The sequence below is a fragment of the Nicotiana tabacum genome, chromosome 15 (genome assembly GCF_000715075.1).
Source record: "Nicotiana tabacum cultivar K326 chromosome 15, ASM71507v2, whole genome shotgun sequence".
In the NCBI taxonomy this organism is placed as follows: domain Eukaryota; kingdom Viridiplantae; phylum Streptophyta; class Magnoliopsida; order Solanales; family Solanaceae; genus Nicotiana; species Nicotiana tabacum.
Genome location: NC_134094.1, coordinates 42,607,607 through 42,679,695, shown reverse-complemented (window position 1 = coordinate 42,679,695; position 72,089 = coordinate 42,607,607). Strand labels below are relative to the sequence as shown.

The 72,089-nt window shown below is 39.5% G+C and overlaps 2 protein-coding genes and 1 pseudogene across 10 annotated transcripts; 1 reads left to right on the top strand and 2 right to left on the bottom strand.

The window, feature by feature from the left end:
- Positions 1–17,675: 17,675 nt before the first annotated feature.
- On the bottom strand, positions 17,676–21,889 carry LOC107820978 (uncharacterized). 9 transcript variants are annotated; one of them, XM_075230793.1, is made up of 6 exons: positions 21,489–21,889; positions 20,148–20,327; positions 19,857–20,060; positions 19,635–19,753; positions 19,089–19,530; positions 17,676–17,877 (listed from the first exon to the last, which is right to left on the bottom strand). In XM_075230793.1, exons 5-6 carry the CDS (start codon positions 19,522–19,524, stop codon positions 17,759–17,761), a joined length of 555 nt encoding a protein of 184 aa, XP_075086894.1. In that variant the 5' UTR covers positions 19,525–19,530; positions 19,635–19,753; positions 19,857–20,060; positions 20,148–20,327; positions 21,489–21,889; the 3' UTR covers positions 17,676–17,758. The 9 variants fall into 9 exon arrangements, with proteins under 9 accessions (XP_075086894.1, XP_016502837.1, XP_016502833.1 ...); XM_016647351.2 differs by having other exon boundaries at positions 19,719–19,753; XM_016647347.2 differs by lacking the exon at positions 19,635–19,753 and having other exon boundaries at positions 21,489–21,545; positions 21,642–21,889.
- An 11,230-nt stretch (positions 21,890–33,119) lies between these two features.
- Positions 33,120–52,417, top strand: LOC107820979 (vicianin hydrolase-like). Its single transcript, XM_016647353.2, has 13 exons — positions 33,120–33,322; positions 33,997–34,066; positions 47,227–47,285; positions 47,369–47,444; positions 47,583–47,660; positions 47,750–47,837; positions 48,949–49,201; positions 49,759–49,874; positions 51,056–51,273; positions 51,420–51,451; positions 51,553–51,655; positions 51,824–51,932; positions 52,022–52,417. Exons 1-13 carry the CDS (start codon positions 33,152–33,154, stop codon positions 52,197–52,199), a joined length of 1,551 nt encoding a protein of 516 aa, XP_016502839.1. The 5' UTR covers positions 33,120–33,151; the 3' UTR covers positions 52,200–52,417.
- Positions 34,509–34,585, bottom strand: LOC142170105 (U6 spliceosomal RNA; annotated as a pseudogene).
- Positions 52,418–72,089: the final 19,672 nt, after the last annotated feature.

Sequence of the window (72,089 nt, the reverse complement as noted above, 5' to 3'; positions counted from 1 at the left end):
GGTAGTTGCATGTCAAGGCCCTATAGTGAAATCTAGCTCCTGCTAAATAATTTTACTGCTAATGATAATAATTGGCAAGGAGAAGGGGAATCACGAAGAGCACTTAAACAGAAGGCAACAAGTGTAATTGAGCTTGATGATTTCTCAGCCATGAAAGTAGATATAGCAAAATTAGCAAATCAAATGAATAGAGTGACAATGCACCAAATGCAACAGAAGCAACATGTGCAACAGATGTCTACTTGTTGCGAGTTATGTGGTGAAGGTCACACGAGTGACATATGTCCCACAAATCCTGAATCCATCTATTATTTGGGGTAAAATAGTAGAGGCCTGATGAATCAGCATGCACAATATGGGAACGCTTACAACCCAAATTGGAAGAATCAACCTAACTTATACTGGGGTGGATATCAGGCGATTTTGAATCTGTATAGGCCCCGAGGAAAGTAAAGTCAACCTTAGAAGCCACCCCAGCAAGTCGAGGAGAGTACGAATAACCTATTGAAGAAGTTGTTACTTGACAATCAATAACTCAGGACCGATTTCAGAAAATCTTGAGAGAAAGTTGGGCAGTTAGCGTCAAGTCAAAATACTAGTCCTGCAGGCGCTCTTCCCAGTGATATAGAGAAGAACCCTCAAGTTAATGCAATCACACTTAAAAACGGGAGGGAATTAGAAGAAGTACCAGAGAAGAGAAGAGATAAGCCTATACCTAAGGGGGAGTTGATTTCTAAGGCAACACCCAAGTCAAAGAAAGATGATGCAAGTTTAGAGCCACTAAGTGCTGCAAGGCCACCACCAACTTTCCCCCAAAGGTTACATAAGAAGAATGATGATAGCATGTTTAATAAATTTCTCTCTATGTTGAGCCAGGTTCAATTAAATATTTCATTGGTGGATGTACTTCGTGAAATTCCAAAATATTCTAAGTACATCAAAAATATAGTGCCTCACGAGAGGATATTGACTAAAATTCGAGACAGCCACACTTACTGAGGAGTGCACTTCGAGGGTCCAAAACAAGCTTCTTCAAAAGCTCAAGGACCCTGCCAGCTTCACCATCCATGTGCGTGGTAATATTGATGTGGGTCATGCTCTTTGTGATTTGGGGGCGAGCATAAATCGAATGCCCTTGTCCATGTTCAAGCAATTAGGTCTGGGAGATCCAAGACCAACCAATGTGATGTTATAACTAGATGATAGATCCATAGCTTACCCTGAGGGAGTGATTAAAGATGCGTTGCTGCAAATTGGGAAATCCATCTTCCCAACGGACTTCATTATCCTAGATTATGAGGCTGATGAACAAGTTCCAATCATATTGGGATGACCTCTCTTGGCTACAGGTGATGCAATTATTAAAGTAAGAGAGGGAAAAATTATTATGAGGGTGGACAACGAGGAGACGGTGTTCAATGTCTACAAGGCGATTAAACTTCCCTGCCATTATGAGGAGCTCTCTATGATACCTATTGTGGAGGTGGATGAGAAACTGATAGATCAGAATGTATATCTAGACGATTCTCTAGAGAAAGCACTCATGTTGTTCGATAGCTTGGAAATTAATGACGAGGTTAAGGAGATGATGCATATTGATGCATCTTGTGTCTACATTCAAGGATTAAACCCCTTTGAGCCCTTAAATAGGCTGAGTGGGCCTCCACCAAAGCCGTCAAATGAAGAGGCTCCAAAATTGGAACTTAAACCTTTGCCCTCTCACCTTCAATATGCTTATTTGGGTGGCTCTGACACTCTACTTGTTATTGTTTCCTCTGACTTATCTAAATTGCATGAAGAAAAGTTTTTAAAAGTGCCGCATGAGCATAAGCGAGCCATTGGGTGGATGATGTATGTAATTAGAGGTATTATTCCAGCCTTCAGCATGCATAAAATCCTCATGGAGGAAGGACACAAGCCAATTATAGAGCACCAACGCTGCCTAAATCCAATCATGAAAGAAGTGGTAAGAAAAGAAGTGATTAAGTGGCTTAATGCAGGTATTGTATTTCCAATCACTGATAGCAAATGGGTAAGCCATATCCAATGTGTGCCTAAGAAGGGGGGGGTGATTGTAGTGGTTAATGAAAATAATGACTTGATTCCGACAAGAACTGTCATTGGGTGGAGAATTTACATAGATTATAGAAAATTAAATAATTCTACCCGCAAACACCACTTCCCCCTACCATTTATTGACTGAATGCTTGATAGACTAGCTGGACATGAATACTATTATTTCCTGGATGACTATTTGGGGTATAATGAGATTGTTATAGCCCTAGAGAACCAAGAGAAGACCACATTTACGTGTCCTTATGGCACGTATGCATTCAAGAGAATGCCATTTGGTTTCTATAATGCACCTGCGACTTTTAAAAGGTGTATGATGGATATTTTTACTGACATGGTTGAAAGATTTGTAGAAGTGTTCATGGATGATCTTTCTGTGTTTGGGTGTTCTTTTGATAATTGTTTAATGAAGTTCCATTTCATGGTACGAGAAGATATAGTCTTGGGGAACAAGGTGTCCAAAAATGGTCTGCAGGTGGACAAGGCAAAGGTGAAGGCGATTGAGAAATTTCCCCCACCAACATCCGTTAAGGGCATTCATAGTTTCTTGGGCCATGCAAGTTTTTATCATCGCTTCATTAAAGATTTTTCAAAATTTTCTTCACCTATATGCAGTCTTCTTGAGAAAGATATCCCTTTCAAATATGATGGTGCTTGTCTGAAAGCATTTGAGAAGCTGAAGAAATGATTGGTGACTGCACCAATTATCATTGCCTTGGACTGGGCGCAGACATTTGAGTTGATGTGCGATGCGAGTGATGACAAAATAGGAGTTATTTTGGGGCAAAGGAAGAATAAAAAATTTCACTCCATTTACTACGCTAGCAAAACTCTAAATCTAGCTCAGATGAACTACACCGTTACTAAAAAAGAGTTGCTTGCAGTGGTGTGGGTGTTTGACAAATTTAGCTCTTATCTAGTGGGAACCAAAGTCATCGTCTACACCGATCACTCAGCTATAAGGTATCTGTTTGAAAAGAGAGATGCCAAACCGAGGATGATTTGTTGGGTCCTCTTTTTGCAAGAATTTGACTTAGAGATCCGAGATCGAAAAGGAATAGAGAATCAAGTGGCTGATCACTTGTCCAGATTAAAAAATCGGATCCATGTAGATAAGGGAGGTTCGATTAAGAAAACATTTTCGGATGAGCAATTATCGGCAATCACCTCGAGTGAAGCCCTGTGGTATGCAGACTACGTGAATTTTATTGCAAGTGGGGTGATGCCAACAGAATTGACACCCGATAATAGAAGAAGATTTCTACATGATATGAGGCTCTACTTGTGGGATGAGCCATTACTGTATAAGCAGTGCACAGATCAGTTAGTACAAAAGTGTGTTCCTGAGAAGGAGATGAATGCAATCTTGCACGACTGTAACGCTTCTCCATATGGAGGTCATCACGGTGGGGATAGAACCGCCCAAAAAGTGCTGCAATCGAGTTTCTATTGGCCAAAATTATTTAAGGATGCACACGCCTTTGTTAAACAGTGTGACAGGTGCCAAAGAACCGGAACAATCACGAAGAAGCATGAGATGCCTTTGCAAAATATTTTGGCAGTAGAGATTTTTGATGTTTGGGGGATTGATTTCATTGGAGTGTTCCCATACTCTAATGGTCACAGATACATATTGTTAGCGGTCGACTATGTGTCTAAGTGGGTGGAGGCCATTTCTCTTCCTACTAATGATGCAAAGGTAGTTGTAAACTTTGTAAAAAGCACATCTTCACACGCTTTGGGACTCCAAGGGTGCTGATAAGTGACGGAGGAACTCACTTTTGTAACAAGTTGTTGAACAACGTTCTAGAAAAGTATGGAGCTAAGCACAAGGTTGTCACTGCCTATCATCCCCAAACGAGTGGTCAAGTGGAAGTGTCAAACATAGAGGTGAAGCAAATTCTGGATAAAACGGTAAGTGGAAATACGAAGGACTGGGCCGGAAAGCATGACGATGCATTATGGGCGTATTGAACTGCATACAAGACCCCTATTGGAACATCTCCGTATAAGTTGGTTTATGGGAAGGCGTGTCACTTGCTCGTCGAGCTTGAACACAAAGCCTATTGGGCGATTAAAAAGCTAAATATGGATATAAACTTAGCCGGCGAGAAGAGGTTGTAACAGCTCAACAAGCTTGATGAGTTTTGATTGCACGCATACGAAAATGCCAAATTGTATAAAGAAAGGACCAAGAGGTGGCATGATAAGCACATCTAATATCGCGAGTTTGAGCCAAGTCAAGAAGTTCTCTTGTTTAATTCGAGGTTGAAGCTCTTCCCCGGAAAGCTTAAGTCTCGATAGGCAGGACCTTTTGAAGTGGTTAGTGTGAAGCCTCATGGAGCGGTGGAATTGCGTGATACGAGTTCAAGTGGTACATTCTTGGTAAATAGGTAGAGAGTAAAACATTATTGGGGTGGTGAAATTGCACATCACAAGACCTCAATGGACTTGGCCGATGCTTGAAGAACATGTTGCATCGTACCGCGACGTTAAATCGGGCGCTTCTTGGGAGGCAACCCAAGCATTTTGTTTTGTTTTCATAGTTTACTAACTTTTCCCGTTCGTTGTGTATTTTTGATTTTTTTTTGATTTTGTAGGAGTTAATTCTCTTATGTAATTTATTTTAATTAAAAAAAAACTCCAGGTAGTGGAAAAAAGGGTGGATGCGTGCATCCCCCTCCGCATAAAATATTGACGGGCCAACTGCTCAAGGAAGTGAAGTGAGTCCATCGCGCAAAGGTCCGCATCTGTGAAACAATTAACGAAATCAGCTGGGATGCATCACGTCCAAGCTCGCACACAACAAGTTTATATTTTTATTACACTTCACATCTAATAACCCCAAATCCTTCTCCCACCCGTTTCCACTCAACTCAAACACTCTTCCTCGCACATCTCCTCTCACTACTACTGCTCGAATTGATCATACGGTTAGGTAATTCCTTCGCCTTATTCTCTCTCTCAATTCTCATATCTTCTCTCTCTCACTGGTAGCAGCAGAATCCCCACCCCAAATTCCCCTAGGTTAGGTCTTACCAATTTGAATATTACACATGAGACTAAGAGGGGAACTGAAAAAGTTTGAGGCGTGTGGTTATCGTTCTTGTTGGTTGTGATGTTTGAGAGATGATAAACTAGAATTCCCTTCATCTCATTAAATTTGGGAGGGTGGTGAAGTTGTCCAGTTGTTGGAAGAAAATGGGCAAAATTCATGCATTTTACTTGTTCGACAAAATGCCTGAGAGGTAAATTTAGGCATCGAGTCTGAGTAACCGAGCGACACGAGTATATGCTAGGGAATAAGTGTTGGGTCATTTGATTGATTGTGTACAGGCTTGTCAGAGTGGTGGAGCTACGGGTGCTCGTCACTCCTTTAAATCTTGTTTTGAGGTATATAATGACAGTTAAGCTTCTGAGTGACCATGTCCGGGGCTGAATTAAATGAACTTAAGCTGCTACAATATCTATAAAATTGGAGTGTTTCGAGCCTGTGGTAGAATGTCCTAATAAGCTGAACATACAGCACATTGCTTGACTGCTTGTATTGTAAAGTGTTACTTCAATTTGAATTTTGTGCGCTCAATGCGTATTGGTATGTCTTGAGGTTAAGTGTGGGGTTGCGAGAAGTTTATGATGATATAGCTGAGTAAATTCAAGGTGAGTTGTTGTATGTAAAAGAACATGCTTTGAGAAACACTTGAATCTATCTCTTGTTGTGCATAATGATGTCTATAAGTGCATTGCTCACTCGTGTACTACCAGTTAGTTGATTCCTGCTAAAATCCATGGGCTATGTTTGAATGAAGTATTGAATGGCATAATCGTGCGGATGATTGGAAGTGCACACTTGTGCACATGTGCTTCACATCTAAAACTTCAATGTTCTTCCAACTAATTATTGAATTCTTTGTTTTGTAGGTACATAGGTTCACAATGGCAGCAACGAGTAAAACGTCCAAGCAACAAGAAAGAGATAATGACAAGCAACCACCTAAAAACCCTACTGGAAAGGCAGCAGGTGCTCCAAACCCACAGAATAAAAGAAAGCGGACTGAGAAAGCAAAGGCAACGCCGACTAGGCAATTAATTGATGAGTAGGAGCAAGAAGAAGAGGAACCATTAGTGAGGAGGACTGTGAAAAAGGGTGCCACAAAAACATCAGTAAGAGCACCAAGCAATGGGATAGAGTTCAGAGAACTTGTGGTGCACCAGACCAAATACACCAAGCAGGTTGATCCAAACAATAAAGGGAAGCATAAGGCTACCTCAGAATCTGAGTTTGATTCTGATTCGGACTATGAGCTCACAAATGTCAACATGAGCAATTAAGATGAGGGTGAACCAATTGACCGAGGTGCTTGGGACAAGAATTTTTTTAGTGAAAAAGCATTCTGGGCTTATGAGGAAATCCTAGATTCAAAGAAATATATTCTGGAAAAGCCAATAAATATTAGAGCACTAAAGAAAAATTACCCAGATCTTCTTAAATCAATTCGAGAGGTGCAACAATGGGGACCTATCTTGAAGGGCCACAGCAAGGCCAACCTTACTATTGTTAGAGAACTTTATGCCAATTGGCGTCATTTACGGGGTAGCATTGTGAGAGTACGAGGGGTGGATATCAATGTCTCGGCTGAAGCTCTGAACAGGTTCTTAGGGGTGCCATACATCAACGGACAGGTATGACTGTATATGCAAAGAGCGTGATTACTCACATATTCAGTCCGCCCTATGCCCTACCAGGAAAGTTGCAAATTAGAAGTGTGGAAGTGTAGAGTACCATTCTCTGGCCAAAGAATTCATGAGCGCATTAGCGCGTGTGGTACTGAATTTCATATGCAATCACCTGATGTCGTGCCAACACAAAACGCATGTCCCTCGATACCGAGCACTAGTGTTGTATGCTTTATTGGAGGGGATCCCGCTCAACTTGGGAACTATCATACATGACTAGATGCAGTGCACAGGATGAACTACAAGTGGAGGTTGTTCTATGCAAATACCTTATCGTCTTACTTGACAGAGATGGGAGTGCTATGGGACAAGGAGAATGATGACATCGAGGCTAAAGCTCCAGGACCATATGATGTTACTCATGTACTAGAGCCAAACAAGGGGAGATCTTCTAAGTTTACCATTCAACAGTTGTTTGAACATATGAGAGCTGATATGCAAGAGAACATGGCTGAGTTGATCATGGCTCGTGCAGAGTTGAGTGCCACTAGAGGTGAGTTGATTCAGACTCATGCAAAACTGAGCCGAGTCCAGGCTGAGCGGGCTACGATGATAAGGGAGGTATCACTAGTCCTCCGTGCTTTGGTCCAACGTACATATATAGATATTTCATAGTTGCTTGCACCATCCGCTACTGGACCATCCACTTTTGTTCCTCCTATAGTCCTGGAGTCTCCATCCACCATGCCCACTGATACCACTGTGCCACATGCTACAGACTCAGCTCCACCTGGTGACGATAGGACTGTGACCGAGCCCCCTATTCATGAAGATGCTATTGTTATGCCAGAGGGGCCATGATAGATGTCGTGGATGCTTCGAATCCTCACTCAGTTGTTGCTGCTACTATCGTCCCGGCTTTCCAGACCACTGCTTCTAATGCTCCTCCACAGACCATGGAGGATCCCTCCACATCGACTTGAGGGAGTTTATTATCACCCTACTCTACTTTATTTGTATGCATTGGGGACAATGCACGGTTCTAAGTGTGGGGTGGGGGTTATTCATTTTCGGTGTGGATGACTGTACTTAACTATTACAATCTTTGTTGCTTTTGATATTTTTGGGGCTGTAGTATTCACTGAATTAATGGCCTGTAATAGTTAGTAAATTCGTCTATAAGTAGTAACTCTCAGTCTCTTGTTGTTCTGGTTGTAGTAAGTATCCTTATAATAGTTGGTAGATACACTATTAAAAAAAATCAGAAAATAGTGGACTTTTCGCGACAACGGACTACCTGGACAGTTTTCCCAAGGGATTAAGATCCTTGGAAAAATACAAAAAGATTTTCATTTGATTCTTGGAATTAGTGTTAGTATTAGGAAATTGACCGAAAAATAAAGAAAAGCACAAAAATATTCTATTTGCTTTGAGTAGTTAGTAAGTTTAATCTATTAGGCAATAATCACCCATGGTTTTTCTTTGGCCATCGGTTCTTTTTCAAGGGATGGATTTTTTAACCGGATATTATTTTTTATTTTTAGAGTAGTGTAGGATATAAAGACTCGGACTGAATTCAACACATTCAGTGACTTGTTTGATACCAACAGAATTAGACTTGAGCATGTGGATTATAACTTTCTCCCTGAGTTTTTGAGAACTATTTTTGTCTTGAAAAGTAGAATAGTATTTTTTGTGACGCTTAAGCTCATTTTCTTGACTCTTGTGCTAACTGTTATGCCTTGTGCATTAAAATTGTGGCTTAACTCTGTACTTGCTTTGATTGAGAGTTGGAATGTAGCCATCCTAATTGAATCATGTTCCAATGTGTGGTGAGATTTTTGTATAGTTCCATATAGTACATTTGTGTCTAGAACTTGCCCTACATGTGAGTGGAAGCAAAATCCTAGATTTTGCTCGGTTTGAAATATGGTTTTAGGCCTTCTTAGATCCTTTTTGAATTGTAATGCTATCACAATTAAAATCATCTCTAGTTAGCCATTTTGAGCCTGTAGACCTTTTATTTGGCACCCACAGTACGAGCCTACACCCTTTTGTTCTTAATTAAAATATTTGATCCTTGTACCTCTTAAAATACTTAATTAAAAAATGAGTGCTAAAAGAAGTAAGGAGGGGATTTGGGTGGCTTTCGAGTGGAACCAATGAAAGGGAGAAATGTGCACTTATTTTGTAAAATAATACACCAGTAGCAAAAATTGAAAATAGAAAAAAAGAATAGTTGAAAAAAAAGAAGAGGAAAATCTGGAAAAATGTCATTAGTCAATAGCTCTAGATTCTTAGTTAATTTTAGTTATTAATCATATAAATCTCTAGTGGTGAGCACCCTCCACTTCCAACTAAGAGGTTGTGAGTTCGAGTCACCCCAAGAGCAAGGTGGGGAGTTCTTGAAAGGAGGGAGCCGAGGGTCTATCGGAAACAGCCTCTCTACCCAGGGTAGGGGTAAGGTTTGCGTACAAACTACCTTCCCCAGATCCCACTAGTGGGATTATACTGGGTTGTTGTTGTTGTTGTTGAATAAATTGTTGTCTTGTTCTTGCTAGTGGGATGTAAGTTAAGGTAGAGCATAAAGAAAGACGGAATATTTTTGGGGTGATGTTTGGAGTTGGGTTGAAGAAAGTTGCGCTTAAAGTGATTACTTGACGTGTTAAAGTGCTTAGGAGGGTTAACCACTATTTTCTATATATAGCCTACCCGTTCCTTAGCCCACGTTGCAACCACGATAAAGTCCTAATTGATTTTAGACTGAGCAGGCCTACATTAGTAGAGATTTACATAATGGCAAGCCTATGGTACCTTTTGTGCGTATGTGAACTTCTTTGAGAGAGTGAGTGATTTCTTCTATTGTTTGAAGTCCTTAAATTACGTTTGACTTTTATTTGAGTGTGTGGTTTATTTCTCATTTTTTTGTGGTGAGGACAAATGTTTCATGATGGATAGGTGACTTTATTAAGCTCTTCAGTCAGAGTGAGTAAGTTGGCATGAAAGTAGTTATGCTACGGAGTTAGTTTCTGAGGTTGATATGTCCTGAAGTTACTATTTGATTATTTTAAAATGTTCACTATTGTTCTTGTCATGTTTTTAACAAGGAGAAGAAAGTCTGAGAATGCATATCCAAAGGGCTAATTGTTGGTATCGACCAAAGTCATGGGTACTTGAGATTAATTGAAATGTGTGGCTTGATAGCGATAAGCTTAATTTTGTTCGATCTATTGTAGGTTGATTCTACTTTGCTCAAGGACGAACAAAGGTTTAAGTGTGGGGTGGTGATGTTGGGCATATTTTTATGTGCTATAATGTTACTTTACTCATATTTTAACCGCTTTTAGGTGCTATTTGATCTTTAAAATGCCCAACATGTGCTAATTATTGGTTTTATTACTAATTGAGTTGTGTGTGATCATTTAGGATATTTGGAGTGCAAATATATGAAGAAAGGGTGCTCCAGCTATAGGAGAAGAGGGTGGATGCGTCACATCCAACCTAGGAAAAAAGTGTATCTGGTGCATCCTTGGCAGTGAAGTCGGGAGAAGGCATCTGTCTTAGCATGCGCACCTGGGCACAGTAGGGATGAAGGAACAGAGGGTGGATGCGAAGCATCTACCCGAGCATGCGATGCTGAGAAGTTGAAGCTGAGGCAGACGTGAAGCATCCACTACAGCATCAATCCCTGAAGCTGAGTCGGAATAGGTAAAGGAAAGATTTGGCCCACGACTTTTGTACGCGATATAAGCCAAAAACGCTTCTTTTAGGTCATCTAACACATGAGAAAGCGGAGAAAAGCCATCACGGAGTTTGGAAACCTCGGAATTCATCTTGAGTTCTTATTTTTTCCTTCTTTTATTGATTTTTATGTATTCTTGGGAATTACTCAAGATTGCTACCATGAGCATGCGTGGCTAAACTCGTTAGTTCTGGGGTCGTGGGTACTACGTGAAAGTTGATGTTTGAAGTTTGAATTGACGAGTTTGATTTTATAATAATGAGTTATTTTTTTAATCTTGTTCTTAATTATTTTGGTGCGTAGCTAACAGTGAAATACTATTTATGAATCTGGAGTTGAACCCGAAAGTGAAAATTCTAGATTGCATATAGGATTAAATAGAGCAAGTTCTTGAACCCGGGCATCGGGGAATGGATTCACAATTAGGATAGAAATATACCTAATTGTCTTGCTTGGTTGAAATATAGGAAGTGTAAATACGTTCTTGTTAGTCTTAATTCCATAGACATATAGGCATTAAGTTAACTTGAATAGGCGAGTAAGAACTCGACAGATTCTTATAAGTAACATTAACCTTGTCAATCAACAAACCAGATAAATCAATTAGTCAGTTTAAGCCGAGAACGCAAAAAGATTTTTATCCAGCCCATGATCCTGGAATACCCTCTCCTATTGATTTTTATCCGAAATTGCCTACATGTTTTAGTTGATCTCTAGTTTATTTAATTGCTTGGTAGTTTCTTCGGTTGTTAATTAATTACTTACACATTTTGAGAAAAAATCTCTTGAATAGATAATTTGTTTGAGTTTGAATTAGTCGAAAGTTAATCATAAGTTTCCGTGGGAACGATACTCTACTCACTACTTTATTACTTGACGACCATGTATACTTGCGTGTGTGTTTGGTCGCAAGACTTTATTTTCACTTTTTCCCCTCGGAAAGGCTGAGTTCGGAACTAGGCTTGTTATCTTCTTTAATTTAAATCGTTAATTCTTAACTGTAGTTCTATTTCTTTATCAATCTTCGATCAAATCGATTCGCTTGTCTACAACCACATTACAAATTTAACTGTAATGTTTTACGGGTAAACAATATGAACATAGAGAGCACAATTCAAAAGCTTTAAGGTTATATTATGTTTAAATAAATATAATAAAACTAAACATTGGAGCATTACATTGTAACGATAAGCCATTCATGGCATTGAGCTTACCTAGCTTGGCCAACTGTCTACCAGCATTTAGAGAAACAAACTTAATAAAAGGAACACCATCTTTGTCCGCCAGCATCTTGATCGTGACAAAAGGTGGTGGAACAACTAGATGACTAAGGTTATTTATACTGGACGCATTAGATGCCTCCTTAGCCAAAAGGTGAGCTGCTTCATTCCCTTGACGGAAGCTATGCCGGACCACTAACTTCTCCATTCTGCAATTTTTTATTAGAGAATCTTTAAGTAGGGCATCCATGGTTAATGAAATTGATCACCTGTGCTCCATCAGTTTCCACTTCAAGTGGAGATAGATTTAGTTCTCATGCAAGTTGGAGGCAATGCTTGAGGGCTTGTAACTCATAGTGAATGCGTGATTTTGAGTGGGTTTTCATTTGAAAACCCATCACCCAATCACCACTGGAGTTTTTTATATGCCACCAATTCCGCCATGCGAGTCTCCAACTTTGAAAGCTCCATGTATATTGAGCTTGTACTAACCCCTTGGTGGTTTTCTCCATTGTAAGCAAAGTGAGATGTGTCTAGACAATTTGATGTCCCTTTCCGTTAGTAGCTTGTATTCTGTGGCTTGATTTATTACAAAAGATAAAGACAAAGCATTGCACGTGTTGTTTTCATTATTTTCTATTTCTTGTGAGCCAAAGGTTCCAAATAATGAAGGGAAGAATTATATCCCAGGAAATGAGCATAGCAGGGAGCGTGGAGTTTAGACCTCTAAGTGTATCGAGCCACCTACCATCATCTGTGCATATCAGTGAGTTATTTAAACCCATATTTTGCCACAGACGCTTTGCAGTGGTAAAACTTAGGAATATGTGAATAATATTTTCAGGTTCCTTCCTACAGATTGTACACAAGTCGTTAACATTCATACCAATGTGATGAAGATATTGCCTACATGGTAATCTATTATGGTAGCATAGCCATAAAAGGAATTATATTTGTTTGGACAGTAGAGTCTCCAAATCCACCTAAAAAAAATTTTGGAAGCATAGATTTCGTCAATCAGCTTGTAGCATGAATTAGTTGTGGAAAAAACACTATTATTGATATCCCAATAAACACTATTACTTATACTTATCAACCTTCTCCCTTATACTTCATAATTTTTCAAGCTTCCCTTATCTATCTTGCATTTTGCTCTTCATCTTTTCTCTAATTCTCTTCAAACAATAAACCTTCTCCTTCTTCCATACAATGGCTTCTTCCTCAAAGCGTACCGATTTTTCAAAGAGCAAGAACAAGGCCGAGGACACTGCTCCTCCAACAGTGGGATCCATCATTCCTAGAAGTCTTAATACCACAAAACACTTAGAAGAGAAATTCCCTACTGCTAACTCTCGTACATGGGTCGTCAGTTGGTATCCTTCTTCCATTCGTCCTTCTAGCATTCCTGCTGTGAAGGAAGACTGCCGCTTCCATGACTTGGATATTATTGATCATGATCTATCGGAGCGAGTCACTCTACCCAAGGAGGGTTTTACATATTTTTACACGTATCCCTTTACGTTGGGTGCGTTCTCTTTGAGCGGAGAGCTTGAATCCATGATTGCGGAGTTTTGCCTCCACTACCAAGTATGTTTGGCACAAGTAAGTCCTTCTGTGTGGAGGACGGTTGCTTGCCTTCGACGTTTGTGCTAGGAGACCGGAGATGAGCTAATCTTAGATTATATTATGAATCTCTATTCTCCCAAAACTCCACCATGCTCTGTTGTCTAGCATGGATGATGACAACGACTATGAGTGGATGGAACGGTTCATTACAGCTGCCACCAACAATATCATTCCGGCAACGGCTTCATCCTTTCCGGCCACTTGGAACCGTATTCGTAAGATCTTTGTTTAATATTTCCGTTTACTAAATATTCTTCTATAGCCATAATGATCCTCCATCCTTCGCCTGTTTTAGCAACTCGATGGATCCCACCGGTAGTTGAAGGTTTGGATCGGTGGTCATAAAAGATCTTGGACGTTACGATACCCGAGACTCGCTTGTGGAAAGAACTGGCCCCTAAATACGGGTGGAAGGCCAAGAATCATGGTAATTCAAACTCACCTTGTTTCAATTTTTCATGTGAAGAACTTGATTGATCCCTTCTAACTTGTCTAGGAAATTAGGTCTACCCGTGGGCTCTGTTGTTGTTCCCGAGGAGGATATCTTGGCTTATACTGATGATGTAGCGAGGCTGCTTCAGGAGGTGATTACTTGAACGGGTGTCTCCGGGCCTGCTTTGGGAGCAAATGTTTCTTTATGGAATCCCCGACCAGAAGACAAGCAACGAAAGAGAAGACGCTCCTCCGCATCTGGGGAAAAGAATGTGAGGGGGAGGACAGATGCCCCCTGAGTCATCTCCGGTAGCGATGGTGACTGGCCCTCCTTCCGGGCCAGTCATAGACGTCGTGACGATCGATGATGATAAAGAAGCTAGTGATGAGGAAGCTTCTCTACATAGAAAACGACGATCCTCACCATCTCAATAGGATGCTCGACCTGTTGAGATAGTTACACCAACTGAGGACGATGCCTCGGCACTTTGGGGAGAGTTTAATTTGGTAGGTAATGTCAACTCCCGTTTTCGGCACCCAATTGTTGTGGCCGATACTGCGGGGCTGAGTATCGGGTCCCTGTCGTCTTTGGTTGGCGAGCATCCAATAACCAGCACTGCATTTGATGCAGCTGCTTCTCACTCTCCATGCACAACGCCGCAGTGGTACGGTCTTTTCTTCCTTTATTACTTCTTCTATTTTTGGGTATGAACATATCCTGAATTTTTTCCTTCTTACTTTGTAGGCGAACTTTCTTGCTTTCGAGGACCTTCATAGGTTGATTCGTGAAAAGAAAGAGATTACCTCTGCACGGGATCAGCTTTTGGCAGAGCAGGAGCAACATGTCTCTCACCTTTCAGAACTGGAAGCCAAAGCTTTTGAGGTTGTTGTAATGGAGGCTCGTTTGTAGTAAAGCAAGCAAGAACTGGTAACCCTTAGCCAAGAAATTGGCCCGCTGAGGGTAAGATTTGAGGATAAGAAAGGAGCGTCAAGCGACTTTCTTCATTGTTGAGATAACTTACGCTATGTACAACATGAGGAGAAAAACCTTGAAATAGGCCAAACTGGTGAAAATGTTGAGCCATCGGTGGGTCCATCTACTTCTCTCGGGGGGCGGACACTTCTCTTCCTCCTGGTTCCAGAGATACCGCAGTTTTTCTTTTCTTTTCTTTTTCCAATTCTTGTACCTGTGCCGTTTTGACATGTTTTTGTAAATAAAAACATCTTTTGCTCAAGTATTGTTTGAGTCTTCCTTTCATTTGAATATTCATGCAAGTCTTTAATCATTGCATTTTCTTCCTTTTGCTTAATAATTTTGCTCAAGCTTTTCTGTTTTGCATCTTATTATGTGAAGCCTTGGGTGTATTCTCCCCGAAAGCATTTTTAGCTCTGGGCATCAGCTCTTTTTCGTGAGGGCTTTGATAAGTATTTGCGCATGTTTACTTTTTGCATTCTTTCATATACGGCTTCGGCGTATCTTTTCCCGAAGGCATTTTGATTCTGGGCATAAATTCTTCCGGAACCAACCCTTTAACGTGAGGATTTTTATAAGAGAGGGACCTCTTATGTTTACGGTGCTCTTGAAGAGGACGTCTCATGTTCATTATGGCACTGACATTTGAAGTACTTGTTTAACTTTCAAATGACAAAGTTAATTCGTCGTTTAGACAAGAAACAAGATAAAAACAAAAGGATTTCATTTTATTTTATTCCTTCTATTTTCAAAAAGTACATAAGCATTTGCTATGCTGAAAAGAAATTATCATTACTTGTGGTTAACTTGTACAACTTGTTTCTACGGGGCTAGCCACACAGTCCCCGGTCCCGATGATGAAATTATATTTTCGATTTTTTGTTTCCCGATCAATGTGGTAGTCATTGTTGTCGTATCCTCATATCATTCCCCCCCCCCCCCCAGTGTTCGAATGCGAAGAGTACGAATTGGAATGCTGGAAGTCTTGTATCTTTGAAGATTCCACTAATGTATTGCTATATAATCCTTAACTTGGTAACATACTTTACTTCCCTATAAGAATTTATGTTATCGAGCGAAGGACTATTTAACAACCCTCTAGTAGTTTGTGCTAGTGAATGATCGGGTAACCTTTGTTCAATAGCAAAATTAACTTCCCAGTGGGAATTTGCTATAGGGAAAAAGATTATCTAAACATCCCCGAGTGTATCTTTTCTTGTGTGCCTTGCTATTAGAGGTCTTATTATTGATGTCTTCATAGTATGCTTTCTGTTGCTATCTCGTTAAAAATCTTGCCAGAAAAATACAATTGGGTAAAAAGCTAAACGAAGGGAAAAAGAGTGCAGCACATACTTTCTGATCGGATAATGTTCATCAGCAATAATATCTTTTGAGGTATTCCACATTCTAATTGTTGAAACCTGGTAGGGGCCTTCCCACGTTGGACCTAGCTTCCCCGCGTTGAGCTACCGGGTGTTTTGAGTTACTTTCCTTAGGACCAACTCTCGTACTTTGAAATAACGGAGGTTGGCTCTTCTATTATAATACCGCTCCACTCTCTGCTTTTGAGCTACCATTCTTACATGCGCCAAGTCCCTGCGTTCATCGAGTAGTTCCAAGTTGACTAATATTGCTTTGTTGTTCGATTCTTCATCTTCCTGGAAATATCTTGAGGTGGATTCCCCTACTTCCACCGTGATTAAAGTTTCTGCACCGTACACGAGGGGAAAAGGGTTTTTCCCTGTGCTCGACTTGGCTGTGGTTCGGTACGCCCATAGAACTCCGGGTAATTCCTTGGGCCAGTTACCCTTAGCCGCTTCCAACCTTTTCTTGAGGTTTTGAATAATCACTTTGTTCGTTGACTCCGCTTCACCGTTTGCGCTGGGTGATAGGGTGAATATGTGATCCTCTTTATTTTTAAATCTTCGAGGAACTTTGTAAATTTTACGCCAATAAAATGTGGCCCATTATCCCATGCTATCTCTTTTGGTATTCCGAACCTGCAAATTATATTTTCCCACAAGAAATCCACCACTTCGCGTTTTCTGATCTTCTGATAAGGGGCTGTTTCCACTCACTTAGAAAAATAGTCAGTCAAAATTAAAAGAAATCTTACCTTTCCGTGAGCTGGTGGCAGTGGTCAGATGATGTCCATCCCCCATTTCATGAACGGCCTCGAGGACAGAACCAAATGTAAGGGTTCTGCCGGTTGATGCACTAGTGGTGCGTAGCGTTGGCACTTATCACATTTTCGTACGAAGTCTTTTGCATCTTGTTCCACGCGGGGCCAATAATATCCTGCCCTTACCAACTTCAGCACTAAGGAATCTACACCAGAGTGGTTGCCGCATATCCCACTATTGAAAAAAATAGCCTATGGCAACGCGTACAAAACCGTTGCAATAGACAAATAAATCGTTACCATTGATCTATTGCAACGGTTTAGTGACCGTTCCACTAGGTCGCGTGCCAAAAGCTCCGAAGCAACGGTTGTATTAACCGTTCCTATAGGGTCGTCTATCGTAACATTTATTCTTCTTTCTGATGTAACGATTATTTTTCCTCTATTGCAACGGTTTAAAACCGTTACCATTAGGTTTAATGCAACACTTTTATAAGCTATTGCAACGGCTATTTAAAGATATCGCAACGGTTTCCTAATGCTATTGTTACGGTTTTTCATATTGCAACGGTTACTTACAACGGTTTTCTATTTAAATATATTTTGTATCCTATTGCAACGGTTCTGCTAGGCTATGCAACAACTTAATTAACTATGATATATATATATATATATATATATATATATATATATATATATATATATATATATATATATATATATCCCATCGCTGTACAATTATAAATTTTAATACACCAAAATTTATATAAGTCACATAATAAATTACTCATAAACTTTTACAATCCAAAATAATTGTCAAACCAACTAGTAATTAATATCCATCAAAGCAAAATGTTCAAACCCACCCAAGTGCATGCATAAGCGTTTACAATTCAAGAGTTAGCATAAAATATTCTTAAAACATCTAAAATTCCAGCAATAATCCAAAAATCTTCTTGAGTTAGGTGTAGATATTCAATGTCTACATCTTCCCTTTCACCATTTTCTCCACCTATAAAAAAGATAAATCAAGTCATTACCTTCAAGCGCTAGTTGACAATTCAAGCAAAAGCATGAACGAAAAAGCAAGCAATTCAATTCTAAAACTTTGAGAAGGGAAACACTTCAAATTATAGCAGCAGTAAGACTACAGAACATTTCTGTGCTTGATAAAAGCATTGACCATATCAACTATTGTTTCGTACTGTTTTAGGATAGCTTAAGGCAAAACTGCAATGATGAAGCTTTTAACATAATGTATAATTGTAGGAGGCAACTTGATAGCATTTCGTACAACAAGTTGATAGATGGATTCTCATTAACGTTATTCTGCTAAAAATATATATATGATGGAAAGAACTCCATGAATCAAATCCAATATAAGAAGCATACCTCAAAATATGTCGTGCGGTTCATTTAAAAGTTACAACTCATAAATAGCATTTTACAACTTACAGGCAATGCCTCCATTAACAAGACAGAAATAACAGCAATAAAAATATCTATAGTATATTATACTATAGATACTCATCACGAGTTTCACGTCGACAACTTAAGAAAGACGGCCCAACACGCTTCATCGGGCATAGCAATAGACAAGAAGAAAATTAAGATTTACATCATTTATGCCACTATATTACTACTGAGAACTAGTTGCATTCACCTAATGAAGATGAGCACTTCAATACCAAATCTGCAAACCTCAACCACAAGTAACTATAGTTGGCTTAATTATTTCCATGTAACAAAACAGTAGTGTCTCGCATATTTCCATGTAACAACCATTTAAATCCTAAAACATGGATACAAGCAGATCTTTATCAAGAGAAACTAACTTAATACAACTAACAACCAATAGAACAACCAAGCTAATTTATTAATCGGCTAAAAGCATGGACTAACAATAACTAGATGTCAAGCAGGAGATTATAATATCCGAATAGCACACGAAGACACAAATAGAGTCTAATTAAAGATTCACCACTTAACCAACATCAAACTAGCCCCTAGATCGAAAGCCACACAACCAGTAGAAGATGAAAAAACATTACTATATTAATCGGACTTCAATACCCATTATTTAAGCGAGATCACTCAGTTGCGAACAAGAAGGAAATAAATTGTGAACAGAGAAAGAGAGTTGTGGTAGAAGAAGTAACATAAGGAGGAGTAGAAGAAGAAAGAAAGAAAAGAAGAGGTGTAACGTTTGGAGTAAGTACTAACCTCTATTGTTACTATCAGTAGAGAGGCGATTGATTAGTTGAATAGCGTTTTGTTGAGCAGATGAAGCTTCTCCAGGTGAACGAGTACTAAAATTCAGCATGTTATGATCAATTTGTAATCCTGGATTAATACGTCGAAGTTGTGAAACGACATTAAGTGTAATTTTTTGTTCCCAAGCATCCTTGTGTGCATTGAATTTTTCCAACATCCTTTGTTGCATCCTCTCTTCCATTTCCTCAATTTTCTGTTGCATCCTGTCCCCTGTAGCATTTAATGAGGGTACAAAATCTTCCATTTTCCTTATTAAGACGGTCTTGGTAACCCCACGTCCATACAATCTTACACGACCTGGATGCTCGACTCCCATTACTGATACAAATGCGTCTACAGATTGACTGTCATCTTCACTTTCCTGAGTTGATTGTATTTTCTCCATTTCATCCTACATAACAAATTCAAAAGAAGAGAGCTTAAGTAAATAAAACTAAGTCAATAATTAAGAACTATGAAATGATCTCGACAAAGTTTAAATTAGAAAATTCGTACAATTTTACTAATTGTATCCTCATATGATCTTTTGTATACTCGACTAGGTTTTAACTTTCCTGGTAGACAAAAAGATGTCCTTACTTGATAGATTATCAGAAGTTTCCTTCTTTTTTTTCCTGGTTACATAAAAAAAACTATGAAAAACTTTTCATGTAAAGCTGACAAGTTCATATTTTATTTAAGGAAAGCATATTCAGCGATTGGAGTGTTCAAGTTTACTTTGTGGGAATCGGAGTTCCAATAGTTAAGAAGATCCTTAAAGTGAGATTCCGAAACATCTACCGGCCTATTCTCCATTCGAAGCTCGTCATTGGCATAGGCTTCAAAGTGGTCGTTCTTCAATTGATTCTTATACTTTCACCAAACAACCTGAATAGAACGAAAAACCCATGTTTTCGCCTCCTCGGGGATGTTATATTTTGCCTACAAATTTGGTGCGATTTGATTAGTGTAAGAAAATATAAAATATCATCCACGCTTATTGAAAATTAAAAATTGAAAACTTCAAACCTTGACATATTTCCACATATCATTTATTGTGTCTAGTTTCCTCCAATTAAATATATTAAGCGGATAAAATATCCCATTCCTTGCCAATGTGCCGAGAAATCTACCCAACCCTCTTACAACTTCATCAGTTGGACCAATGGGCTGATTCAACTCTTTTACAACTTCATCACTTGATTTCTACTGTAAGAATATATAAGATATTCTTTAATCTTCAAGTATTTGAAGATCATGTTATAGCAAAGTTCGACGAAACAAACATAAAAAGCAAAGTTTAGTAGTATGTATGAAAATCTGACAGAAATATTTCTCATACTTTAATGGTATATTATTCAATAATATATCGATTTGTCATTATTCATCACTACACAAGCATGCAAACTAGTGGAGGAAATAGATGGACAAAGTTGATGTCAAGTTATTTGCTAATGAAATGGCCATGTGAGACTAAATTGTAGGTGCTGAGATTAATCTTCTATACCAAGATTTGTATAGTTAAGGAAGACTGTAGCATTAGGAAAGTGTTTATGGTGATTAAAGAGAATCTTGTTGTTGGTTTTTTGCTTTATATACCTTTCACTTTTTCTCTTTTTATTTTCAGAAGCTTCATTGTTGTAACGGTAGAACAAGTCTATTGGGGGAATTGACACATAGATCTGCTCAACAATTAGGGAATGGAAAATTGCCTTCTGAAGCAAGCTTGATCCCCTTTGCAAATCAATAATTCGGGCCAAACAAGGATGGAATTGATGTCTACAAATTTGGGCAGGCCTATCACTAATTCTAATGAGTCTCTTTTAGAGCCAAGTGGAGAAACAGGACCAAAAACTCCAACTGAATTGAATTCTACTAGAAAAAGAAAAACAACTCTTCAAGAGGAAACAAAAGAAGATGCCCCCGCTAATGGAAACATGGTTAGGATTATTATAAAGTCGAAATAATTTTGATTTGCTTAACTAATGCAATTAGTGGCTAATCAAATTTTCATTTTAGGGAGGTGAAGGTGATGATAATGCAAGAACAAAGCGATGTAAACAAGAAGTAGAAGGTAATGAGACAGAAAATGGAGCAGCTAACATGGAGGAATCAAAGGGAAATAATGAAGGTGATGAAACTCAAAATCAAAAGCCTCATAAGCGATCAAAGGACTATATTCATGTTATAGCAAGGAGAGGACAAGCTACGGATAGCCATAGTCTATCAGTGAAATTATCAGCACAATATTCCCCAAGAAAAAAGATCACAGCATAACAAAAATCGTGTATTTCCAATCAATAACAGTACATCGCTCAAATACCCTAAAAATAAAATTAAAATAAATTAATCTGGTGTAAAGGAACTTACGATGATATTTATTCTACAGTTACCAGTGGCAAATTCTTCTTCAAAGAGGAATGAAATCTGCGAATTAGGGCTCAATTGTTGAGAAATTGCAAAACCAAAAAAACAAAAAAAACATGCGAAATAAATCAGAAATTTATGAGAATCGAGCAAAACCCTTGAATTAGGGATCTATGGAACTTGACGGGTTAGCCGATCTTAATCGAGAAAAAAACCTAAACTTATTGGATGGTTCGAATTGTTTGAAAGAGCTGGTTGTTTATGGTGCGAATTAAGGGTTAACAGTTGAGAATTGTTTGCTGAGATTTGGTGGGTTTAACGGAGGTTGGCAGACGGACTTTCTCCGGCGTAGGACTGTCACTGGCATGGGTGTCACCAGCGAGGGCGAGGTTTGGCAGAGGTCTTTGGCAGAGAGATTAGAGATGCTCAATAATTTGGCCTTCTCCTTTTAATTAATTAGTAGTACTATTACATAAAAAATACAGGTAAAAAAAATAGAATGTAAATAATTTGGGGATTTTGGCGCGTTTCACGAAAATTCAGGGGGGGAAATAATTAAGTGGAATTAATAACCGTTCCCATTAATTTTCTTTCTTATATCCGTTGCAATAGATTCGTCTATAGGAACGGTTAAAAGAGACGTTGCAAAAAAAATAGTTATTGGAACGGTTTCCATGCAAGTGCAACGGTTTTATGATTAAAGTGTGCCGAATGTACCTATGTCTTATTAGAACGCTTACAACCGTTGCCATAAGAACTCTATAGCAACGGTTTCTGAACCGTTGCAACAACTCTGTTGCCATAGGCTGATTTTCCTTCGTGAACCTTTGTCATGACATAGTTAGCTTCGGATGCCTAAGCATCGGGCCAGCGGGCCTTGAAAAGATTTTCAATACAATTGGCCTCTCTTGAAGCATATCGCACTGCTTTGGCGCGCAGCGCTCGGGATGCTTTGGGGTCTTCAGGTAACTTCCCGTGTTTGAGATAATCGATGATTTCATTTCTCCAGTCCCAGACCAAATTAGTCGAGTTTACCTCATAGTAACCATTGTATCCATGACTGAGTTCATTAGTTGTACTACCGCCCCGGACTCCGATCCCTTTATTTCCGTCGATGATCCTTGGTTTGCCAATGCGTCTGCTTCTGCGTTATCTTCCCTTGGGATATGAGTAATTGACCACTCCCGGAATTGCGCCAACAGATCCTAAACCTTTACCACGTATTGTTGCATGCGCTCCTCTTTGGTCGCGAATATCCTGTAGATCGCATTTACCACCAGCTGTGAGTCGCATTTGATTTCGATAACCTCAGAGTCAAGGCCCGAGGACAACTCGAGCCCTGCAATCAAAGCTTCATACTCTTCTTCATTGTTAGTTAAAGGGACCGTTCTGATGGCTTGCCTTAGGGTTTCCTCCGAAGACGTGATTAAGACTATACCGAGCCCGGGCCCTTTTATGTTGGAAGCCCCGTTTGTAAATAAGGTCTAAACCCCTGATGTCGATTCTGACACCATTACTGCCTTCTTGGTTGCCAGAGGCAATAATCTCGGACTAAAATCGGCCACGAAATCAGCAAAGACTTGCGACTTAATTGAAGTCCTTGGTTTATATTTTATATCGAACTCACTCATTTTGACGGCCCATTTGGCCAATCTATCCGAGAGTTTGTCTTTATGGAGTATATTCCGCAAAGGAAAAGTAGTCACCACGGCTATCGGGTGGCATTTGAAGTAGGGCCTCAGTTTTAGAGTGGCGACTACAAGAGCTAAGGCCAGTTTCTCCAAATGTGGGTAGCGAGTTTCTGCTCCCGTTAAAATTTTACTAACATAATAAATTGGAGATTGCGTACCTTCATTCTCTCGGACTAAAACTGAACTTACCGCAACTTCCGAGACTGCGAGATAAACTAGCAACAGTTCACCTTCTTTTGGTTTTGAAAGCAATGAAGGGCTTGACAAGTACTTCTTTAAATCCCTCAAAGCCTGCTGGCACTCCCCGTAAGCCTTTGGACTTCCTCCACATTTGATAGTTAGTCCGGAATGTCTTCTATGGCCTTGATCTTATCGGGGTTTACCTCAATTCCCTTTGTGATATCAGAAATCCCAGAAACTTACCAGAGCTTACCCCGAACGCACATTTCTCGGGATTAAGTTTCAAATTATGCTTCCTTAGGATGTCTAAAGTTTCTTGCAGATGTTTAAGATGATCATATGCGTTTAAATATTTAATTAGTATATCGTCTATATAAACTTCCATAGTTTTTCCTATTTGATTTTCAAACATCTTGTTCACGAGTCATTGATAAGTGACTCCGGCATTTTTCAACCCAAAGAGTATCACATTATAGCAATATATACCGAAATTCGTTATAAATGAAGTCTTTTTCTGATCCTCCGAGTTCATCTTAATTTGGTTGTACCCGGAATAAGCATTGAGGAAACTCAATAACTTGTGCCCGGCCGTGGCATCAATCATTTGATCGATGTTTGGCAGTGGGAACGAGTCTTTCGGGCACGCATTGTTAAGATATTTATAATCTACACACATGCAAAACTTATTGTTCTTCTTAGGAACTAATACTACATTGGCTAGCCAGTCTGGATATCTTACCTCTTAGATCAAACCGATACTAAATAAGCGGGTTACCTCTTCTTTGACAAATTTATTCTTGGCTTCGGCAATCGGGCGTTTCTTTTATCTTATCGGAGGTATGTTGGTTTCCAAGCTTAACTTGTATACGGCTACCTCTGTTGGGATGCTTGTCATATCCTCATGTGACCATGCAAAACAATCGGTGTTAGATTTAAGGAATTTAATAAAGTCGGACCTGAGTTCTAGGTGCAGTCATGTCCCCAATAGGAATTTCCTTTCTAGGAATTCTTCAAATAATGCCACTTGCTCCAGCTCTTCCGATGTGGACTTCGTTGCATCAATATCTTCTGGAACTTGGGAAATATCTTGGCACCTGGTAATATCCCGACGCCTCCGCCCCTGGGCTAACTTCATCTAGTTCGGGAGTAGGTGTCGGTCCTTGTAATTGTTATACCACGTGCTCCTTTACTTTGCTACTGGAGACCAAAATTGCATTCATCTCCCTTGTCGTCGGTTGATCATCCCTTATCTGCTTAATTCCTTCAGGCATTGGAAACTTCAGTAATTGATGATATGTTGATGGTATAGATTTCATCTCGTGCAACCATGGCCTTCCTAGAATGATGTCGTATCCCATATCACCATCTACTACTTCGAAAAGAGTTGTTTTCATTACTCCTTCAACGTTCATGAGTAATAAAAATTTTCCCCGAGTTGTCACACTTGCGAGGTTGAATCCGGTGAGGAGCTTTGTGGCCGGAATAATTCTTCCGGTGAGTTTAGCTTGCTCCAATACTCTCCATTATATGATATTAGTCGAACTTACTGGATCCACTATAACACGTTTAATCTTAAAATCTGGAACATTTAAAAAAATTACCAGTGCGTCGTTATGTGGTAGCAACAATCTGTCTGCGTCCTCCTCCGTAAAAGTGATATCGTCTTCCCGAAGCCTTTTGCTATGCGTTATTGATACTTTCATCTTCTTTGCTGCTGAAGAGGTAACCTCGTTAATATCGTTCCCTCCAAAGATCATGTTGATTGTTTGACGCGGGGGATCTTCTCCTGCTTTCGAGGGTTCCGCGTTATCCCTGTTACGACCATAATTGTTCTTAGCTCAGTCACTCAAGAATTCTCTGAGGTGACTATTCTTCAATAATGTTGCCACTTCTTTTCGGAGGTGTCGACAGTCCCTTGTCCGATGGCCATTTGTCATGTGGTATTCACATCACAAGTTGGGATCCCTCTGGCTGGGATCAATTCTCATTGGTTTCGAGAACCGTGCTTCTTTGATGTTTCTCATGGCCAACACAAAATCCACTATACTGATGTTGAAGTTGTATTTCGATAACTTAGGGTAAGAAGGATCTTGTGACCCTGACGCTTCTTTATTCTGCAGTGATCGATTGTTCTGACTGCGATCAGTTCTACTGTCAGCGGCGAACCTGTGTACTGTCTGGAAACCTCTGTTGCGGCCTTCGTTCCATTTGTAGGGAAAAGACCGCCCCCTCGAAGTCTGTTTGTCCGCGTCATAATCATCGTTTGATTTTTCTCTGTTCTTTTCTTGTCCTTTGGTCGATGATAGAAAACCAACTTGATCATCTTCGATCCTTATTTTTGATTCATACCGATTGTGGACATCTTCCCAGGTCATTACTTGAAACTCGAGCAGGTTTTCCTTCAATTTCTGGGAAGCATCTGAACTCCTCGGATTCAATCCCTTGGTGAATGATTCAGCCGCCCATTCATCCGGGACAGCCAGGGGAAACTTTATCTCCTTCTAGAATGGGGTAACGAACTCTCGTAGCAACTCGGACTCTCCTTGCACAATCCTGAATATGTCGGCCTTTTGGGCCTGTACTTTTCTAGCCCCGGCATGAGCCTTGATGAAAGAATCCACGAGCATTTCAAAGGAGTCTATGGAATGATCGGGTAACAGTGAATACCATATCAAGTCTCCGTTTGTGAGGGTTTCTCCAAATTTCTCTAGCAATACAGATTCAATTTCGTGAGGAGTTAAATCATTTCCCTTTACCGTCGTTGTGTAGGGTGGTAATATGCTCCTGGGGGTCTGAAGTTCCATCATACTTTGGCACTTCAGGCATTTTGAACCGCTTCGGGATTAACTTTGGTGCCGCACTTGGCTTGTATGGCAATTGAGTATACTTTTTCGAGCCCGAACCTTTCAGCACTGGTGGCGCACCCGGAATCTGGTCCATGCAGGCGTTCACTTCCCTCATAAACCGTAAAAGATCATTCTTGAAGGGATCATTCTTGTTATTGAGGCCAGATCTGCTCCCCCTGCCCCATCAGAGCCAATTTCACACTTGGGAGTGTTATTGTCGACCCTCTGCGTTGTTTGATTCACGGGAGCCTCGAGAGGAATCGGATCTCGTCTGTTTGCATTATTTGAAGCTCCCGACCAAGCCTACTTCAACTTCATCATAACCTTATCATGTCGCATGAGGTGGCCTAGAGCGATTGTCTGTTGCTCTTGCAAGACCCTTACCTCGTCAACGACATATTCCTCATCAGCATCATCCGGAGTTGTCTCCCGAACATATCGAGGATATTGCATGTCATGCACCGATGTGGCACTATTCCTCTCATTGTGGGTGTCACTGATTGAGTCCTCGAAATGAGGCTGATCCCCTCGAATCTCGGGGTTGTGCATGTTGTTAACAATGTTATCTGCCATTTTATATGATTTTTTTAAGACAAAATAATCAAAGCACGTTAGTGAAAAAGGCAAAGATCAATTTAATTACACGGCTGTCTAGGCCCCACGGTGGGTGCCAAACTGTTTATCCGTAAAACGGTACAGTTGAATTTATACGTGATTTCTAAAAAATATATTAATTTGATTCTGAAATAATAAAATAATCAAAGCATTATGCAATACTTAGCCTTAGAATATAGACGAAACAGTAGAAGCAACAGTTCCGGGAACAAGGTTTCTGGGCACAACAACAACAAAATCAAAGAGTAAGAAGATAAGATAGTATTAAGCTTTGTATAGAATGTAGCGTAAATTTGCCAGAAAATTCCTCTCCTTTACAATAATAACTGAGCTCACTATTTATAGCTATGTCTAGGGAAGGAGGTCCTAAGATCGTGCCCTTCTTTAATGTCAATTACGAGGGACATTGATGAAGATATAACGGTGAACATAAATATAAAATTCCCTGTAACGGGTAATTGCTAGCTCTTAATGCCATGGAATATTCTCTATTAAATGCTACCGAGCGAATAGCATTTATCACATCTTTATGGATCATTGGCGCAAACCTTTGACATTTATCACATTTACGAACAAATTCTTTCGCATCTTTGCTCATATCGATCCAATAGTACCCTGCTCTGATAACTTTTTGAACTAATGTGTCGGCACCGGAGTGATTCCCAGAAGTGCCCTCGTGCACTTCCCGGAGGATGTATTTGGTATCTCCCGGGCCTAAGAATACTGCCATCGGTCCATCGTAGGTCCTTTGATATAGTGTTCCGTCAGTGGCCAACGTAAATTGAGCAGGTTTAGTCCGTAAGGTCCTGGAATCTTTATGTTTTGATGGGAGCTTTCCGTTTTCTAAGTATTTAATATACTTGTTTCTCCAATCCCAGGCTAAGCTAGTAGAATTTATCTCGGCGTGCCCATCTTCGATTACCGATCTTGAAAGTTGAACAACAGTCCCCGAGCTCAAATCATCTACCTCGACCGACGATCCCAAATTCGCAAGAGCATCGGCCTCATTATTCCGTTCTCGTGGAACATGCCGTAGAGTCCATTGTTTGAAATGGTGCAAAGTGATAAGCAGTCTGTCCAAATATCTTTGCATCCTACCTTCTCGGACTTCGAAGGTTTTGTTCACTTGACTCACCACCAGCAAAGAGTCACAATGCGCCTCAATGACTTCTGCTCCCAAGTTTCTAGCTAGTTCGAGACCTGCAATCATGCTTCATACTCGGCCTCGTTGTTAGTTAGTCTGATAGTTTTAATAGCTTGCCTAATAATGTTACCCGTGGGGGGTTTCAAAACTATGCCTAGCCCGGACCCCTTTACATTCGAAGCCCCGTCTGTAAAAAGGGTCCATACCCCTGATGATATACCTGATTTGAAAAGGTGTTCTTTTTCGATTTCGGGTACGAGGGTTGGCGTGAAGTCGGCCACGAAGTCTGCTAAAATTTGAGACTTGATGGTCGTACGGGGTTGATATTCGATATCGTACCTACTAAGTTCGATGGCCCATTTGGCCAATCGTCCTGATAGTTCGGGCCTATGTAAAATATTACGGAGTGCGCAAGTGGTTAATACGCTTTTGGGGTGACATTGAAAGTACGGCCTTAACTTTCTGGAGGCGCTTACTAGCGTAAATGACAATTTTTCTAAGTGTGGATACCTAGTTTCCGCTTCTCCTAAGGTCCGACTTACGTAATAAACGGGAAATTGCGTACCTTGCTCCTTTCGAACTAGGACACTGCTTACGGCGACTTCCGATACCGCCAAGTACAAGTACAGTTTTTCGCCGATTTTTGGAGTGTGAACCAGTGGTGGGCTCGATAGATATCGTTTCAATTCCTGTAACACTTGTTGGCATTCTAGTGTCCAGGCGAAGTCGTTCTTCCTTTTGAGTAGGGAGAAAAATTTGTGACTTCGATCAGATGATTTTGAAATGACCCGGCCTAAGGCTTCAATTCTTCCCGTTAACCTTTGTACAGCTTTCACGCTGTCCACGATGGTAATGTCTTCGATGGCCTTGATTTTATCGGGGTTAATCTCGATTCCCCGATTTGACACCATGAAGTCGAGGAACTTGCCCGAACCGACCCCAAAAGCATATTTTTCGGGGTTGAGCTTCATGTTGTATTTCCTCAGAATCTCGAACGTTTCCTGCAAATGGGCCAAATAGTCCTCTGCGCGCAAGGACTTAACTAGCATGTCCTGTATTTACCTATTTTTTCTTCGAACATTTTATTTACTAGGCGTTGATAAGTAGCTCCTGCATTTTTTAGCTCGAAGGGCATTACGTTATAACAATATATTCCATATTGGGTCACAAATGAAGTATTTTCCCGGTCGTCCGGGTTCATCTAAATTTGATTATACCCGGAATAGGCGTCGAGAAAGGTGAGGATCTCATGGCCGGCCGTGGCATCGATCATGCGATCGATGTTGGGCAGTGGAAAGGAATCTTTGGGGCATGCTTTGTTCAAATCTTTATAGTCCACACACATTCTAAGTTTGTTCCCCTTTTTAGGTACTACAACCACATTGGCTCCATTCGGGGTATTTTACCTCCCGAATGGACCCTATTTTGAGAAGTTTGGTTACCTCGTCCTTTATGAATGCGTGCTTTCCCTCAGACTGGGGTCTTCTTTTTTGCTTCACCGGTCGGAACCTAGGGTCCAAGCTTAGCTGGTGCGTCGTTATGTCCGGTGGGATCCCTGTTATATCTATATGGGACCAGGCAAAATAGTCGATGTTATCGATAAGAAATCGAATGCATTTCTTTCTGAGTTTGGGGCTCAAACCCGTTCCCAGGTATACCTTTCGCTCGGGCCAGTGTTCGATCAGTATGATTTGCTCCAGTTCCTCAATTGTTTATTTGGTGGCATCAGAATCATCGGGGGTTACGAAGGATCGAGGGATCCATCGATCATCATCTTCTTCAATGTTTCGCTTACCTGACTGGGTCGAAGCCGATGTCTGTGATTGCTATTTGGCGCTCTGCTCTTCGATTATGTCTCCTTCTGAACCTGATCCTTTTATCGGCGAAGACGAGGATATTGATTTTGCTTCTTCAACGGAGAACATTTCCTTTGCAGCCGGTTATTCTCCGTACACTATTTTGACACCTCTCGATGTTGGGAATTTGAGGACCTGGTGTAGGGTCGAGGGTACGACTCTCATGTTGTGGATCCACGGCCTTCCGAAAAGGGCATTATATCTCATATCGCCTTCGATTACGTGAAACTTTGTTTCCTGGATGGTTCCGGCCACGTTTATCGATAGGGTAATCTTGCCTTTGGTGGTTTCACATGCCATATTGAATCTGTTTAGAACCAGAGTTGCGGGTACGACCTGATCTTGTAGGACGAGCTGTTCTACAACCCTCGATCTGATGATATTGGCCGAGCTACCTGGATCAATTAAAACACGCTTAATCTTAGTTTTATTCATGAGTACGGATATTACCAGTGCATCGTTATGGGGTTGGATGACTCCCTCTGTATCTTCATCATTGAAGGACAAAGTTCCTATAGGTGTGTAATCTTGAGTTTGAGATTGCTTTTCACTCACAATCGATGTTTTAGAGCGTTTAAGCACCGGTCCGTGAGGGGCATCGGCACCGCCGATGATCATGTGAATGACGTGTTGCGGTTCTTGTAGCTCGTTTTGCTTGCCGAAGTCCTTGTTCTTAAAATGGTTCTTCGCCCTATCACTCAGAAATTCCCGAAGGTGTTCTTTGCTAAATAAGCGGGCTAATTCCTCTCTTAATTGCCTGCAATCTTCCATTTTGTGGCCATGGGTGCCATGATATTCGCACATTTGATTGGGATTCCTTTGGGCAGGATCGGTCTGCATGGGTCGAGGCCACCTGGTGTCTTTGATGCGTCTGATGGCCGATACGATGGCGGATGTATCGATGCTGAAGTTATATTCCGATAATCGAGGAACTTCTATAGGATCGGCATATTTATCAAAGTCGCTCTTACTCATAAGTCCTCGAGAATTTTTCCCCCGATCAGTCCTTCGGTTGTTCCGAACCGTATCACGTGCTGAACCGTTGTCCATCCGATCTGTGACGTATGGCTAGTATCGGTCTCTGTTCGATCTTTGTTCTCTATTGATTTCCCTCTAATTTTTAACGGTTGTGCGGTTCTGATGCGCGGGTCCATACGGAGCTCCCGATTGATCATCTTCTACCCTGATTTTTGATTGGTACCGGTTGTGTACATCTGTCCAGGTTATTGTCAGGTACTCGATCAAATTTTATTTCAGCCGACGTGATGCTGTCGAACTTAACCCGTTCAAACCTTGGGTGAAATCTTGTACGGCCCAATCGTCTGTGACCGGTGGCAAATCCATACGTTCCATTTGGAATCGGGATACGAATTCCCTCAGTATTTCGTTACCCCTTTGTTTTACTTTGAAGAGGTCTGATTTCCTTGTTGTGACCTTTATGGCACCAGCATGTGCTTTTACGAACGAATCTACTAACATGGCAAAAGAATCAATGGAATTTGGCGGCAAATTGTGGTACCAGATCATTGCTCCCTTTGCGAGGGTCTCTCCAAACTTTTTCAACAACACGGATTCGATCTCATCGTCCTCCAAATCGTTGCCTTTGATGGCACATGTGTAGGAGGTGACATGTTCGTTAGGATCGGTTGTACTGTTATATTTGGGAATTTCGGGCATACGGAATTTTTTGGGGATTAGTTTTGGGGCCGCGCTCGAGGGAAAAGGCTTTTGTAGGAATTTTTTCGAATCATGCCCTTTTATCATCGGCAGAGCCCCCGGGATCTGATCGACCCTAGCATTATATGTTTCCACTTTTTTGTCGTTGGCTTCGACTCGTTTTGTGAGTTCCTCGAGTAATTTAGCAATTTCAGGAGCGGTCCCTGATTCTTGCTTGTTTGATTTCACTACGGCGGGCTCCGTTCTGGGGGTGACTTCTCGAAGAAGTGGATTGAAGTTCGGCCTGCTTTGCATATGAGTTTGGCTCTGCAATTGAGCTATCGCTGCTTGTTGGGCTTATAGCATTTTTAAAATCATACGCAAGCTGACCTCGATTTTTCCCGTGCTATGGGTGTCTCGGGCTATGGGTCGAGCACCGCCCTGAACGCTTCTTTCCGGTTCAGAACGCTGATTCGCTTCTAGAGCTATTTGTGAATTGATATCCAATGGTACTTCGACTCGAATTTCAGGTTCTTCGAATCGAGCCTCGTTGCCGTCATCAGGTAGCCTTCCGGCCCCCGGCGCCAAGTTGTTGGTTTCATCTTGAAGGCCGGCTTCGAGGTCGATAGGTAGAGCCATTGCTGATTTGAGGTTGTAAGCTGGAGTGTATTGTAGATTTATATCAAACAATCACTGTTACTCTTAGCCCCACGGTGGGTGCCAAACTGTTTACCTGAAAATCAGATAACGTTAAATTTAGGTATGGTTCTAAGGATACGCAAATTCCTATGATAGAAAAATGACAATACAAGTATTTTTACTATAAAGTGGGAATAATCAACAGGAAGGCTCAATGAGCAACATGAAATCTCAATGTATGTTGGGGGAGATGGGTCTATTGCAGTCTATGTTCCTTTTCATAATAGATGGTCACTACTTTATCTATAACAACATAATAAAATAATACATATAGTGGAGGACACATGATTGTTTGTCTCTTCCTTGATTCCTGCCAAGATTCTCTCCCTTGGTGCGGTTGTAACGACTTTTGTTTGCGAGCTTGGTACTGGCTCGAGCTCAGTGTTAGATCGAACCCCCGGTCTTGGTTCGAGCTCGATTCTGCCTTGGGGCATCGATATTCAGGGCTTGTGTCGGTCGGTGTTGCCTCGTAGTTCGGTTCGGATACGGGCTCGATAAAGATACCGAGTTTTGCCGTCGATCGGTCTTATAGCTCGAAATTTGACGCCCCTACTCCAGAATTCGTCCGAACTTGTCATGTGGATACCCTTCGATCGAGACGTCATCGTCTCGACCAATCTTTATGATCGAGAATCGGTTTTGATCGTACACAGAAATATTCTGAAGCAGCTTTTTTTTTTGCGAAAAATGACAAATAAAAAGAAGGAATGGAGTACAAAATTTCGTGCTATTCCATTTGGCTAATTTGAATTAGTTTTCCTATCCCATTAAGTATGCGAAATTTTTATAATCATGTCCTGCACTAGGGAATAGGAAAATAGACGAATGGGCGCACAAATTGGAGATTTTATATTGTTGTGACACGTGGTGATTTTATATTGGTATATTTACATACCTATGTTCAGTTGTGTTCTATATATAAATAATGTCAATTGCATTAACAAGAACTTGCAGCATAGGTAGAAGAAGCAAACCAACAATGGCTATCAGAAGAATCCTGATGAGCTTCTGCTTCTTCTACCTTGTACTGATTCTTAATCTTTTTGCTCTTACCAATGCTACAGTCCCGGCAAAGCGATTCGCTTCTCCTTTTAACAGGACAAGTTTCCCTTCTGATTTCGTATTTGGTGCTGCTTCAGCTGCTTACCAGGTATAACATTAATACAAAATCCCCACAGAACTCTCACACACCCCCTCTCTATCACAAGAATATCTTCTATATCATTCCCGTATCTTCTTAATTGATTCACAAAGGTTAGCTTTTACTTCAATATTGCTACAACATTCCTAGAATAATGGCCAAATTTATAATACTCAATTTTTTATTTCTCATACATTTATTCATTATTTTATTGATAGTAGTCATGTCCTCTTCCTTCTCTTTGTCCACGACCACGACCTCTGAATGTTTGGTGGATTTTAACTTCATTGTTGAAGTTGTTACCATTACTTCTTCCTCTTCCATGACCGCCACGGCCTCGTCCTTGCTTTCTTCCACTCCATGCCTCTTGAGGAGTTTGATCTCCAATATTCTATAGGTTCAGCTGAATCCATTGGTTTATTTTCCTTGAATTGTATAGCATATGCAAAACTGTTCATTCTGAACCTACTGGCTCCAGATTCTGGGTTCGCCTCAACATCCCCCAATCTAAGACCGACAAATTAGAACTTTTTAATCTGTTTGTATCCTATTATGTAATCATTCTTTTCTGTTTAGTGCACTCCAAGTAAGTTAACCTAATAGAAATCTTGTATCATAATATGTACTAAGATTCACTTTTGTGTCTTCTTTTTCTTTTTCTTTTGATTTGAATGAACTCTCAGATTGAAGGAGGAGCTCGTCAAGGAGGTAGGAGACCTAGTATATGGGATACTTTCACGCACAAGCACCCAGGTTTTCCCTTTATCCTATATATATTACTCCTCCGTTTCAATTTATGTGAACATGTTTGACTGGATACGAAGTTTAACGAAAAATGAAGACTTTTTGAATTTGTGATCCTAAACAAGTCAAAATTGGGTCAAGAGTATTTGTGTGGTTATAAAAGCTTCTCATTAAGAGTAGAATTAAAAGTTTAAGCTGAATTATTTCTAAATTTAAAAAGGAATTATTCTTTTTTGAACGGACCAAAAAGAAAATAAATTCAGATAAAATGAAACGGAGGGAGTACATTATTTTAAACAACCTACCTTAATGCTTACATCAATAAACTGGCTAGAAATTTTCCTGACGATCCTATATTTTGGTAGTATATGGATTATGTGACCTGTCCCTTATTGATACCCAATCTTGCACCTGCTAATCATCCAATCAGTGTTTCTCTCCAATTCCTTTTATCATCTTGAACCATTTCTCTATTTGTGCATGTCATTCTTGCTTAGAGACCATGCTAATCTTCTCTATATCATTTACTGAAGGGGCATTCCTTTTATCATAGTATGTTTCTTTATTGATGACAAAAAGGGAAAGTTTTGGCATAGTATTAGAGTCTAACAGTTCTAGAAGAGATGTAATTAATTGTTTATAACACTGCGGGGAAGCTAGGGTAAACAATGTTAAGAAACATACAATCTCAACTAACATGAACAGTAATTTCCATTATTGATTCTTGGGAAGCCATTGGCAAAATTAGTCAACCCTTGATCAAACTAAACTTTTGTGAGCAGATCTAGTAATTAAGTGACTTGTTGGTTGAGCAGTTAAAATATGGCGTGAATATTGCCGGCACGTCGTACTTTCTTTTAAAAAATAAACATAATAGTATAGTGCAGTTGAATTTGACATGTAGTTTTTAATTGTCAAATCATATGCGCATATTACCGTGGACTATTTCATTAAAAAAATTGACTAAGTATTAGTCTCACAGTTCTAGAAGAGATCAATGAGCTGCTATTATTAAGTTTACTAGTCTCTTATTGCGCGTATATTCAATCTCTATAATTACAAAATTTTAAAAGATAATATAGTTATTATATTAAAAATTACGTTTGAGTTAAGTATTAATTAAAATTTAAACAAAAAATTGTAAGCTCTTAAAATTAATGATTGTTGATCACATTTAGCTAACTCAATAAAGAAAGAAATCATGTAATGGTCCCTAATCATCTATATCGATATACTCAACTACACATTTAAACTAGTTAATATAAATCATTATCGCAAAAGTAGTAATCAAAAAGTACATTTAGATTAATTTACTCTTTTTTTGTTGTGGAGTGAGCTTTTTCTCTCTATCCAAGTTTATAAATATGCATCCAGATTCTACGTCTTGATGCATCCGAAAGTTGCCTTCTTATGTAACATGTATTCCTTATTTTAGCATGTCGATATTCTTCCCGAGAAACGAGGGGATTATCTCTATACGGTCAAAACCGATTTCGACCTTCGTATGATTAGTCAAGATTGGAACATAATGGACCGAAGGTCATCTTTATAATATCGAGATGAGATCTGAATCCAGGTTACCAAGCTCAAATTTCTGGGACCGATCAAATACCGAGCTCGAAATCATTTACCGAACTCGAGTCCAAATCGAACTATGAAGTGAAGCGATGTCATCGAACTTAAGATCCAGAGACCGACCAATATCAAGCCCGATTCGATACCGAGCCCCGAGTCAATATCAAGCTCGAGTTAATATCGATCTCTAAATTTGGAAATCGACCAATACAAAATCCGACCAAGATCGAGCCAAGAGACAAGAGCCGTTACAGCCGCACTAAGGGAGAGAATCTCGGCGGAAATTAGGGAAAAACTAATCTATCATGGGTTACCCGCTATGTATTTTTAATTATATCCAAAGTAGGATCTCTCCACTATAAGAGGGATGGCTATTATTTTTGAAAGGCATCCAACATTAAGGCATTCATACACTATCATATTCAGATATTATTATTCACAGAGAAATACAGTAGAGATTATCCTCTTGTGAGATTTATACATTGATTCATCTTGCTTGTTCATGAAATTGCTTTCTATTCAATATTGGTTCGTATTTTATTCTTTACAGTCAATATTCGATATATTTCTACTTACTTTCCTGATTTGTGCCAAGTTATACCACGTACCCTTAGAACTACATATAAATTCAACTCTCTCCATTTTTCGGGTAAACAGTTTGGTGCCCACCATAGTGCTAAGGATAATAGTGGTTGTTTGGTACGAATCTCTACAACGGAAGTGTCTTTGATTTCAGGTTAGAAACAACGATCTCTCAATTAATGGCCCTACCTTTCGATAACAAAGCAGGCCTTCAAATTGAGAACAACAACTTAACCCCCGGGGGTGAAAGGTCACTCGTCGATCCCGTTGGAGCTCGGGTCGAAGAGCCAATAGACGTTAATGCATATGTGGCTATTGAGGCGAACCAACGTTCCGACCCTGAAAATAGCATTCAAGGTGGAACTCGGTGTGCAGCTCGGAATACCTAAAACGCTGAGGAAAACAGAATCAGCTTGCATATGATTTTTGAAATGTTGCAAGCTAACAAGTAGTGATAGCCCAGTTGTAGAGACAAACATAGGCACCGACCAGACTCGAGCCCAGTCCACCCCAAGAAGTCACCCACAAAATGGGGCCATCTATAGTAAGGTCAAATGAGCAAGAATCGGGGACTAATCCCGAAATTGTTAAGATGTTCGAAGAACTGACAAAACGAATAGAGTCAGGAGAAAGGAGGATCGAGGCAAACGACAAAAAAATTGGAAACATATAACTCCAGGGTTGATCAGATCCCGGGGGCACCACCGATATTGAAGGGCTTAGATTCCAAAAAATTCGTACAAAAGCCTTTCCCCTCGAGCACGGCTCCTAAACCACTCCCAAAGAAGTTTCGCATGCCCGAAATTCCTAAGTATACTGGAACGACCGACCCCAACGAACATGTCACCTCTTACACATGTGCCATTAAAGGGAACTATCTAGAGGACGATGAGATCGTATCTGTATTATTGAAAATATTCGGTGAAACCCTGTCAAAGGAAGCAATAATATGGTATCATAATTTACCGTCTAACTCTATCGATTCTTTTGCTATGCCTGCCAATTCTTTCATAAAAGCACATGTTGGGGCCATAAAGGTCGAGACCAGGAAATCGGACCTATTCAAGGTAAGACAAACGGATAATGCGATACTAAGAGAATTCGTATCTCGTTTCCAAATAGAACGAATGGATCAACCACCAGTCACAAATGATTGGGCAGTTCTAGCTTTCACTCAAGGTCTAAACAAACGAAGCATGATGGCTTCACGGCGGCTGAAGCATAACCTAATCGAGTACCCAGCTATTACTTGGGACGATGTGCACAATCGGTATCAATCCAAAATAAGAGTCGAAGATGACCAGTTGGGTTTTGGGCCCGTTGTTAAAAGGGACATCAATCGAGAACGAAGGCCGATCAGGGACCGATATTGACCATATAGTGGAGACCACTGGGGGAACGAACCAAGACATAATCCCGTACAAGGCAATAAAAGAAGTGATCGAGGCCAAGGGTCTCGTGGGGTGATGACCAGAAATGGGTTCGACAGGCATACCGGACCTAAGGAAGCACCACAATTATCGTAGTATAACTTCAGTATCGATGCATCCACTATTGTGTCGCCTATTGGACGCATCAAAGATACTAAATAACCTCAACCTCTGCAGACTGATCCTGCCCACATAAATCCCAAACAAATGTGCGAATATCATGGCACTCATGGCCACAGAATGGAATATTGCAGGTAACTAAGAGAGGAGGTAGCCCGGTTATTCAATAACGGGCACCTTCGAGAATGTTTAAGTGACAGGGCCAAAAACTATTTAAAAATAGGGATTTCAATAGGCAAAACGAACAGGAAGATCCACAACACATAATCCACATGATCATCGGTGGGATCGATATCCCTCAAGGGCCGGTGCTCAAACGCACTAAGACATCGGTTATAAGAGAGAAGCGATCTCGAGATCAGGATTACGCACTCGTAGGAACCCGGTTCTTTAATGATGAAGATGCAAAAGGAGTCATGCAACCTCACAACGATGCATTGGTCATATCTGTACTTATGAATAAAACTCAAGTTAAACATGTGTTAATTGATCGAGGTAGTTCGGCCAACATCATTCGATCAAGGGTCGTAGAGAGACTCGGTCTACAGGACCAGGTCATGCCCGTAACTTTGGTACTAAGCGGATTCAATATGGCATGTGAAACAACTAAGAGCGAAATAATCCTACCAGTTAACGTGGCCGGGACCATTCAAGAAATGAAGTTCCACATGATCGAAGGTGATATGAGATACAACGCCCTATTCGGAAGACCAGGGATCCATAATATGAGGGATATACCCTCGACCCTCCACCAAATTTTGAAGTTCCCAACATCGGAGGGAACTAAAACGGTTTACGGGGAACAACCGGACGCAAAAGAATTATTTGTCATCGATGAAGTGATTTCGATATCATCATTATCATCAGCAAAAGGATCGGATTCGAAGGAGGAACAGAATACCAAATAGAAATCACAAACGTCATCTTCGATCCAATTAGAGAATCAGAAGACTTACGAAGATGATGAACACGAGGTCCCTTGATCCTTCGTAGTTTCCAATGATCGAAGAACTGTATCAAGTCATACTAATCGAATATCTGCCCGAACGGAAGGTATACATGAGCACGGGGTTAGATCCTGAGCTCAGGAGAAAGCTTATTCAATATCTTATAGCTAACATAAATTGTTTCGCTTGGTCCCATCTTGACATGACAGGGATCCCACCGGGAATCACCACTCATAAGCTAAGCTTGGACCCAAAGTTCCACCAGGTAAAACAAAAAAGAAGGCCCCTGTCCAAGGTCAAACATGCCTTCATCAAAGACGAGGTAACCAAACTTCTTAAAATAGGGTCCATTCGGGAAGTAAGATATCCCGAATGGCTAGCAAATGTGATGGTAGTCCCTAAAAAGGGGAACAAACTTAGAATGTGTATAGATTATAAAGACCTGAATAAAGCATGCCCTAAGGACTCTTTTCCTTTGCCTAATATCAATCGTATGTTCGATGCCACGGCCGGCCACGAGACTCTCAGTTTTCTCGATGCTTATTCCGGGTACAACCAAATACAGATGAACCTGGAGGGTCAGGAAAAGACCTCGTTTATAACTAAGTATGGGACTTACTATTATAATGTAATGTCATTCGGCCTTAAAAATGCGTGCAACTTATCAACGCCTAGTAAACCGAATGTTCAAAAGGCAAATAGGAAAATCATTGGAGGTTTATATTGATGACATGTTAGTTAAATCCCTGCGAACAGAGGACCATGTAAAGCATTTGCAGGAAACTTTCGACATACTAAGGGAATATAATATGAAGCTCAATCCCAAAAAATGTGCATTCGGAGTTGGCTCGGGTAAGATTCTCGGTTTCATGGTGTCCAATCGAGGAATCAAGATTAACCCCGATAAAATCAAAGCTATTGAGGACATCACAGTGGTAGATAATGTAAAGGTCGTACAAAGGCTAAAGGGATGGATAGCTGCCCTGGGACGATTCATTTAGAGATCCTTAGATAGGAGCCACCGATATTTCTCCCTGCTTAAAAAGAAAAGCAATTTTTCATGGACTCCGTAATGTCAGCAGGCTTTGGAAGAGCTAAAATGGTATTTATCGAGCCCTCTGTTGCTTCATACCCCGAAGGCAGACGAACATATTTATCTGCATCTAGCTATCTCAGAGATAACGGTAAGTGGAGTCCTAATTCGAGAAGAACGAGGTACGCAATTCCCTATATATTATGTCAGTCGAACTTTAGGTGAGTCCGAAACTAAATATCCACACTTAGAAAAATTAGCGCTTGCTTTAATAAGTGCCTCTAGGAAATTAAAATCATATTTCAAGTGCCGCCATCCGATACATGTTGTAACAACTTATCCTCTTTGAAATATTTTACACAAACCTGAGCTTTCAGGTCGGTTGGCCAAATGGGCCATAGAGATCGGCGGGTACGACGTCGAGTATCGACCTCGAACCTCTATCAAATCTCAAATCTTAGCGGACTTCATGGCTGACTTTACGCCGGCATTCGTACCCGAGATTAAAAAAGAATTACTAATAAAATCGGGTACCTCTTCGAGAGTATGGACCCTCTTTACGGACGGTGCCTCGAACGCAATGGGATTCGAACTGGGAATCGTACTAAAATCACCCACAGGTTATGTAGTTAGACAGTCTATTAAAACTACAAAATTGACTAATAATGAGGCTGAGTATGAGGCCGTAATTGCTGGTCTCGAACTAGCTAGAAGTTTAGGAGTCGTGGTCGTGGAGGTTAAATGTGATTCCCTCCTCGTGGTAAATCAAGTCAACGGGACTTTTGAGGTCCGAGAAGATCGAATGCAGAGGTACTTGGATAAATTACAAGTGACCCTACATCGATTTAAGGAATGGACTTTGCAACATGTACTTTGAGAGCAGAACAGTGAGGTCGACGCTCTTGCAAACTTAGGTTCATCGGTCGAGGATGACGAACTCAACTCGGGGACTGTCGTACAACTCATGAAATCAGTAATCGAAGAAGGCCACGCCGAGATAAACTCCACGAGTTTAACCTGGGACTGGAGAAACAAATACTTAGAGTACTTCAAGAACGGTAAGCTTCCGTCAGATCCAAAAGAATCGAGGGCTCTACGCACAAAGGAAACACGGTTCACCTTGTCCAAAGACGGAATCCTATTTAGGAGGACGTTCGATGGTCCACTGGCAATATGTTTGGGTCCGGGAGACACCGATTATATCTTACGTGAAATTCACGAAGGCACTTGTGGAAATCATTCCAGTGCCGATTCATTGGTGCACAAAATAATCAGAGCAGGGAATTATTGGATCGATATGGGAAAGGATGCAAGGAAGTTCGTTCGAAAATGCGACAACTGCCAAAGGCATGCTCCCATGATTCATCAACCCGGGGAGCTACTCCACTCGGTCCTATCTCCATGGCTTTTCATGAAATGGGGAATGGACATCGTTGTCCCCCTCCTATCGGCCCCAGGTAAGGCTTAGTTTATTTTGTTTATGACTGATTATTTCTATAAATGGGTTGAAGCACAGGCTTTCTAGAAAGTCAGAGAAAAGGAAGTGATAGACTTCATTTGGGACCACATCATATGTCGGTTCGGTATGCCATCCGAGATTGTATGTGATAATGGAAAGCAATTCATCGGAAGCAAAGTAACTAAATTTCTAGAAGACCACAAAATCAAAAGGATCCTATCAACACTGTATCATCCCAGTAGGAACGGACAAGCCGAATCGACTAACAAAACCATCATCCAAAATTTTAAGAAGAGATTGACCGACGCCAAAGGAAAATGGAGAGAAACACTACCCGAAGTCCTATGAGCATACCGCACAACATCGAAATCCAGTACCGGAGCAACTCCATTCTCGTTGGTTTATGGCGTCGAAGCCCTGATCCCAGTTGAGGTCGGAGAGTACGCATTGCACTCTTTTCCCCTTAAATTGATTTTGTCCCAAATGGGTTTTTCGGCAAGGTTTTTAATGAGGCAACCATTAATCGTGCTAACTTAGAACAAATTCAACAGTATCCTAGTCCTCTTTACAATCAACCTCGGATACTGGGGGGCATTACCCTCAAATATATCAAATTCAATTATCAAGTTCGATGCAAGGAAGTTACTTTATGACAACACGGTTTCGATAGGAAAATTTGTAAGAGCCAAATGGTCAAAACGAACCATTCTCGTGTAGTTTTGCCCGATCCCTGGAACAAAACATGAACACATGTATAATGACATAAAGATAAATTTCTTCTTTACCGATATCTCATATCTCAGAATCTATCCTCTATTTCATGATCTATTATGAAAACAGGCTTAATGGCCGACCATTACCGTATAAATCGGGGACTGCCAACCAAAAAAATGACTATTAAGCCTAAGGGCTACTGATATTTCGAGTTCGAACAGTAACTCACTCGACCATAAAGCCTGCGGGCTACATTACTTCGAGTTCGAGCAAACACTCACTCGACTATTAAGCCTAAGGGCTACTCTTATTTCGAGTTCGATCAGTGACTCACTCGACCATAAGGCCTAAGGGCCACTCTTACGTCGAGTTCGAGCAATCACTCACTCGAACATGAATCCTACGGGGTACATTACTTCGAGTTCGAGCAAACACCCACTCGACTACTAAGCCTACGTGCTACATTACTTCGAGTTCGAGTAAACACTCACTCGACTGTTAAGCCTAAGGGCTACTCTTATTTTGGGTTCGAGCAAACACTCACTCGACCATTAAGCCTAAGGGGCTACATTACTTTGAGTTCGAGCAATCACTCACTCGACTACTAAGCCTACGGGCTACATTACTTCGAGTTCGAGCAAACACTCACTCGACTATTAAGCCTAAGGGCTACTCTTATTTCACGTTCGACCAGTCACTCACTCGACCATAAGGCCTATGGGCCACTCTTACTTCGAGTTCGAGCAATCACTCACTCGACTACTAAGCCTACGGGCTACATTACTTCGAGTTCGATCAAACAATCACTCGACTATTAAGCCTAAGGGCTACTCTTATTTTGAGTTCGAGCAGTCACTCACTTGACCATAAGGCCTAAGGGCCACACTTACTTCGAGTTCGAGCAATCACTCACTCGACTACTAAGCCTATGGCCTACATTACTTCGAGTTCAAGCAAATATTGACTCGACTATTAAGCCTAAGGGCTACTCTTACTTCACGTTCGACTAGTCACTCACTCGACCATAAGGCCTAAAGGCCACTCTTACTTCGAGTTCGAGTAATCACTCACTCGACTACTAAGCCTACGGGCTACATTACTTCGAGTTCGAGAAGTCACTCACTCGACCATAAGGCCTAAGGGCCACTCTTATTTCAAGTTCGAGCAATCATTCACTCGACTATAAAGCCAACGGGCTACATTACTTCGAGTTCGAGCAAACACTCACTGGACTATTAAGCCTAAAGGCCACTCTTACTTCGAGTTCGAGCAAATACTCACTCGACTATTAAGCCTAAGGGCTACTCTTACTTCGAGATCGAGCAAACACTCACTCGGTTATAAAGACTACAAGGTCCGACTTCGATCAAAATTGCCTAAAGCCTCGAACTTATGAAAACTTTCCTAAGGCATGAATGAACAAAATTTTCACAAGGCAGAAAATGAAACAAAGACAAGTCGGGAAAGGAAAAGATCTTCATATATATGAGTGTTTACAAGGTCCGATCAGGACCCTACACAACAAGATCAAAAATAAAAGACCCTAAGGTTCCTGATTATCTCTGGGAGCAGTCTCTTCTCCTTCGAGCTCCTCCCCGCTCGTATACCTGCTCTTGCTCTCATCATCACCATCATCGGAAGATAGGGTTCCAGCATTAGCTTCATTATCTTTAGTATTTTTTATCTCTTCAGTAAGATCGAAACCTCGAGCATGGATTTCCTCGAGGGTTTCCCTCCAAGATTGGCATTTGGCGAGTTCGGCAACACAATATGCTCGAGTTTGAGCGGTCTCGGCTGCCTCTCTCGGTTGTACTTGAGTGGCTTCAGCAACGTCCCAATAGACGGCCACGAATGCATCTGCCTCGGCCTTTGCTTTTTCAGCTTCAGATTTGGCCTTGGCAATTTCGGAAGCCAACTGAGCCTCGAGCTCCTCTATTTTTCTTGCTTGAACCGAGCTCCTCTCCTTCATGCCTTGAAGTTGACTTTCGGCCGATGTTAATTGGGCTCGAGCAGCCTCTTTCTCTGCAGCAAGGCGGTCCATACCTTCTTTCTACCCCAAGGTTTCTGCCTTTATTATATCGACCTCCTCACGGAGCTGCCCGATCATCTCGAGCTTCTGCTGCAATTGTGAGATCGAAATATTAGCCTCCGATCCCGAATCGAGCCCATGAGTTTTTAAGATTTTCATTACCTGCTCGGTCAGATCAGTCTGATCTTGGTGACCCTTGGTCAACTCGGCTCGGAGGTCCTTGGTCTCCTTTTCTCTTTGCTCACAAAGAAGTTTGAGGGCATTTATCTCCCCCGTGAACCTTCAGAGGTCGGCCTCTTACCGACTAAGCTCAGCTCGGGTCCGAGAACATTCTTCCCGATTAAGCGCTGAGGCCTAGGCAGAAAGAAAAGAAGTAACAAGAGGAAAACAAACACAGAGATAATACCAACCAAGATAGTTAAGGCTTACCCAATTCAGAGCTCGCTGCACTTCGTTAAAAAGGTCCGATGACTCACCCAAGTCCTTCCTCGAGAATTCCAAATAGCTCAGGCCGGTAGCATCTTTGACCCCAGTAAAATAATCACGAAAGGGATCTTCCCTTCCGTGGCCTCCTTCGACAGAAAAGGGTCTTCAATGCCCGAGCCTCTCTAATCATTTCCTAAGAAAACGAAGGGGAAGCGGGGAGACTCCAATTTCCATTGCCCCAAGTGAATCACTTGGGGCGTTCTCTCGATATCGAGGGGCCTCGAGACCAGCCACCGCAGTCATACCCAACATTGGCTCATTATGGTGGGAGGTAGTTTCAATCCTCATTGACTCGAGGACTTCAACCAATTAGCTTCCCGAGACTCCCTCATCAGAAAATAGAATCTTTGCGGCCTTCATCGATTCAGTAGCTTTTGGAGCCTCGACGCTCATTTTCGCTCGGGACACCTGTCCGGAGTCGTCATCTTCTTTTTCTTCATCTTAATCCCTTAGGGGCCGAATTGATTTTTCGGTCAGAGGGATGATATTCTTTCTCGGCTTACGAGCTGTCCTTGTCTTAAGTTCTGGATCCTCTGAAGTAGAGGCCCTTTTTCTCTTGTTGTACTTCGCCGGTTTCGAAACCGGGGCCAAAGTATCTTCCTCACCGGGGGGGGGGCGACAAGAGAATTAGTTAAGTATAGGAAAGTCATTTTGTTCGAATCATCGAAGACATGGAAAAGAGGCTTACCATAATTTTTAGCCTCCCATCGGCCATTTGATAAGTCGCGCTACGAGCGCTCGGCATATGTGGAGGTCGGAGCCAGGTACCGTACCCAGATCTTAAGGTTAGGAATAGTACCGGGCATCCAAGCAACTGCTACATCACGGAAAAGGATATCGGTGAGAAAAAAAATAAAGGAGCGAAACAATAGGAGCTAACAGTAAAAATTATACTTACGCTTCATGTTCCATTCCACGGGAAACGGCATCTGCTCGGTCGGTATTAAGTCAGAAGTCTTCATTTGAACGAACCTGCCCATCCAGCCTCGATCCTAGTGGTCGTCTATACTCGAGAACAACACTTTGGTAGCCCGGCACTGGATTTTTATTAACCCACCTCGATAGATGTGGAGGCTGTACAATCTAATGAGGTAGTCGAGGTTGAAAGACATCCTTTCTACTTTGTTCACACAGAAGCGGATCAGAATAACGATCCGCTAAAAAGAAGGATGGATTTGGCCTAAGGTTACTTGATATTGGCGGCAAATATCGATGACAACAGGGTTGAGAAGGCCCAACGTGAAAGGGTAAGTATACACACTTAAAAACCCTTTCACATGGGTAGTACTATCTTATTCGGGAGCTATCACTTCTTTGTTCTCCCAATTGCAATCTTTCCTTACCTGTTTAAGATATCCCTTAGTTATCGAGCACATGTACCACGATACTAGCTCACATCGACCGGGAACCGGCGAAGCTTTGTCGATCTTAAAATCGGAGATAAAAACATACACCCCGGGAACACACTTCTCAGGTCATGGCTCCACCGGTGTTTTATCGCCGGCGGGCTGCGAAGAAGAAGCTTTTTCTTTTTGAGGAACGATTTTCAATGTTTTTGCCATTTGGATTTGAAGATTGAAGATAGAGGAAGATGACAAGATTTGGTGTTCTAAAGAGGGATTCTGCGGTGAAAATCACAAATTTATAGATGAAGAACTTAGAAAATGCAAAAAGGAACTTAGAAGATTTGGAGATGTAAAAGTAAAAAGTGGTAAAATGAGGGGCTATTTATAGGGTTGGCAATGACAGTTCAATGTCAACGATGGTCGACTATCGTCTGACACGCATTTAATGCCTTAGTAATTGAACCGACGGGACATCTATCACGTACGTCATGGTCAGGCTCGATGTAAATGTCAGTTTATATCTAGTCACACCGTTGGAAAATCACGTCGTTTCTCGCCACATTCTTTCCGAGAAACGAGGGGACTATCTGTATACGGTCAAAACCGGTTTCGACCTTCGAATGATTAGTCAAGATTGGAACATAATGGACCGAAGGTCATCTTCATAATATCGAGATGAGATCTGAATTCAGGTTACCAAGATCGAATTTCTGGGACCGATCAAATACCGAGCTCGAAGTCATTTACCGAGCTCGAGTCCAAATCGAACTATGAAGTGAAGCGATGTCATCGAGCTTAAGAGCCAGAGACCGACCATTATCAAGCCCGATTCGATACCGAGCCCCGAGTCAATATCGAGCTCGAGTCAATATCGAGCTCGAGTCAATATTGAGCTAGAGTTAATATCGAGCTCTAAATCCGAAAATCGACCAATACAAAATCCGACCAAGATCGAGCCAAGAGACAAGAGCCATTACAGCCACACTAAAGGAGAGAATCTCAACGGGAATTAGGGAAAAACTAATCTATCTTGGGTTTCCCACTATGTATTTTTAATTATATCCAAAGTTTGATCCCTCCACTATAAGAATAATGGCTATTATTTCTGTAAGGCATCCAACATTAAGGCATTCATACACTCTCATATTCACATATTATTATTCACAGAGAAATACAGTAGAGATTATTGTCTAGTGAGTTTTATACATTGATTTATCTTGCTTGTTCATAAAATTATTTTCTATTCAATATTGGTTCGTATTTTATTCTTTACCGTCAATATTCGATATATTTCTACTTACTTTTTTGATTTGTGCCAAGTTATACCACGTACCCTTAGAACTACGTATAAATTTAACTCTATCCGTGTTTCAGGTAAACAATATTCTTAGCTTCTAACCTGGTTTTTGTTTAAGATTTTCTTCACATATATAATCCTTAAATTACAGAAAAAATATTTGACCGTTCTACCGGAGATGTCGCTGTTGATTTCTATCACCGTTACAAGGTATGGCGGTCCGCATTTAAACTTTTTCTGCTGGTATTTATATGTTTTAGTGGGTATTAAATAATTATTGTGAAATGTTATAGGAAGATATACGTCTACTTAAGGAAGTTGGTATGAAAGCATTCAGGTTATCCATCTCTTGGTCTCGCATTTTACCATGTAAGGATACTTTTTCCAGTTTAATTCACATTTGGAATATGCAGTAAATACAACAAAATAGATAAGGAGGTGAAAAGAAAAAGAGGCAAACTAATACTAGTTGATTGCTGAACTTAATCTTTTTCTTACTTGTTCTAGATGGGAAAGTAAGCAAAGGAGTGAATCCAGAAGGCATAAAATTCTACAACAATGTCATCAATGAGCTTATCTCCAATGGTACTAATAACTTTATCTCATTCCAATATTGTACTATCAGTTTTACGAAACCATTACTATAAGGTTTCTAACTTTTCTATTCTTAAAAGGTTTGACGCCATTTATAACGCTTTTCCACTGGGACACACCACAAACCCTTGAGGACGAATATGGAGGGTTTCTCAGTTCCAAAATAGCGTAAGACGTTAAAGTATTCGAGCAGAAATAACATGACTTCTATTTTTTTTCTTAAAAGAATTACATAAGTACCTGATGATATTGTGTGATCAATCTACAAGGTAATAAGTTTTGTTCTCAATTAATTTTTCAGTTCCTCCAATCGGGTGTGCGCTGGTCGATTTTTGGATCAGATCCACCTTTAAAACTATACATGTGGGTCTTACCCAATATTATCCCGCATCGTGGGGTCTGGGGAGGGTAGTGTGTCAGTAAGCCTTACCCTACCTTGTGAGGATAGAGAGACTATTTCCAATAGACCCTCGGCTCAGGAGAGCATAAGCACCACATTAATGAAAATATAGACAAGAACGGACAGTACCAAAAAGCCATATAAAAGGAGAATAAAAACAATAAGACAGTAAGGTGATCAATAATGAAAGAAAACGACGGTTAGTCATAAAAACTTACTATTAATAGAAAGCGAGACTGCGTGCCAATACTACTGTTATGAACACTCTAAACTACCTACTCTACTACACTAATCCTCGACCTCCATACCTTCCTATCATGGGTCATGTTCTCGGCCAACTGAAGTTGCGTCATGTCTTGCCTAATCACCTCTCCCCACATCTTCTTTGGCATACCTCTACCTCTCCTTAGGCCCTTCAATGTCAACCTCTCACACCTCCTCACCGGGGCGTCTGTGCTCCTCCTCCTCACATGACAAAATCACCAAAGCCGTGCTTCCCGCATCTTGTCCTCAATAGGGGTCACACTCACCTTATCGCGAAGAACCTCATTGCGAATAACCTCATTTCTATTCCTATCTAATCTGGTGTGCCCACACATCCATCTCAACATCTTCATCTCTGCTATCTTCATCTCAAATTTGACCCCGACCGTCCAAATATATTAAAAGCCCAAATATTTTAGCTGCTCAGGTAGCGATGAGCTTTGAACCTATGAACTCTTGCCCAATTTGATACCATTTTTTTTATATTGTGTAACCATTTCATCTAAAACTTAAGTTATTAATAAAGCATAGTTTTAATTACTTAGCTAAATTATACCTCAACCATATATATATATATATATACCGAAAGCTCAAGCTGTATGCTCATGCGTTCAGGAAAGACTTTGGTGATTATGCAGACATTTGCTTCAAAGAATTTGGTGATAGGGTAAAGCACTGGATCACATTGAATGAGCCATTATCTTATAGCATGTTCGGATATGCAAGAGGTACCTTTGCACCAGGAAGATGTTCGAGTTATGTTGGTAACTGTACGGAGGGTGATTCTGCCACTGAGCCATATATTGTTGCTCATAACTTGCTTCTTGCCCATGCAACTGGTGTCAAAGTATATAAAGAAAAATATCAGGTCAGTTCAACATTCTATCAAAAGATGGACCAAGCATATCTTTCTTTTTTCAAAGTAATCATCTACATAGAAATTTATTTTGGCAGGTAATTATTCATCATGTTTCATTTTCTAATTAAGGAGGTGTTTTTTCTTAGTGAATACCACTAGGCAGTTTGCTTAGCCGCTGATTTTTATTAATAAAATCAAAACATTATCCCCTACATATCATGAAAAATTAATAAGAATGTAGTTGAGTGGCCGCGAAGTTTAAATAGGAAAGAAGTTTGTCACACACTATAAACTATTTAAATTTGTGTTTTTAAATATATCATAAAACTTTTTTGACTATAAAAGTATTTCATTAATAGGAAAAATTAAAAATCTGAAGTAATAATAAAGTTTCAAATATAAATTTTTTTTTTGGGAGAAAAACGTATAAAGTAAAATGAAACAAGTGATAAGTAACAAAGAAGAAAAGAATGATGTTCCTTTAATCCTTCATTCTTTTCATATCTAATATAGTTGTGAAAACATATTTGATATTTAGATTCTTTTTATTTTCTGAAAACATGCAGAAAACTCAGAAAGGACAGATAGGAGTCACTCTGGTGACTCACTGGTTCGTGCCTAAAACCAAGACACCTCAGGGACGCAAGGCCCATTTAAAAGCTCTTGATTTTTTCCTAGGATGGTGAGTTGTACGCACCAGATTCCCTTGTTATTGTGCCCTTGCAAGTTATTTTGTATTGCGATGTTGACTTTCTTAAGACGTTCGACTCACCCCCTCCCCCACTCCAATATACGAAAGTAAAGTTTCAATGCTTTTCTAGAATATAATTACTTAAATCAGATATCACGTTTTATGTAAAGTAGCTACAATTTGGGGAGTTAAGTAAATCTTTTATACAATTTTTAATTTTTTTTTAAATATTTTGAACTATAAACTATGTTAACTATTTTAACATATAAAAAATTACGTTCACTTGTTCTTCCTTCATACCAATTTAACAAATTTCAAAAAGAAAAAGGATCCGTGGAACTTGTGATCTAAAATATGCCATCATAAACACTTGAGTGACTATAATAAGCTCATCAAAAATAAAATAGAATGTTTTAAGTTAAATATTTCTAAATATATAAATGTGCAATTCTTATCGGGACATAAAAAAGGGCAGCCCGGTGCACTAAGCTCCCGCTATGCGCGGGGTCCGAGAAAAAATCGGACCACAAGGGTCTATTGTACACAGCCTTACCCTGCATTTCTACAAAAGGTTATTTCCACGGCTCGAATTCCCGTGACCTCCTGGTCACATGACAATAACTTTATCAGTTACCCCAATGCTCCCTTGGACATACTCCCCCGTGACCTCCTGGTCACATGACACGAAATTTAAGAAAAAAGAGAAGACTTTTGAACTTTTGGTGTAAAATGAGGCACACATATTTTGTGTGGTTATAAATCATTGCATAAAGATAAATTATTTTCAAATAAAGAAAGAGGTCATTCTTTTTGGCACAGACTAAAAAGAAAATAAGTTCACATAAATTGAAACGGAGGGAGTACTAAATAGGAAATAGAGAGTAGTAGTATTTTTCATGTAATCTTCAAATATATTTTGTTTTAAAAGTTTTGAAGAATCTGTGAGCAAATTAACACTGAAAATTAGGTGGTTTAACCGCCGTACTTCGAACTCCTTCGCCTAAATTGGAACGGAGAGAATAACTTTTAGTGTGAACTGAGTTTTGCGTTATAACTTGATTCGTGAACTGATCAAAATTTGATATAATTAGCCATAATTTGGCCATTTTGATTGCTTTATCAAACGTTCATGCCATTTTTATATCCAAATAATCACAATATGTACTGTATAGGTTTTTGGATCCAATTACATATGGTGACTACCCAGCCAGCATGCGAGCTAATGTAGGGCGTCGGCTCCCGAAATTCACATTGGAGCAGTCAAAGTTAGTGAAAGGATCGATCGATTTCCTAGGAATGAATTACTATACTACTTACTATGCATCTCCAATGCTATCTGTCCCTAGAGTTAATCTTAGCTACACCACAGACAATCATGTAGATATGGCTGGTAAGTCATGGAATTAATTCGTTCCTTTGAGAAAATTTATTTACTAATTGAAAGTTAAATTTTGTTTGTCAACTATCACAAGAACTAATTGAATCCCTTTTTTTTCTTGCAAAATGTTTTAACCGTTTCTGTATTTCATTATTCAGCTGAAAAGGACGGAAAACCTATCGGTACACCGGTATTTTGCCTCTCTTTCTCTCTTCTCTTTTTTGATCTCACTTGATTTTGGATTGATTGGAGTATGAATGTTCAACTTGCTTATTTTGATTAATCTTGCAGACTGCCTTGAATTGGCTTTACATTTATCCAAGAGGAATATATGATCTCATGCTTTACATCAAGCAAAAGTACAAGAATCCTCCCATTTACATCACTGAAAATGGTATGTTTTTGTTTCAAATAAAGTTGCTTTATCTTATACGTAAATTAGTAAATGTTATCTCTTAGAAAGACCTCACCTAGCTTTTCCTTTTTTGTTTTGTTCCGCCAATTGTAAATAGTGTTAGTGTTTTATAACTAAATCCATCTTAACGTTGACATTAAACTGAAGGAATGGCAGATGCCAACAATAGTACATTGCCACTTAAACAAGCCCTTAAGGATGATTTGAGGATAAGGTATTACGAGGGGCACCTATGGTTTCTGTCAAAAGCCATAAAGTAAGATTCTTCTTTTTCTTTCTATGTCATTTCTCCTATTTTTCTTTTTTGTTTTGGGAGTTTATAAGTAACTGCTACATTATTGGCAGGGCGGGGGCAAATGTGAAAGGACATTTTGCATGGTCATTCTTAGATGACTATGAATGGGATGCTGGTTTCACTGTCCGATTTGGCATCACATTTGTTGACTACAAAAATGGACTTAAAAGATACCTCAAGAAATCTGCTTATTGGTACAACAAGTTCCTCTTGAATACTGGCAAATAAATATGAGTCTGACTTGGCTCCTGGCTCTTCAAATTTCAACCCACCCATTCTTCTGCAATTTATTATTCACTTCTGATTGTTTTATGTTCTTTTTTCCTTAAAGAGTAATGATCTTGTGAGGATCTTCCCTTAGTGTCATGTGTGTTATAAAATTCTGTATTGCTGTAATAAACAATTAAACTTTCTGAAAAAACAAAACAGAAAGTTAGTAATACTTGTTTAACGAAATAGATTCTGAAAAACAAAAAAAACAGTATAGGAATAAATCGAGCCCTCAAGTACCCGAAGTGCTGGAATATATTCTCCCAGGATAGAACGATTTAACTCACCAGTGTATTGGTACCAAAAAACTCTGATGAACTGCGAACCACTCAATGGTCGTAAAATACACTGGAAAATATTGTGCAGAAGAAGAAGAAGAAGCTCAGAAAATTTCGTAAGGAAAGATTCTAGGATTCAAACTCTATTTATAGAGTTGCTAGCAATATTTCTGAAAAGGTTTGCAACCTTTCAGAAACAGCCATGGCTGTTGAAAAGGGGTGTTTGAAATATTGCGGGAAAAATATATTTAAAATAATTCGGAAAAGAAAACGGGCCTGACCGAACCGGGTCGCGGGTCATGGGTTACTCCGGATTGAATTTTTCGTTAATTATTTAATTAATTAATTAAATAATTGAAAGAAATTTTGTCTAAAAAGATTAATCAATCAATCGTCGACCAAATCCAAATCCAAATCCGAATCCGAATCCGTAGTCGAAGCCGAAGCCGAAGCCGAAGCCGAGCCGAGCGAGCGACGACGACGGCGCGAGGCTTGCCTTTTTCTTAACTCTTTAAGAGCTAGAAGAAGAGCAATTATATATATACCCATCAAAAGCCTTTTCTTCCTCCGATATGGGACAATGTCCCTTTCCCAAGGAAAACTCAAATATTTCATTTTTTCTCCATTTCTCATTCACCCTCTTTAAGCTACACAAGCTTAAAATCCCAACAATTCCCCACATGAATGGGGAATGACTATAAAATAAAGGAATGCACGGACGCGTGTGTGTTTTACATGCAAGAATTAATTGCATCTAGATAAGTAGATTTTCCTTTGAACTTTCCGTAGTGAACTTATATCGGATATACTCAGTCAATCGGTAGATTTGATATCTTTGAACCATCGAGCTTTGTTGTATACCTAGACAACATAAGTCACACAATCAATCCTTAACCATCTATGGTTCTCACGGTTGTGTTCGTTTCAGCCAAGAACACCGCCTGGTTTCATGAGTGCTTAGAGAATGGGCCTTTACTTTCATTCCCCTTGAAGCGGCTTACACTTCACACTCACATAGGTGATTTCTAAACGTGTAATCCTATAGACACACTATCTGGTCATTTCCTGCCAGACTTAGCAAATCATTAAAAAACCTTTAAGCTTTGTTAACTCATCAAAAAGCCTTAATGCTTTACCTTGATTTCTGAACATTGTCTTCATCACGAGAATGGGTTGAGTTATTTGACAATGTTGAACCGTCATTCATAACTTTGTTTGATCTCTTTGAACCTAGCTCGTGGGATCTTCAGTCTGCTAGGTAGAGTTACCGTCATGATGACTTGTCCTAGATCTTAACCCCATTCCCTTTGATGATCTTTCAACTGCCTCTCTAGATAGGCCTTTTGTAAGTGGATCCGACACGTTATCTCTTGACTTTATGTAGTCAATTGTGATAACACCGCTAGAGAGTAGTTGTCTAACAGTATTGTGTGTCCGTCGTATATGACGAGATTTTCCGATATACATAACGCTCCCTGCCCTGCCTATTGCCGCTTGACTATCACAATGTATACAAATAGGTGCCAAAGGTTTGGGCCAAAATGGAATGTCTTCCAAGAAATTCCGGAGCCATTCAGCTTCTTCACCGGCCTTATCTAAAGCTATGAATTCAGATTCCATTGTAGAACGGGCGATGCACGTTTGTTTGGATAATTTCCAAGACACTGCTCCACCCCCAATTGTGAAAACATATCCACTCGTGGATTTAACTTCAGATGATCCAGTGATCCAATTTGCATCACTATATCCCTCGATCACGGAGGGATATTTGTTATAATGCAAAGCGTAATTTTGGGTATGTTTGAGATACCCCAAAACTCGTTTCATTGCCATCCAATGTATGTGATTGGGATTACTTGTAAACCGACTCAGTTTACTAATAGCACATGCTATATCTGGTCGTGTACAATTCATGATATACATCAAACTTCCCAATACTCTTGCATAATCCAATTGTGAGTCACTTTCACCTTCATTCTTTTGAAGTGCATAACTCACGTCAATTGGAGTCTTGGCAATTTTGAAATCCAAATACTTGAACTTGTCAAGTACCTTTTCAATGTAGTGAGACTGTGATAATGCTAGACCTTGTAGAGTCTTGTGAATTCTGATTCCTAAGATCACATCAGCAACTCCTAAGTCTTTCATATCGAATTTGCTAGCCAACATGCGCTTAGTAGTATTTATATCTGCCATGTTTTTGCTCATTATCAACATGTCAACAACATATAAACAAATAATGACTTCATGACCTGGAGTGTTTTTAATGTAAACACATTTGTCGCACTCGTTGATTTTAAACCCACTTGCCAATATTGTTTGGTCAAATTTGGCATGCCATTGTTTGGATGCTTGTTTAAGTCCATAAAGTGACTTAACAAGTTTGCACACTTTCTTTTCTTTACCAGTTACCACAAAACTCTCAGGTTGTTCCATGTAAATCTCTTCCTCTAATTCTCCATTTAAGAAAGCTGTTTAAAATCCATTTGATGGATTTCAAGACCATACACGGCCGCTAGTGCCACTAACACCCTAATAGATGTTATCCTCGTTACTGGCGAGTAAGTGTCAAAGTAATCAAGGCCTTCCTTTTGTCTATAACTTTTGACAACAAGTCTTGCCTTATATATGTCAATAGTGCCATCAGCTTTCACTTTCCGTTTAAAGATCCATTTCGAACCTAAAGGCTTATTTCCTGGAGGAAGATCTACCAATTCCCATGTATGGTTATCCAAAATTGATTGAATCTCACCATTGACTGCCTCTTTCCCAAACCCTGAATCAGAAGATGACATAGCTTCTTTAAAAGTTTGAGGCTCATTTTCAAGCAAGAATGTCACAAAATCTGGTCCAAAGGAAGTAGATGTTCTTTGACGTTTGCTACGCCTTGGATCTTCTATACTTGGAGTATTTTCCTTTGGTTCTTCCCGAGGTCGTTTAGGTCTTTCACTTAACGACTTACATTCAGTTTTATACGGATAGATGCTTTCAAAGAATTCAGTATTATCTGATTCCATTACCGTATTAATGTGAATTTCGGGATTATCGGATTTATGAACCAAAAACTGACATGCTTTACTATTTGTAGCATATCCAATGAAAATGCAATCAACAGCTTTTGGTCCAATTTTAACCCTTTTAGATAAAGGAACTTGTACCTTTGCTAGACACCCCCACACTTTGAAATATTTCAAGTTGGGTTTTCTTCCTTTCTATTTTTCATATGGAATAGATTGCGTTTTGCTGTGGGGTACTCTCTTGAGTATTCGGTTAGCTGTAAGGATAGCTTCGCCCCTCAAACTCTGCAGTAATCCGGAACTTATTAATAAAGAATTCATCATTTTCTTTAATGTCTGATTTTTTCTTTCCGCAATTCCATTGGATTGAGGTGTGTAAGGTGCAGTAGTTTGATGGATAATTCCATATTCCGAACATATTTCTGCAAATGGAAATTCATATTCTCTACCCCTATCACTTCTAATCATTTTGATCTTTTTATTCAATTGATTCTCCACTTCATTCTTGTATTGCTTAAATGCTTCAATTGCTTTATCCTTACTATTAAGCAAATAAACATAACAATATCGAGTGCAGTCGTCAATAAAAGTAATAAAATACTTTTTCCCACCTCGAGATGGTGTCGACTTCATATCACAAATGTCAGTATGAATTAAGTCTAAAGGATTTGAATTCCTTTCAATAGACTTATAAGGATGTTTTACAAACATAAACTAAACACATATTTTACATTTTGATTTATTACACTCGAATTTAGGCAATACTTCTAAATTAATTAACTTCCGCAAGGTTTTATAATTGACATGTCCTAAACGAATATGCCATAAATTATTTGACTCCAATAAATAAGAAGAAGCTACAATTTTATTCATACTGTCAACAACCATTACATTTAATTTGAAGAGGCCCTCTGTGAGGTAGCCCTTTCCAACATACATTTCATTCTTGCTTACAACAACTTTATCAGAAACAAATACACATTTGAATCAGTTCTTAACAAGCAAAGAAGTAGAAACTAAATTCTTCCTAATAGTAGGAACATGAAGAACGTTGTTGAGCGTTAACACCTTGCTGGAAGTCATCTTCAGGAATATCTTCCCATAACCTTCAATCTTGATTGTTGCAGTATTTCTCATGGAAAGCTCTTCTTCGGGACCAGCAGTAGAGTAAGTCGCAAATGCTTCCTTGACAGCACAAACATATCGAGTGGCTCCAGAGTCAATCAACCACTCCTTCAGATTTCCAAATAGGTTGCATTCCGAAAGCATTGCACACAGATCATCAATGTCATAATTCTTCTCCACTATGTTGGCCTGTCCCTTCTTCTTATACTTTTTCGGGAGACGACAATCAGGGGCTTTGTGACCGATTTTTCCACAATTGTAGCAGCTGCCCTTGAATTTCTTTTTGTTCTGCTCCTTAGTCTGTCCAGAAGACCTCTTTCTCTTCTTACTTTTTGGAGCAGTCTCCTCAGCGATATTAGCTCCCATGATCGTTGAATTTCCACGAGACTTCTTCTCGGCTGTTTTGTTGTCTTCCTCAATCTTGAGACGAATCACAAGATCTTCCAACTTTATTTCTTTGCGCTTGTGCTTAAGATAGTTCTTGAAATCTCTCCACGAAGGAGGCAATTTTTCAATCATTGCAGCCACTTGAAATGCTTCATTCACGACCATACCTTCAGCAATAAGGTCATGAAAAATAAGTTGAAGCTCCTAAACTTGGGTTCCAACAGTTTTACTGTCTATCATTTTATAGTTTAGAAACTTGGCAACCACGAACTTCTTCAAGGATGCATCTTCAGTCTTGTACTTCTTCTCAAGTGCGTCCCATAATTCTTTCGAAGTATTCATCACACTGTACACATTGTACAAGTCATCCTCTAAAGCGCTTAAGATATAACCTTTGCAAAGAAAATCTGCCTGCTTCCACGCCTCAACAATCATGAATTACTCGTTGTCTGGCATGTCCGCAGCAGGCACTGGAGATTCTTCACTAGTGAATTTCTGCATACCAAGTGTGGTAAGCTAGAAGAACATCCTTTGCTGCCATCCTTTGAAGTTGGCTTCGGAAAATTTCTCCGGTTTCTCTGCCGGTGGAACAGCAGTCCGGCTTGACGAGGCTATCGTTGTTGCCGCAATAGTCGCAGAAGAATTTTCGTTATCAATTGCCATTTCTCACTGTAAACAACAGAAGAGTTCAATTAATGGCAAAATCAGAACAGTAAACAATAATGTTATTAACAAAAATAGTATGTATAATAAATAAAAACCAAAGTTTTTATATACTGTTTCACAGAAAAACGATGAAGTTTTTATGTTCTTCAAATCGTTTTACGAATTTCAATACTCTGATGAAGTTTTTTATATCTTCAAATCAAAATAGTAAAATTCAGAAGGAGTAGAAAACCACACAGGTTTTAATTTCCACAAACAAAATACAGAATAAAAAAAAAAAAATTTCCTTAAGAATGTTATAAAATTCTTTATTGCTATAATAAACAATTAAACTTTCTGAAAAAAAAAATAAAAAATTAGTAATACTTGTTTAACGAAATAGATTCTGAAAAACAAAAAAAATAGTATAGGAATAAATCGAGCCCACTGAATACACAGTGTGTCCTTAAGGAAATTATTCCCCTCAAGTACCTGAGGTGCTGGAATATATCCTCCAAGGATAGAACGATTTAACTCGCCAGTGTATTGGTATCAAAAAACTCTGATGAACTACGAATCACTCAATGGTCGTAAAACACACTAGAAAATATTGTGCAGAAGAAGAAGAAGAAGAAGAAGAAGAAGAAGAAGCTCAGAAAATTTCGTAAGGAAAGATTCTAGGATTCAAACTCTATTTATAGAGTTGCTGGCAATGTTTCTGAAAAGGTTTGCAACCTTTCAGAAACAGCCATGGCTGTTGAAAAGGGGTGTTTGAAATATTACGGGAAAAATATATTTAAAATAATCTGGGAAAGAAAATGGGCCTGACCGAACCGGGTCGCGGGTCATGGGTTATTCCGGATTGAATTTTTCATTAATTATTTAAATAATTAATTAAATAATTGAAAGGAATTTTGTCCAAAAAGATTAATCAATCAATCGATCTTTGACCAAATCCAAATCCAAATCCAAATCCGAATCCGAAGCCATAGCCGAAGCCGAAGCCGAGCCGAGCGAGCTAGCGACGGCGACTGCGCGAAGCTTGCCTTTTTCTTAACTCTTTAAGAGCTAGAAGAAGAGCAATTATATATATACCCATCAAAAGCCTTTTCTTCCTCCGATATGGGACAATGTCCCTTTCCCAAGGAAAACTCAAATATTTCATTTTCCCTCCATTTCTCATTCACCCTCTTTAAGCTACACAAGCTTAAAATCCCAACAATCCCCAACATGAATGGGGAATGGCTATAAAATAAAGGAATGCACGGACGCGTGTGTGTTTTACATGCAAGAATTAATTGCATCTGGATAAGTAAGTTTCCCTTTGAACTTTCCGTAGTAAACTTATATCGGATATACTCGGTCAATCGGTAGATTTGATATCTTTGAACCGTCGAGCTTTGTTGTATACCTAGACAACATAAGTCACACAATCAATCCTTAACCATCTATGGTTCTCACGGTTGTGTTCGTTTCAGCCATGAACACCGCCTGGTTTCATGAGTGCTTAGAGAATGGGCCTTTACTTTCATTCCCCTTGAAGCGGCTTACACTTCACACTCACATAGGTGATTTCTAAACGTGTAATCCTATAGACACACTATCTGGTCATATCCTGCCAGACTTAGCAAATCATTAAAAAACCTTTAAGCTTTGTTGACTCATCAAAAAGCCTTAATGCTTTACCTCGATTTCTGAACATTGTCTTCATCACGAGAATGGGTTGAGTTATTTGACAATGTTGAACCGTCATTCATAACTTTGTTTGAACTCTTTGAACCTAGCTCGTGGGATCTCCAGTCTGCTAGGTAGAGTTACCGTCATGATGACTTGTCCTAGATCTTAACCCCATTCCCTTTGATGATCTTTCAACTGCCTCTCTAGATAGGCCTTTTGTAAGTGGATCCGACACGTTATCTCTTGACTTTATGTAGTCAATTGTGATAACACCGCTAGAGAGTAGTTGTCTAACAGTATTGTGTGTCCGTCGTATATGACGAGATTTTCCGATATACATAACGCTCCCTGCCCTGCCTATTGCCGCTTGACTATCACAATGTATACAAATAGGTGCCAAAGGTTTGGGCCAAAATAGAATGTCTTCCAAGAAATTCCGGAGCCATTCAGCTTCTTCACCGGCCTTATCTAAAGCTATGAATTCAGATTCCATTGTAGAACGGGCGATGCACGTTTGTTTGGATAATTTCCAAGACACTGCTCCACCCCCAATTGTGAAAACATATCCACTCGTGGATTTAACTTCAGATGATCCAGTGATCCAATTTGCATCACTATATCCCTCGATCACGGAGGGATATTTGTTATAATGCAAAGCGTAATTTTGGGTATGTTTGAGATACCCCAAAACTCGTTTCATTGCCATCCAATGTATGTGATTAGGATTACTTGTAAACCGACTCAGTTTACTAATAGCACATGCTATATCTGGTCGTGTACAATTCATGATATACATCAAACTTCCCAATACTCTTGCATAATCCAATTGTGAGTCACTTTCACCTTCATTCTTTTGAAGTGCATAACTCACGTCAATTGGAGTCTTGGCAATTTTGAAATCCAAATACTTGAACTTGTCAAGTACCTTTTCAATGTAGTGAGATTGTGATAATGCTAGACCTTGTGGAGTCTTGTGAATTCTGATTCCTAAGATCACATCAGCAACTCCTAAGTCTTTCATATCGAATTTGCTAGCCAACATGCGCTTAGTAGCATTTATATCTGCCATGTTTTTGCTCATTATCAACATGTCATCAACATATAAACAAACAATGACTTCATGACCTGGAGTGTTTTTAATGTAAACACATTTGTCGCACTCGTTGATTTTAAACCCACTTGCCAACATTGTTTGGTCAAATTTGGCATGCCATTGTTTGGGTGCTTGTTTAAGTCCATAAAGTGACTTAACAAGTTTGCACACTTTCTTTTCTTTACCAGTTACCACAAAACCCTCAGGTTGTTCCATGTAAATCTCTTCCTCTAATTCTCCATTTAAGAAAGCTGTTTTAACATCCATTTGATGGATTTCAAGACCATACACGGCCGCTAGTGCCACTAACACCCTAATAGATGTTATCCTCATTACTGGCGAGTAAGTGTCAAAGTAATCAAGGCCTTCCTTTTGTCTATAACCTTTGACAACAAGTCTTGCCTTATATTTGTCAATAGTGCCATCAGCTTTCACTTTCCGTTTAAAGATCCATTTCGAACCTAAAGGCTTATTTCCTGGAGGAAGATCTACCAATTCCCATGTATGGTTATCCAAAATTGATTGAATCTCACTATTGACTGCCTCTTTCCAAAACGCTGAATCAGAAGATGACATAGCTGCTTTAAAAGTTTGAGGCTCATTTTCAAGCAAGAATGTCACAAAATCTGGTCCAAAGGAAGTAGATGTTCTTTGACGTTTGCTACGCCTTGGATCTTCTATACTTGGAGTATTTTCCTTTGGTTCTTCCCGAGGTCGTTTAGGTCTTTCACTTAACGACTCACATTCAGTTTTATACGGATAGATGCTTTCAAAGAATTCAGCATTATCTGATTCCATTACCGTATTAATGTGAATTTCGGGATTATCGGATTTATGAACCAAAAACCGACATGCTTTACTGTTTGTAGCATATCCAATGAAAACGCAATCAATAGTTTTTGGTCCGATTTTAACCCTTTTAGGTAAAGGAACTTGTACCTTTGCTAGATACCCCCACACTTTGAAATATTTCAAGTTGGGTTTTCTTCCTTTCTATTTTTCATATGGAATATATTGCGTTTTGCTGTGGGGTACTCTGTTGAGTATTCGGTTAGCAGTAAGGATAGCTTCACCCCTCAAACTCTGCAGTAATCCGGAACTTATTAATAAAGAATTCATCATTTCCTTTAATGTCCGATTTTTTCTTTCCGCAATTCCATTGGATTGAGGTGTGTAAGGTGCAGTAGTTTGATGGATAATTCCATATTCCGAACATATTTCTGCAAATGGAAATTCATATTCTCCACCCCTATCACTTCTAATCATTTTGATCTTTTTATTCAATTGATTCTCCACTTCATTCTTGTATTGCTTAAATGCTTCAATTGCTTCATCCTTACTATTAAGCAAATAAACATAACAATATCGAGTGCAGTCGTCAATAAAAGTAATAAAATACTTTTTCCCACCTCGAGATGGTGTCTACTTCATATCACAAATGTCAGTATGAATTAAGTCTAAAGGATTTGAATTCCTTTCAATAGACTTATAAGGATGTTTTACAAACTTAGACTAAACACATATTTGATATTTTGATTTATTACACTCGAATTTAGGCAACACTTCTAAATTAATTAACTTCCGCAAGGTTTTGTAATTGACATGTCCTAAACGAATATGCCATAAATCATTTGACTCTAATAAATAAGAAGAAGCTACAATTTTATTCATACTGTCAACAACCATTACATTTAGTTTGAAGAGGCCCTCTGTGAGGTAGCCCTTTCCAACATACATTTCATTCTTGCTTACAACAACTTTATCAGAAACAAATACACATTTGAATCAGTTCTTAACAAGCAAAGAAGTAGAAACTAAATTCTTCCTAATAGTAGGAACATGAAGAACGTTGTTGAGCGTTAACACCTTGCCGGAAGTCATCTTCAGGAATATCTTCCCATAACCTTCAATCTTGGTTGTTGCAGTATTTTCCATGGAAAGCTCTTCTTCGGGACCAGCAGTAGAGTAAGTCGCAAATGCTTCCTTGACAGCACAAACATGTCGAGTGGCTCCAGAGTCAATCCACCACTCCTTCGGATTTCCAACTAGGTTGCATTCCGAAAGTATTGCACACAGATCATCAATGTCATAATTCTTCTCCACTATGTTGGCCTGTCCCTTTTTCTTACACTTTTTCAGGAGACGACAATCAGGGGCTTTGTGATCGGTTTTTCCACAATTGTAGTAGTTGCCCTTGAATTTCTTTTTGTTCTGCTCCTTAGTCTGTCCAGAAGACCTCTTTCTCTTCTTACTTTTTGGAGCAGTCTCCTCAACGATATTAGCTCCCATGATCGTTGAATTTCCACGAGACTTCTTCTCGGCTGTTTTATTGTCTTCCTCAATCTTGAGACGAATCACAAGATCTTCCAACTTTATTTCTTTGCGCTTGTGCTTAAGATAGTTCTTGAAATCTCTCCACGAAGGAGGCAATTTTTCAATCATTGCAGCCACTTGAAATGCTTCATTCACGACCATACCTTCAGCAATAAGGTCATGAAAAATAAGTTGAAGCTCCTAAACTTGGGTTCCAACAGTTTTACTGTCTATCATTTTATAGTTTAGAAACTTGGCAACCACGAACTTCTTCAAGGATGCATCTTCAGTCTTGTACTTCTTCTCAAGTGCGTCCCATAATTTTTTCGAAGTATTCATCGCACTGTACACATTGTACAAGTCATCCTCTAAAGCGCTTAAGATATAACCTTTGCAAAGAAAATCTGCCTGCTTCCACGCCTCAACAATCATGAATTTCTCGTTGTCTGGCATGTCCGCAGCAGGCACTGGATATTCTTCACTAGTGAATTTCTGCATACCAAGTGTGGTAAGCAAGAAGAACACCCTTTGCTGCCATCCTTTGAAGTTGGCTCCGAAAATTTTTCCCGGTTTCTCTGCCGGTGGAACAGTAGTCCGGCTTGACGAGGCTATCGTCGTTGCCGCAATAGTCGTAGAAGAATTTCCGTTATGAATTGCCATTTCTTACTGTAAACAACAGATGAGTTCAATTAATGGCAAATTCAGAACAGTAAACAATACTGTTATTAACAAAAATAGTATGTATAATAAGTAAAAACCGAAGTTTTTATATACTGTTTCACAGAAAAACGATAAAGTTTTTATGTTCTTCAAATCGTTTTACGAATTTCAATACTCTGATGAAGTTTTTTATATCTTCAAATCAAAATAGTAAAATTCAGAAGGAGTAGAAAACCACACAAGTTTTAATCTCCACAAACAAAATACAGAATAAAAAAAAAAAAATTTCCTTAAGAATGTTATAAAATTTTGTATTGCTTTAATAAACAATTAAACTTTCTTAAAAAATAAAACAGAAAGTTAGTAATACTTGTTTAACGAAATAGATTCTGAAAAACAAAAAAAAAAGTATAGGAATAAATCGAGCCCACTGAATACACAGTGTGTCCTTGAGGAAATTATTCCCCTCAAGTATCTGAGGTGCTCGAATATATCCTCCCAGGATAGAACGATTTAACTCGCCAGTGTATTGGTACCAAAAAACTCTGATGAACTGCGAACCACTCAATGGTCGTAAAACACACTGGAAAATATTGTGCAGAAGAAGAAGAAGAAGAAGAAGAAGAAGAAGAAGAAGCTCAGAAAATTTCGTAAGGAAAGATTCTAGGATTCAAACTCTATTTATAGAGTTGCTGGCAATGTTTCTGAAAAGGTTTGCAACCTTTCAGAAACAGCCATGGCTGTTGAAAAGGGGTGTTTGAAAAATTACGAAAAAAATATATTTAAAATAATTCGGGAAAGAAAACGGGCCTGACCGAACCGGGTCGCGGGTCATGGGTTATTCCGGATTGAAAGATTAATCAATCAATCGATCTTTGACCGAAGCCGAAGCCGAGCGAGCGAGCGACGACGACGGCGCGAGGCTTGCCTTTTTCTTTACTCTTTAAGAGGTAGAAGAAGAGCAATTATATATATACCCATCAAAAGCCTTTTCTTCCTCCGATATGGTACAATGTCCCTTTCCCAAGGGAAACTCAAATATTTCATTTTTCCTCCATTTCTCATTCACCCTCTTTAAGCTACACAAGCTTAAAATCCCAACAATGTGTTAGTTAAGTGACATTGAGCTTTATTTATTGAAAATAAATGAGGAATGCCCCATTATCATTTGTACTACTGCCATTCATAACCTACTAGCTTAGAATGGGATTGTACTCTCCGTAGAAATGAGGTTACTATCTGAGTTGGTGAGCATTTACTTAATTTCGTCCTAGATGGAGGACTGAAACGCTTTATATTATACTCTCACCGTTGTCTCTTCTTATGTGAAAACAAGTAGTAGGAGTATTTGGGGAGTCAAACTTTTTAAGTATGATTTTTTGAATTCCTTTTTAAATATTTTGAATTATTAACTATGGTGATTTTATAGTACTTTTTACTTGATTATCAAATGACAAATATGTAGGTTTTGTTCCGAGTTGAAGACCATTTTAATATTCACTTACGCCTTCCAATCCAAGCTTTGGAGCACTGATGTAACGTTGGCAATACGTATTTGCCAACTTAGCTGGTTTTGCTCGAGTTAGTTCTGTTTTCTGAGCATAACTTCCGTTACAGCTAGCAATTTAATGTAAGAGACAAAATTAATGGGAATCAGTTTTCCTTCTACTTCAAGGTTTCTACCTTATTGAATCACATTCATTTGACTCAAAGAACACTATCGTAGTATTAAAACAAGACTAGTTGATTGATATAATGGAGGTTGATTTTACTTAACGATCTCAGTTTGGAACATTTAATTTGTTCTTCTATCAGATTCACGTTTGAAGTTCGAATGAACACCCATATACTTCTTCACTCAAATTTTTAGCACGTAGAGAACATTTGAAGCAATGATTAATTCTTCACATTCACTATATATATCTTCATCCTTTGGACAATCTAAAAATGTCGTTTGTTGATGTAGTATCCCAAACGAAAAGTAAATTGAAAGGGCATTTTAGAATAAAACAAAAGAGGAAAGAGAAGGAAAACATTTCTAAGAAAAGGGGAAAATTGGGTTGAAGCCCATAATTGAATCTGTACGAAGGAATAGAAAGCTCTTGGACGCCTCATTAGATAACAGAAGAGAGAAATTAGTGAGGGAAAGAGGGAGAAAAGAGAGGAGAGAAAAAGGAAGAGGTAGAGATGTCACCCCAAATCCCAATCACTCCAAGCCATCAAGGTATGATTTCTAATGCTAGTATGAGTTATTATTAGTTAATTAGCATATATTTCTCTGATCGAATCCACAATCTAACATATAAATTAACTAGGTTTGCACTCGCGCGAGGTCTGTCAAACATAATATATTCCACACTGTAAAATAATTTTCCCTCCGTTTCAATTTAGATGATTTAATTTGACTTGACACAAAATTTAAGAAAAAAATAAAAGTTTTTGAAACATTTGGTGCTAAAAGTTTAAGGGGCAAAAGTTTTGTGGCACCATGATATTTGTGTGACTATAAAAACTTTTCATTAAAGGTAAAATATGTAAAATAAAAAGTTTAAAGTTAAATTCTTTCTAAATATATAAATGTGTCATTCTTTTTGGAACAGACTAATAAGGAAAGTGTGTCTTTTAAATTGAAACAACGGGAGTAACCAATAAGTATAAATTTGAAAATTGCTTATTTAAGCAGTCATTTGATTTATAAATACAAATTAAAATTAGTTCAATAACTTTTAAGTTTAGTAATCTTCTAAGAAGACCGCAAAATATAATAATCATTGTAATGCATATTCTCATTGAAATTATAATAATACCAAAAATTTCTTTAATCAATGGGGTACTAAGATGATATGCCAACTAACACAATTTTATTTTAGAAGTTGATATCTTGGCGGTCTTTAACAAATAAATCGTCACTGGATCATGTGATCATGTGATTTATAAATACAAAGTAAAATTAGTTCAATAACTATTAAGTTTAGTAATCGTATTAAGAAGGGGGGAAAGTATAATATCATTATAATGCATATTCTCGTTGAAATTATATATAATAATAGCATAAATTTCTTTAATCATAAGGTACTAAGATTATATGCCAACTAAAACAAAGTACGTTCAAATACACAATGGAATCAAATTCCTTTATATTAAGGAAAACTATAATTCATATTTTAGAAGCTGATGTCTTCACGGTCTTGAACAAATAAAGTGTCACTGGATTTGTTAAACTTATTTTGTACTATCGATAAATCTTCCTTCTTATCACGTAGATTTGTTTCAAGTGTCTTTAATAGATCCTTCTCACCTTGAAGTCTCTTTACTCTAACCACCCCTTCGAGTTGTTCTAGCTATCTCCATTTCTAAAGCTATCAAGTCTTGTAAAAAGTTATTGATCTTCCTTTGAAAATGTTCTTCCTTCTCCGGTGATAACATCATTCAAATTTAGTGTATGTTTAAATACATTAGGACACCAACAACATAATAATATTAGTACACACACCTTATGCTTTGACTCTAATCTTACCATATTCCCTTTGTGCTTTCTTCCACTTCTGCCACAAAATATCTGTATTTTTTGATTCCATTGTTCAAACTTTATGCACACCATTGGACCTGAAACGTCGTTATTTTGTTGCTTCTTGTGAGTTTATAAACACATAATTACTAACATTTATAATTATATTGGTAAGGAAATAATACTTTACTAATATTTTAATTCTGGAGTTTGGAGAGCTTTACAATATATTGGTAAAGGAAACTTTTTGTCGTGTGAATTTATTGTTTTCGAAATTTGAACTTGACTCTTCTATTCTTTCACAGATGGTGAGGACACGTGTGACCGTATCATACGGACGGCCACCAGTACCACTAGTTAGGACCGCGAGAGGCCGGGGCCGCGGTAGAGGCCAAGGTATGGCTCGTACTACAGCCAGAGCAACACATGTGGTGTCACGACCCAGAATTCCCACCATCGGGACCGTGATGGCGCCTAACATTTCACTTGCTAGGCAAGCCAACGTTAAAATAATTTATCCTTTTTAACAATTTAAAATTTATTAATGAATAGGAACCGATTCAACTGCAATAATCCAAAATTTATAAATACGGAAGCTAAAACTGTAAACATCTGTTACAAATCCATGAACCCGGTATCACGAGTGCACAAGCTACTAGAATAGTACGTACAAGGGTTTGAAATAACAGTAAGCTATCTGAAAAGGGGATAAACAGCTAAATAAAAACAAGAAGGGGACTACAGGAGCTGCGGGCGCTGAGCAACTATACCTCAAGTTTTCGTAGGCTGTCCGATTCGAGCTCTCTAGTAGCCGCTGCTGGGACCGACTCCAAAATCTGTATAGAAGTGCAGAGTGGAGTATCAGTACAACCGATCCCATATACTGGTAAGTGCCGAGCCTAACCTCGACGAAGAAGTGACGAGGCTAAGGCGGGTCACCTACACTACAACCTGAACGCAATATATAATAATGACAGAAAATGAGAATACTGAACATAATTAAATAGCCAACTGAAAATAATAACCATAGCCTCAAGAATAAACCAGTGTCGTCCAGAATTACTAATCTTTAATAATTCAGATACAAATACCGGAAAAACCAACACAGCTCAAGAAATGGAAACATATAGGTTGTTGCGGCTCGCAACCCGATCCCACCAAATAACACAAAATCCTCCCTTATTTACTGTAACGATATCAACAACAATAAATATAATATATATATATATATATATATATATATATATATATATATATATATATATATATATATATATATATATATCGCAGCGCGTAACCCGATCCCACCATATGTCAATATCAGTATCATAATTTACCCTTATTTCACCATGTCAATCTACCCTTATTTCACATGTTGCGGCATTCAACCCGATCCCACCGTATAGTTCAGCCCGATACCATCATATCAGTACCATGTACTCAATGCACAGTCAAATCAACAGTTCAGACCACATTAACCTTTGCGATCAACAAATACCAAACTGAACCAAATGGAAACCTCGTACAATATAGAAAATCTACATGAGTAGTACTACACAGCGAGACCAATCCAGTAATTGACAATTAGAAGGTGTAAGTAAGTCAATTTAAGCAAATAGCAGGGAATCATGAAACTATGGAAGAACTAACGTCGTGAACAGGAGAAGATATTGAATAACAAGTAGCAATTAAGCATGGAAAGCATTTAGAGCATATAACAGTTAAGACAGGAAATGAAATAATTAAGGAAAAGCGGTAAATCAGGAAAAACAGATAATTCGGCAGCGTATCAGCACTCGTCACCTTGCATATACGCCGCTCACATAAGAATCACATAGCACATAGTTCCAGGGTTCCTAATTCCCTCAAGTCAAGGTTAGACACAACACTTACCTCGCTCCAAAGACCACTCAAAGCTCAACCACAACATTGCCTTTCAAACAAGCCTCCGAACCAACAATATCTAGCAGATTACCAACCAAACGATTCAAAATAAGTCTTAGGAATCACCCACGATTGCAAAAGATTCAATTTAGGTCATTATTAAAAAAGTCAATACCCGGGCTCGCTTGGTCCAAACCTGAGGTTCGGACCAAAATTCATTAACTCATTCACCCCCGAGCCCGATTATATAATTAATTTCGGAATCCGACACCAAATTGAGGCCTAAATCCCCAATTTGCAAACCCCCCTCCCCCCCCCCAATTCTTCCTAAATTCCTAGTTTTCTACCATGAAAGAACAAAGATTAGGGCTAGAAATTTAATGGGTGATGTTAGAAATGGAAGAAAATGAGTTAAAGAGTACAAACCTATGAATTAGTGTTAAGTTTTCCCTTCAAAATCGCACCTAGACCGAGCTCTAATGGAGAGTTTATGAAAAATGGGTAAAATCCCATTTTTGAAATGTGATCACGCCTAACTATGCCTTATAAAAAGTACTAAGCAGTTGTTGCAAATATATTCCGGCTAATAAGTCCGGAGTCGAATCCCACAGGGAATTAACCTATCAAACACAGCTATTAGACTCGCACGAACTCACGAAATCAATCTTCAAAAATATTTAAGTAACAATTTGGATGTTTACTAACTAAATATTACGTAATGAAAATGTAACAATTAATAACTAACTACTAACAGGTTGTAGACAAGTTGTGGAATGATCTAAGGTTGTGATTTTCCCTATTGTCGGAAACTTTTTCCGTTACGTTTTCTATAAATTCGCCTAAGTCTTCTCTATCGATCATGAGCACTCTGACTATCGTAACTCTCTCCCGAGTAATTACCATAATTTACTAGATATATTTTCCCGAATTACGCTAGCCGACATTAAGTACAGCTCATTCGGATGGCACCTAGATTTCGTTATCCCTAATCCCACTTTTAAACTCTTTGTATTGATCCCTCATATACGTTAGGAGTGATGTTGTTCAACAACTACTTAAATATGCACTCTCTCCTGAGTAATACATACTAAATAGGCACAACCAATTGAGGGCCCTTCAATCAACCACAATTATATTGTAGTTGAACAAATAGAGAAAATACTACGACAAATATATATTAACGTAACAAGAAAATCATCCTTCAATAGGTTCCATCAAAACCTTAGATTAGAAGTTTAGCTACTCATGCTCATAATAACAATATCCACAATATTTTGCATAATTAAATTACAAAGTACGGATAAAGAGATGTTGAAATCGATGAGTCTAGCTCCCAACGGTTGTTCCATGAGCTATCCTTGCCTCCAATTGCCAAGAGTCCTTCAAAAGTGGCGTTTTAGGTCTATTTATATGTGTAGGAAAAGACCTAAATGCGTAGGCCAAGTCCTAGTCAAACCAGACGACGAAATAAGCCTTTAAAGTTCGGAATGTGCGCGCCTCAGACCTGGCCTCGCGAGGCTTCACGCGAGCTGAAGCTCGCCCCAGACCTGGCCTCGCCAGCCTTAACGCGAGGTGGAGCTCGCCCCAGGCCTGGCCTCGCCAGCTCCCACGCGAGCTAAAGGGATCGCCCAGCCTGCTCTAACGCCTGCTCTAGGACTGGCTTCGCCAGCTTTTCATTTGTCGGATGCTCATTTCTTTCTTTCTTCTTTTCAATTATTTTTGCCAGCTTGGGGTTGTAGATGCATGGCTGCTATAGCTGCCACAGCTTATGCTCCTTCACCTTGACTGGAGGTAGCTTCACCCCCTTTTCTCTTCTTTGGGGGAGGTGCGGAGGTTGCCTTTGCTTTAGCCGGAGCAATGGAAGTAGCCTTTCCTTTTCCGGTGTCTTTTCTTGGAGGCATAGTCATTCTTACACAAGTGATCATCAAACAGTTAAAACTGTATTATAATATGACATACATGGTCATGCCCAAATTACCGAGGTTACTCTGACTTCACCTCGTATTTTCTTAATCATGAGAATCAAACAACAACACATGGGTGCTTCCTCCAATTTCAAAGCATCAGGCTACCGGTGAGGCACCCCACACTTAAGATTTTAACATGGTGCATGACTGCATAACACTAGTCTATTAATCCCGGAGACTCGGGCTCCAATGGGGACAAGGAATGCCATTGAGGCATTATAGCAAACACGTAGCATGCACTAGTGTCATGGGAGTGCTTGTAGGGGTGAGGGATTGCCTCACCCTCCCAAATCGGCTTGGGCATTCCGTACCACCATATGTTCATACAAAAGCAACACCATTCCTATAGGGTTCATGGGGTTGGGACACACAAACACATTATTACAATGAAGAACAACCCCCAAATTTTGTGTCTAATTTCATACCTTCATCCAACTCGAAATTGCAAAGGAAGGAGATAAAAATCATACCTTAGATGCTTTAAGAGGAAGAATTTGCTTTGGTACTGATGTTGCAAGTGAAGGAAATAGGAGAAGATTGCTTGACTTCAATGGAGTTGGGAGGGGGCAGGGGTGGCAGTGTTGCGTGAGTGTGTGAGGGCAGTGTATCTGCGTGAGTGTTTTGTGAGGAGTGAAGGTTTTTAGGTTAGGGTTTTGTGTTTTTGTTTTGTTTTGGGCGTTTAATTGAGGGAGTTAGAAGCAAATAAGGGAACAAAAATTAAAATAAGCCCGACAAATACTTACCTGGCGCCGCCTGCATTATTACCTCACCCTAGCCCTTACGACGCGAGGTCATACACGAGCTAGAGGGCTTGCTGCACGAGGCTTGTCGCTTGAACCATCTGGCCTCTTACCTTGCGACGCCAGATATAACGCGAGTTTAAACTCGCGTAAACCCATGCGAGGCGAGCTTTATCGCCGGTTACATCTCACCTCAACCCATGCGAGGCGAGCTCCCATGCCAGGTTTCCTTCAAGTGATGCACAGTGCTCCGTACGGTATGCCAAAATCACCTGCAAACTTGTTAGTACCTAAAAACGAAAAGAAAAATTCTAACTACACTAAAAATCAACTACGAATTAGGTTGCCTCCCAATGAGCGCCTTAGTTAACGTCGCGGCACGACGAATACAACATTACAATGGGTTGCCTCCCATGAAGTGCCTGATTTAACGTTGCGGCACGACGCAGGTAATCACCCTTAAGGCTCGCTCAACATTGGTGGCTCGAGAAGATGAGTCACCGACACAACTTTCACATCATCCATGCCCAAATAATGTTTTAACCTGTTCCCAT

What these genes read in the sequence shown, in the direction of transcription:
- LOC107820979 (XM_016647353.2), top strand. Translation starts at nt 33,152, where the DNA reads ATGGCTATCAGAAGAATCCTGATGAGCTTCTGCTTCTTCTACCTTGTA. An exon ending in CAATGAGCTTATCTCCAATG is followed by an intron (nt 47,661 to 47,749) that starts GTACTAATAACT and finishes TATTCTTAAAAG; the next exon opens with GTTTGACGCCATTTATAACG. An exon ending in TATATAAAGAAAAATATCAG is followed by an intron (nt 49,202 to 49,758) that starts GTCAGTTCAACA and finishes GAAAACATGCAG; the next exon opens with AAAACTCAGAAAGGACAGAT.
- LOC107820978 (XM_016647346.2), bottom strand. Translation starts at nt 19,934, where the DNA reads ATGGAGAATAGGCCGGTAGATGTTTCGGAATCTCACTTTAAGGATCTT. An exon ending in GGAACTCCGATTCCCACAAA is followed by an intron (nt 19,531 to 19,856) that starts GTAAACTTGAAC and finishes TTTGTTATGTAG; the next exon opens with GATGAAATGGAGAAAATACA. An exon ending in TACTGATAGTAACAATAGAG is followed by an intron (nt 17,878 to 19,088) that starts GTTAGTACTTAC and finishes TCTTTTTTATAG; the next exon opens with GTGGAGAAAATGGTGAAAGG.